This window comes from Lissotriton helveticus, chromosome 2_1 (genome assembly GCF_964261635.1).
Source record: "Lissotriton helveticus chromosome 2_1, aLisHel1.1, whole genome shotgun sequence".
NCBI lineage: Eukaryota > Metazoa > Chordata > Amphibia > Caudata > Salamandridae > Lissotriton > Lissotriton helveticus.
Genome location: NC_136059.1, coordinates 15,840,025 through 15,912,113, shown reverse-complemented (window position 1 = coordinate 15,912,113; position 72,089 = coordinate 15,840,025). Strand labels below are relative to the sequence as shown.

General features: G+C 47.7%; 1 protein-coding gene across 1 annotated transcript; it reads right to left on the bottom strand.

Moving 5' to 3' along the window:
• Window positions 1–24,247: 24,247 nt before the first annotated feature.
• Window positions 24,248–57,398, bottom strand: LOC144819168 (vomeronasal type-2 receptor 26-like). Its single transcript, XM_078677142.1, has 5 exons — window positions 57,393–57,398; window positions 55,558–56,388; window positions 36,606–36,860; window positions 28,330–28,453; window positions 24,248–25,131 (listed from the first exon to the last, which is right to left on the bottom strand). The coding sequence occupies exons 1-5, from the start codon at window positions 57,396–57,398 to the stop codon at window positions 24,248–24,250; spliced, it is 2,100 nt and encodes a 699-aa protein (XP_078533268.1).
• Window positions 57,399–72,089: the final 14,691 nt, after the last annotated feature.

Genomic DNA, 72,089 nt, shown 5'->3' with positions numbered 1-72,089 from the left:
CCTCTGGTTCATTACAGCACCCTCTGGTTCACCACTGCCACCCTCTGGTTTATCACTGCCATCCTCTGGTTCACCACTGTCACCCTCTGGTTCATCACTGCCACTCTCTGGTTCACCACTGCCACCCTCTCGTTCATCACTGCCACCCTCTGGTTCATCACTGCCAGCCTCTGGTTCACCACTGCCACTCTCTGGTTCATCACTGCCACCCTCTGGTTCACCACTGTCACCCTCTCGTTCATCACTGCCACTCTCTGGTTCACCACTGCAACCATCTCGTTCATCACTGCCACCCTCTGGTTCATCACTGCCACCCTCTGGTTCACCAATGCCACCCTCTGGTTCATCACTGTCACCCTCCGGTTCATCACTGCCACCCTCTGGTTAATCACTGTCACCCTCTGGTTCATCGCAGTACCCTCTGGTTCACCACTGCCACCCTCTGGTTCATCACTGCCACCCTCGGGTTCACCACTTCCACTGTCTGGTTCATCACTGCCGCCCTCTGGTTCACCACTGCCAGCCTCTGGTTCATCACTGTTACCCTCTGGTTCATCACTGCCACCCTCTGGTTCACCACTGCCACCCTCTGGGTCATCACTGTCACCACCCTCTGGTTCATCACTGCCACCCTCTGGTTAATCACTGTCACCCTCTGGTTCATCAAAGCACCCTCTGGTTCACCACTGCCACCCTCTGGTTTATCATTGCCACGCTCTGTTTCATCACTGCCACCCTCTGGTTCATTTCTGCCACCCTCTGGTTTACCACTGCCACCCTCTGGATCATCACTGCCACCCTCCGGTTCATCACTGCCACCCTCTGGTTTACCACTGCCATGCTCTGGATCATCACTGTCACCCTCTGGTTCATCACTGCCACCCTCTGGTTCATCACATCACACTCTGGTTCACCAGTGACACCCTCTGGTTCATCACTGCCACCCTCTGGTTCATCACTGCCACCCTCTGGTTCATCACTGCCACCCTCTGGTTCACGACTGCCACCCTCTGGTTGATCTCTGCCATCCTCTGGTTCATCACAGCACCCTCTGGTTCATCACTGCCACCCTCTGGTTCACCACTGCCACCCTCTGGTTCACCACTGCCACCCTCTGGTTCATCTTTGCCACCCTCTGGTTCATCACTGCCACCCTCTGGTTCACCACTGCCTTCCTCCGGTTCACCACTGCCACCCTTGGGTTCACCACTGCCACCCTCTGGTTCATCACAGCCACCCTCCGGTTCACCACTGCCACCCTCTGGTTCACCAATGACACCCTCTGGTTCATCACTGTCACCCTCTGATTAATCACTGTCACCCTCTGGCTCATCACAGGACCCTCTGGTTCACCACTGCCACCCTCTGGTTCATCACTGCCACCCTCTGGTTCACCACTGTCACCCTCTGGTTCATCACTGCCACTCTTTGGTTCACCACTCCCACCATCTCATTCATCACTGCCACCCTCTGGTTCATCACTGCCACCCTCTGGTTCACCAATGCCACGCTCTGGTTCATCACTGTCACCCTCTGGTTCATCACTGCCACCCTCTGGTTAATCACTGTCACCCTCTGGTTCATCACAGCACCCTCTGTTTCACCACTGCCACCCTCTGGTTCATCACTGCCACCCTCTGGTTCACCACTGTCACCCTCTGGTTCATCACTGCCACTCTCTGGTTCACCACTGCCACCCTCTCGTTCATCACTGCCACCCTCTGGTTCATCACTGCCAGCCTCTGGTTCACCACTGTCACCTTCTGGTTCATCACTGCCACCCTCTGGTTCACCACTGTCACCCTCTGGTTCATCACTGCCACTCTCTGGTTCACCACTGCCACCATCTCGTTCATCACTGCCACCCTCTGGTTCATCACTGCCACCCTCTGGTTCACCAATGCCACCCTCTGGTTCATCACTGTCACCCTCTGGTTCATCACTGCCACCCTCTGGTTAATCACTGTCACCCTCTGGTTCATCACAGCACCCTCTGGTTCACCACTGCCACCCTCTGGTTCATCACTGCCACCCTCTGGTTCACCACTGCCAACCTCTGGTTCACCACTGCCACCCTCGGGTTCACCACTTCCACCATCTGGTTCATCACTGCCACCCTCTGGTTCACCACTGCCACTATCTGGTTCATCAAAGCACACTCTGGTTCGCCACTGTCACCCTCTGGTTCATCACTGCCACCCTCTTTTTTACCACAGCCACCCTCTGGTTCACCCCTGCCACTATTTTTTTCATCAAAGCACACTCTGGTTCACCACTGTCACCCTCTGGTTAACCACTGTCACCCTCTGGTTCATCACTGCCACCCTCTGGTTCACCATTGCCATCCTCTGGTTCACCACTGCCACCCTTGGGCTCATAAGTGCCACCCTCTGGTTCACCACTGCCACCCTCTGGTTCACCACTGGCACTCTATGGTTCACCCCTGCCACCATCTGGTTATTCACTGCCACCCTCTGGTTCTCCAATGCCACCCTCTGGTTCATCACTGCCACCCTCTGGTTCATCACTGCCACCCTCTGGTTAATCACTGTCACCCTCTGGTTCATCACAGAACCCTCTGGTTCAGCACTGCCACCCTCTGGTTCATCACTGCTACCCTCTGGTTCACCACTGTCACACTCTGGTTCATCACTGCCACTCTCTGGTTCACCACTGCCACCCTCTGGTTCATCACTTCCACCCTCTGGTTCATCACTGCCACCCTCTGGTTCACCACTGCCACCCTCTGGTTCACCACTGCCACCCTCGGGTTCACCACTGCCACCGTCTGGTTCATCACTGCCACCTCTGGTTCACCCCTGCCACCCTCTGATTCATCACTGTTACCCTCTTGTTCATCACTGCCACCCTCTGGTTCACCACTGCCACCCTCTGGTTCATCACTGTCACCCTCTGGTTCATCACTGCCACCCTCTGGTTAATCACTGTCACCCTCTGGTTCATCACAGCTCCCTCTGGTTCACAACTGCCACCCTCTGGTTCATAATTGCCACCCTCTGTTTCATCACTGCCACCCTCTGGTTCTTTACTGCCACCCTCTGGTTTACCACTGCCACCCTCTGGATCATCACTGCCACCCTCTGGTTCATCACTGCCACCCTCTGGTTTGCCACTGCCACGCTCTGGATCATCACTGTCACCCTCTGGTTCATCACTGCCACCCTCTGGTTCATCAAAGCACACTCTGGTTCACCGGTGCCACCATCTGGTTCATCACTGCCACCCTCTGGTTCACCACTGCCACCCTCTGGTTCATCGCTGCCACCCTCTGGTTCACCACTGTCACCCTCTGGTTCATCACTGCCACTCTCTGTTTCACCACTGCCACCATCTCATTCATCACTGCCACCCTCTGGTTCATCACTGCCACCCTCTGGTTCACCAATGCCACCCTCTGGTTCATCACTGCCACCCTCTGGTTAATCACTGTCACCCTGTGGTTGATCACAGCACCCTATGCTTCACCACTGCACCCTCTGGTTCATCATTGCCACCCTCTGGTTCACCACTGTCACCCTCTGGTTCACCACTGCCACTCTCTGGTTCACCACTGCCACCCTCTCGTTCATCACTGCCACCCTCTGGTTCATCAGTGCCAGCCTCTGGTTCACCACTGCCACCCTCTGGTTCATCACTGCCACCCTCTGGTTTACCACTGTCACCCTCTGGTTCATCACTGCCACTCTCTGGTTCACCACTGCCACCATCTCGTTCATCACTGCCACCCTCTGGTTCATCACTGCCACCCTCTGGTTCACCAATGCCACCTTCTGGTTCATCACTGTCACCCTCTGGTTCATCACTGCCACCCTCTAGTTAATCACTGTCACCCTCTGGTTCATCACAGCACCCTCTGGTTCACCACTGCCACCCTCTGGTTCATCACTGCCACCTTCTGGTTCACCACTGCCACCCTCTGGTTCACCACTGCCACCATCGGGTTCACCACTTCCACCGTCTGGTTCATCACTGCCGCCCTCTGGTTCACCACTGCCAGCCTCTGGTTCATCACTGTTACCCTCTGGTTCATCACTGCCACCCTCTGGTTCACCACTGCCACCCTCTGGGTCATCACTGTCACCACCCCCTGGTTCATCACTGCCACCCTCTGGTTAATCCCTGTCACCCTCTGGTTCATCAAAGCACCCTCTGGTTCACCACTGCCACCCTCTGGTTTACCACTGCCACCCTCTGGATCATCACTGCCACCCTCTGGTTCATCACTACCACCCTCTGGTTTGCCACTGCCATGCTCTGGATCATCACTGTCACCCTCTGGTTTATCACTGCCACCCTATGGTACATCACAGCACACTCTGGTTCACCAGTGACACCCTCTGGTTCATCACTGCCACCCTCTGGTTCATCACTGCCACCCTCTGGTTCACGACTGCCACCCTCTGGTTTATCTCTGCCATCCTCGGGTTCATCACAGCACCCTCTGGTTCATCATTGCCACCCTCTGGTTCACCCCTGCCACCCTCTGGTTCACCACTGCCACCCTCTGGTTCATCACTGCCACCCTCTGGTTCATCACTGCCACCCTCTGGTTCACCACTGCCTTCCTCCAGTTCACCACTGCCACCCTTGGGTTCACCACTGCCACCCTCTGGTTCATCACAGCCACCCTCTGGTTCACCACTGCCACCCTCTGGTTCACCAATTCCACCCTCTGGTTCATCACTGTCACCCTCTGGTTCATCACTGCCACCCTCTGGTTAATCACTGTCACCCTCTGGTTCATTACAGCACCCTCTGGTTCACCACTGCCACCCTCTGGTTCATCACTGCCACCCTCTGGTTCACCACTGCCTTCCTCCGGTTCACCACTGCCACGCTTGGGTTCACCACTGCCAACCACTGGTTCATCACAGCCACCCTCTTGTTCACCACTGCCACCCTCTGGTTCACCAATGCCACCCTCTGGTTCATCACTGTCACCCTCTGGTTCATCACTGCCACCCTCTGGTTAATCACTGTCACCCTCTGGTTCATCACAGCACCCTCTGGTTCACCACTGCCACCCTCTGGTTCATCACTGCCACCCTCTGGTTCACCACTGTCACCCTCTGGTTCATCACTGCCACTCTCTGGTTCACCACTGCCACCATCTCATTCATCACTGCCACCCTCTGGTTCATCACTGCCACCCCCTGGTTCACCAATGCCACCCTCTGGTTCATCACTGTCACCCTCTGGTTCATCACTGGCACCCTCTGGTTCATCACAGCACCCTCTGGTTCACCACTGCCACCCTCTGGTTCATCACTGCCACCCTCTGGTTCACCACTGTCACCCTCTGGTTCATCAATGCCACTCTCTGGTTCACCACTGCCACCCTCTGGTTCATCACTGCCACCCTCTGGTTCATCACTGCCAGCCTCTGGTTCACCACTGCCACCCTCTGGTTCATCACTGCCACCCTCTGGTTCACCACTGTCACCCTCTGGTTCATCACTGCCACTCTCTGGTTTACCACTGCCACCATCTCGTTCATCACTGCCACCCTCTGGTTCATCACTGCCACCCTCTGGTTCACCAATGCCACCCTTCGGTTCATCACTGTCACCCTCTGGTTCATCACTGCCACCCTCTGGTTAATCACTGTCACCCTCTGGTTCATCACAGCACCCTCTGGTTCACCACTGCCACCCTCTGGTTCATCACTGCCACCCTCTGGTTCACCACTGCCACCCTCTGGTTCACCACTGCCACCCTCGGGTTCACCACTTCCACCGTCTGGTTCATCACTGCCACCCTCTGGTTCACCACTGCCAGCCTCTGGTTCATCACTGTTACCCTCTGGTTCATCACTGCAACCCTCTGGTTCACCACTGCCACCGTCTGGGTCATCACTGTCACCACCCTCTGGTTCATCACTGCCACCCTCTGGTTAATCACTGTCACCCTCTGGTTCATCAAAGCGCCCTCTGGTTCACCACTGCCACCCTCTGGTTTATCATTGCCACCCTCTGTTTCATCACTGCCACCCTCTGGTTCATTACTGCCACCCTCTGGTTTACCACTGCCACCCTCTGGATCATCTCTGCCACCCTTTGGTTCATCACTGCCACCCTCTGGTTTGCCACTGTCACCCTCTGGTTCATCACTGCCACCCTCTCGTTATTCACAGCACCCTCTGGTTCACCACTGCCACCCTCTGGTTCATCACTGCCACCCTCTGGTTCACCACTGTCACCCTCTGGTTCATCACTGCCACTCTCCGGTTCACCACTGCCACCATCTCATTCATCACTGCCACCCTCTGGTTCATCACTGCCACCCACTGGTTCACCAATGCCACCCTCTGGTTCATCACTGTCACCCTCTGGTTCATCACTGCCACCCTCTGGTTAATCACTGTCACCCTCTGGTTCATTACAGCACCCTCTGGTTCACCACTGCCACCCTCTGGTTTATCACTGCCATCCTCTGGTTCACCACTGTCACCCTCTGGTTCATCACTGCCACTCTCTGGTTCACCACTGCCACCCTCTCGTTCATCACTGCCACCCTCTGGTTCATCACTGCCAGCCTCTGGTTCACCACTGCCACTCTCTGGTTCATCACTGCCACCCTCTGGTTCACCACTGTCACCATCTTGTTCATCACTGCCACTCGCTGGTTCACCACTGCCACCATCTCGTTCATCACTGCCACCCTCTGGTTCAACACTGCCACCCTCTGGTTCACCAATGCCACCCTCTGGTTCATCACTGTCACCCTCTGGTTCATCACTGCCACCCTCTGGTTAATCACTGTCACCCTCTGGTTCATCGCAGCACCCTCTGGTTCACCACTGCCACCCTCTGGTTCATCACTGCCACCCTCTGGTTCACCACTGCCACCCTCTGTTTCACCACTGCCACCCTCAGGTTCACCACTTCCACCGTCTGGTTCATCACTGCCGCCCTCTGGTTCAGCACTGCCAGCCTCTGGTTCATCACTGTTACCCTCTGGTTCATCACTGCCACCCTCTGGTTCACCACTGCCACCCTCTGGGTCATCACTGTCACCACCCTCTGGTTTATCACTGCCACCCTCTGGTTAATCACTGTCACCCTCTGGTTCATCAAAGCACCCTCTGGTTCACCACTGCCACCCTCTGGTTTATCATTGCCACGCTCTGTTTCATCACTGCCACCCTCTGGTTCATTTCTGCCACCCTCTGGTTTACCACTGCCACCCTCTGGATCATCACTGCCACCCTCTGGTTCATCACTGCCACCCTCTGGTTTACCACTGCCATGCTCTGGATCATCACAGTCACCCTCTGGTTCATCACTGCCACCCTCTGGTTCATCACATCACACTCTGGTTCACCAGTGACACCCTCTGGTTCATCACTGCCACCCTCTGGTTCATCACTGCCACCCTCTGGTTCATCACTGCCACCCTCTGGTTCACGACTGCCACCCTCTGGTTGATCTCTGCCATCCTCTGGTTCATCACAGCACCCTCTGGTTCATCACTGCCACCCTCTGGTTCACCACTGCCACCCTCTGGTTCACCACTGCCACCCTCTGGTTCATCTTTGCCACCCTCTGGTTCATCACTGCCACCCTCTGGTTCACCACTGCCTTCCTCCGGTTCACCACTGCCACTCTTCGGTTCACCACTGCCACCCTCTGGTTCATCACAGCCCCCCTCCGGTTCACCACTGCCACCCTCTGGTTCATCAATGACACCCTCTGGTTCATCACTGTCACCCTCTGGTTCATCACTGCCACCCTCTGGTTAATCACTGTCACCCTCTGGTTCATCACAACACTCTCTGGTTCACCACTGCCACCCTCTGGTTCATCACTGCCACCCTCTGGTTCACCACTGCCTTCCTCCTGTTCACCACTGCCACCCTTGGGTTCACCACTGCCACCCTCTGGTTCATCACAGCCACCCTCTGGTTCACCACTGCCACCCTCTGGTTCACTAAATGCCACCCTCTGGTTCATCACTGTCACCCTCTGGTTCATAACTGCCACCCTCTGATTAATCACTGTCACCCTCTGGTTCATCACAGGACCCTCTGGTTCACCACTGCCACCCTCTGGTTCATCACTGCCACCCTCTGGTTCACCACTGTCACCCTCTGGTTCATCACTGCCACTCTTTGGTTCACCACTCCCACCATCTCATTCATCACTGCCACCCTCTGGTTCATCACTGCCACCCTCTGGTTCACCAATGCCACGCTCTGGTTCATCACTGTCACCCTCTGGTTCATCACTGCCACCCTCTGGTTCATCACTGCCACCCTCTGGTTCACGACTGCCACCCTCTGGTTGATCTCTGCCATCCTCTGGTTCATCACAGCACCCTCTGGTTCATCACTGCCACCCTCTGGTTCACCACTGCCACCCTCTGGTTCACCACTGCCACCCTCTGGTTCATCTTTGCCACCCTCTGGTTCATCACTGCCACCCTCTGGTTCACCACTGCCTTCCTCCGGTTCACCACTGCCACTCTTCGGTTCACCACTGCCACCCTCTGGTTCATCACAGCCCCCCTCCGGTTCACCACTGCCACCCTCTGGTTCATCAATGACACCCTCTGGTTCATCACTGTCACCCTCTGGTTCATCACTGCCACCCTCTGGTTAATCACTGTCACCCTCTGGTTCATCACAACACTCTCTGGTTCACCACTGCCACCCTCTGGTTCATCACTGCCACCCTCTGGTTCACCACTGCCTTCCTCCTGTTCACCACTGCCACCCTTGGGTTCACCACTGCCACCCTCTGGTTCATCACAGCCACCCTCTGGTTCACCACTGCCACCCTCTGGTTCACTAAATGCCACCCTCTGGTTCATCACTGTCACCCTCTGGTTCATAACTGCCACCCTCTGATTAATCACTGTCACCCTCTGGTTCATCACAGGACCCTCTGGTTCACCACTGCCACCCTCTGGTTCATCACTGCCACCCTCTGGTTCACCACTGTCACCCTCTGGTTCATCACTGCCACTCTTTGGTTCACCACTCCCACCATCTCATTCATCACTGCCACCCTCTGGTTCATCACTGCCACCCTCTGGTTCACCAATGCCACGCTCTGGTTCATCACTGTCACCCTCTGGTTCATCACTGCCACCCTCTGGTTAATCACTGTCACCCTCTGGTTCATCACAGCACCCTCTGTTTCACCACTGCCACCCTCTGGTTCATCACTGCCACCCTCTGGTTCACCACTGTCACCCTCTGGTTCATCACTGCCACTCTCTGGTTCACCACTTCCACCCTCTCGTTCATCACTGCCACCCTCTGGTTCATCACTGCCAGCCTCTGGTTCACCACTGTCACCTTCTGGTTCATCACTGCCACCCTCTGGTTCACCACTGTCACCCTCTGGTTCATCACTGCCACTCTCTGGTTCACCACTGCCACCATCTCGTTCATCACTGCCACCCTCTGGTTCATCACTGCCACCCTCTGGTTCACCAATGCCACCCTCTGGTTCATCACTGTCACCCTCTGGTTCATCACTGCCACCCTCTGGTTAATCACTGTCACCCTCTGGTTCATCACAGCACCCTCTGGTTCACCACTGCCACCCTCTGGTTCATCACTGCCACCCTCTGGTTCACCACTGCCAACCTCTGGTTCACCACTGCCACCCTCGGGTTCACCACTTCCACCATCTGGTTCATCACTGCCACCCTCTGGTTCACCACTGCCACTATCTGGTTCATCAAAGCACACTCTGGTTCGCCACTGTCACCCTCTGGTTAACCACTGTCACCCTCTGGTTCATCACTGCCACCCTCTTTTTTACCACAGCCACCCTCTAGTTCACCCCTGCCACTATCTGGTTCATCAAAGCACACTCTGGTTCACCACTGTCACCATCTGGTTAACCACTGTCACCCTCTGGTTCATCACTGCCACCCTCTGGTTCACCATTGCCATCCTCTGGTTCACCACTGCCACCCTTGGGCTCATAAGTGCCACCCTCTGGTTCACCACTGCCTCCCTCTGGTTCACCACTGGCACTCTATGGTTCACCCCTGCCACCATCTGGTTAATCACTGCCACCCTCTGGTTCTCCAATGCCACCCTCTGGTTCATCACTGCCACCCTCTGGTTCATCACTGCCACCCTCTGGTTAATCACTGTCACCCTCTGGTTCATCGCAGAACCCTCTGGTTCAGCACTGCCACCCTCTGGTTCATCACTGCCACCCTCTGGTTCACCACTGTCACACTCTGGTTCATCACTGCCACTCTCTGGTTCACCACTGCCACCCTCTGGTTCATCACTGCCACCCTCTGGTTCATCACTGCCACCCTCTGGTTCACCACTGCCACCCTCTGGTTCACCACTGCCACCCTCGGGTTCACCACTGCCACCGTCTGGTTCATCACTGCCACCTCTGGTTCACCCCTGCCACCCTCTGATTCATCACTGTTACCCTCTTGTTCATCACTGCCACCCTCTGGTTCACCACTGCCACCCTCTGGTTCATCACTGCCACCCTCTGGTTAATCACTGTCACCCTCTGGTTCATCACAGCTCCCTCTGGTTCACAGCTGCCACCCTCTGGTTCATAATTGCCACCCTCTGTTTCATCACTGCCACCCTCTGGTTCTTTACTGCCACCCTCTGGTTTACCACTGCCACCCTCTGGATCATCACTGCCACCCTCTGGTTCATCACTGCCACCCTCTGGTTTGCCACTGCCACGCTCTGGATCATCACTGTCACCCTCTGGTTCATCACTGCCACCCTCTGGTTCATCACAGCACACTCTGGTTCACCGGTGCCACCATCTGGTTCATCACTGCCACCCTCTGGTTCATCACTGCCACCCTCTGGTTTACAACTGCCACCCTCTGGTTGATCTCTGCCATCCTCTGGTTCATCACAGCACCCTCTGGTTCATCACTGCCACCCTCTGGTTCACCACTGCCACCCTCTGGTTCACCACTGCCACCTTCTGGTTCATCACAGCACCCTCTTTTTCACCACAGCCACTGTCTGGTTCACCCCTGCCACTATCTGGTTGATCAAAGCACCCTCTGGTTCACCACTGTCACCCTCTGGTTAACCACTGTCACCCTCTGGTTCATCACTGCCACCCTCTGGTTCACCACTGCCACCCTCTGGTTCATCACTGCCACCCTCTGGTTCATCAGTGCCACCCTCTGGCTCACCACTGCCACCCCCTGGTTCACCACTGGCACTCTCTGGTTCACCCCTGCCACCATCTGGTTAATCACTGCCACCCTCTGGTTCACCACTGCCACCTTCTGGTTCATCACTGTCTCCCTCTGGTTCACCACTGCCAAGCTCTGGTTCATCACTGCCAACCTCTGGTTCACCACTGCCACCCTCTGGTTCACCACTGTCGCCCTCAGGTTCACCACTGTCACCCTCTGGTTCATCACTGTCACCCTCTGGTTCATCAGTGCCACCCTCTTGTTCACCACTACCACCCTCTGGTTCACCACTGTCACCCTCTGGTTCATCACTGCCACCCTCTGGTTCACCACTGCCACATTCTGGTTCATCACTGCCACCCTCTGGTTCATTACTGCCACCCTCTGGTTCACCACTGCCTTCCTCCGGTTCACCACTGCCACCCTTGGGTTCACGACTGCCACCTTCTGGTTCATCACAGCCACCCTCTGGTTCACCACTGCCACCCTCTGGTTCATCACTACCACCCTCTGGTTCATCACTGCCACCCTCTGGTTCTCCAATGCCACCCTCTGGTTCATCACTGTCACCCTCTGGTTCATCACTGCCACCCTCTGGTTAATCACTGTCACCCTCTGGTTCATCACAGCACCCTCTGGTTCACCATTGCCACCCTCTGGTTCATCACTGCCACTCTCTGGTTCACCACTGCCACCTTCTGGTTCATCACTGCCACCCTCTGGTTCATCACTGCCACCCTCTGGTTCACCACTGCCACCCTCTGGTTCACCACTGCCACCCTCGGGTTCACCACTGCCACCGTCTGGTTCATCACTGCCCCCCTCTGGTTCATCACTGCCACCCTCTGGTTAATCACTGTCACCCTTTGGTTAATCACAGCACCCTCTGGTTCACCACTGCCACCCTCTGGTTCATCACTGCCACCCTCTGGTTCACCACTGTCACCCTCTGGTTAATCACTGTCACCCTCTGGTTTATCACAGCACCCTCTGGTTCACCACTGCCACCCTCTGGTTTATCATTGCCACCCTCTGTTTCATCACTGCAACCCTCTGGTTCATTACTGCCACCCTCTGGTTTACCACTACCACCCTCTGGATCATCACTGCCACCCTCTGGTTCATCCCTGCCACCTTCTGGTTCATTACTGCCACCCTCTGGTTCACCACTGCCAACCTCTCGTTCATCACTGCCAACCTCTGGTTCACCACTGTCACCCTCTGGTTCACCACTGTCACCCTCTGGTTCATCACTGTCACCCTCTGGTTCATCACTGCCACCCTCTTGTTCACCACTACCACCCTTTGATTCACCACTGTCACCGTCTGGTTCATCACTGCCACCCTCTGGTTCACCACTGCCACATTCTGGTTCATCACTGCCACCCTCTGGTTCATCACTGCCACCCTCTGGTTCACCACTGCCTTCCTCTGGTTCCACACTGCCACCCTTGAGTTCACCACTGCCACCCTCTGGTTCATCACAGCCACCCTCTGGTTCACCACTGCCACCCTCTGGTTCCTCAATGCCACCCTCTGGTTCATCACTGTCACCCTCTGGTTCATCACTGCCACCCTCTGGTTAATCACTGTCACCCTTTGGTTCATCACAGCACCCTCTGGTTCACCACTGCCACCCTCTGGTTCATCGCTGCCACCCTCTGGTTCACCACTGTCACCCTCTGGTTCATCACTGCCACTCTCTGGTTCACCACTGCCACCATCTCATTCATCACTGCCACCCTCTGGTTCATCACTGCCACCCTCTGGTTCACCAATGCCACCCTCTGGTTCATCACTGCCACCCTCTGGTTAATCACTGTCACCCTGTGGTTGATCACAGCACCCTATGGTTCACCACGGCACCCTCTGGTTCATCATTGCCACCCTCTGGTTCACCACTGTCACCCTCTGGTTCATCACTGCCACTCTCTGGTTCACCACTGCCACCCTCTCGTTCATCACTGCCACCCTCTGGTTCATCAGTGCCAGCCTCTGGTTCACCACTGCCACCCTCTGGTTCATCACTGCCACCCTCTGGTTTACCACTGTCACCCTCTGGTTCATCACTGCCACTCTCTGGTTCACCACTGCCACCATCTTGTTCATCACTGCCACCCTCTGGTTCATCACTGCCACCCTCTGGTTCACCAATGCCACCTTCTGGTTCATCACTGTCACCCTCTGGTTCATCACTGCCACCCTCTAGTTAATCACTGTCACCCTCTGGTTCATCACAGCACCCTCTGGTTCACCACTGCCACCCTCTGGTTCATCACTGCCGCCTTCTGGTTCACCACTGCCACCCTCTGGTTCACCACTGCCACCATCGGGTTCACCACTTCCACCGTCTGGTTCATCACTGCCGCCCTCTGGTTCACCACTGCCAGCCTCTGGTTCATCACTGTTACCCTCTGGTTCATCACTGCCACTCTCTGGTTCACCACTGCCACGATCTCGTTCATCACTGCCACCCTCTGGTTCATCACTGCCACCCTCTGGTTCACCAATGCCACCTTCTGGTTCATCACTGTCACCCTCTGGTTCATCACTGCCACCCTCTAGTTAATCACTGTCACCCTCTGGTTCATCACTGTCACCCTCTGGTTCATCAGTGCCACCCTCTTGTTCACCACTACCACCCTCTGGTTCACCACTGTCACCCTCTGGTTCATCACTGCCACCCTCTGGTTCACCACTGCCACATTCTGGTTCATCACTGCCACCCTCTGGTTCATTACTGCCACCCTCTGGTTCACCACTGCCTTCCTCCGGTTCACCACTGCCACCCTTGGGTTCACGATTGCCACCCTCTGGTTCATCACAGCCACCCTCTGGTTCACCACTGCCACCCTCTGGTTCATCACTACCACCCTCTGGTTCATCACTGCCACCCTCTGGTTCTCCAATGCCACCCTCTGGTTCATCACTGTCACCCTCTGGTTCATCACTGCCACCCTCTGGTTAATCACTGTCACCCTCTGGTTCATCACAGCACCCTCTGGTTCACCATTGCCACCCTCTGGTTCATCACTGCCACTCTCTGGTTCACCACTGCCACCTTCTGGTTCATCACTGCCACCCTCTGGTTCATCACTGCCACCCTCTGGTTCACCACTGCCACCCTCTGGTTCACCACTGCCACCCTCGGGTTCACCACTGCCACCGTCTGGTTCATCACTGCCACCCTCTGGTTCATCACTGCCACCCTCTGGTTAATCACTGTCACCCTTTGGTTCATCACAGCACCCTCTGGTTCACCACTGCCACCCTCTGGTTCATCACTGCCACCCTCTGGTTCACCACTGCCACCCTCTGGTTTATCATTGCCACCCTCTGTTTCATCACTGCAACCATATGGTTCATTACTGCCACCCTCTGGTTTACCACTACCACCCTCTGGATCATCACTGCCACCCTCTGGTTCATCCCTGCCACCTTCTGGTTCATTAATGCCACCCTCTGGTTCACCACTGCCAACCTCTCGTTCATCACTGCCAACCTCTGGTTCACCACTGTCACCCTCTGGTTCACCACTGTCACCCTCTGGTTCATCACTGTCACCCTCTGGTTCATCACTGCCACCCTCTTGTTCACCACTACCACCCTTTGATTCACCACTGTCACCGTCTGGTTCATCACTGCCACCCTCTGGTTCACCACTGCCACATTCTGGTTCATCACTGCCACCCTCTGGTTCATCACTGCCACCCTCTGGTTCACCACTGCCTTCCTCTGGTTCCACACTGCCACCCTTGAGTTCACCACTGCCACCCTCTGGTTCATCACAGCTACCCTCTGTTTCACCACTGCCACCCTCTGGTTCCTCAATGCCACCCTCTGGTTCATCACTGTCACCCTCTGGTTCATCACTGCCACCCTCTGGTTAATCACTGTCACCCTCTGGTTCATCACAGCACCCTCTGGTTCACCACTGCCACCCTCTGGTTCATCGCTGCCACCCTCTGGTTCACCACTGTCACCCTCTGGTTCATCACTGCCACTCTCTGGTTCACCACTGCCACCATCTCATTCATCACTGCCACCCTCTGGTTCATCACTGCCACCCTCTGGTTCACCAATGCCACCCTCTGGTTCATCACTGCCACCCTCTGGTTAATCACTGTCACCCTGTGGTTGATCACAGCACCCTATGGTTCACCACGGCACCCTCTGGATCATCATTGCCACCCTCTGGTTCACCACTGTCACCCTCTGGTTCACCACTGCCACTCTCTGGTTCACCACTGCCACCCTCTCGTTCATCACTGCCACCCTCTGGTTCATCAGTGCCAGCCTCTGGTTCACCACTGCCACCCTCTGGTTCATCACTGCCACCCTCTGGTTTACCACTGTCACCCTCTGGTTCATCACTGCCACTCTCTGGTTCACCACTGCCACCATCTCGTTCATCACTGCCACCCTCTGGTTCATCACTGCCACCCTCTGGTTCACCAATGCCACCTTCTGGTTCATCACTGTCACCCTCTGGTTCATCACTGCCACCCTCTAGTTAATCACTGTCACCCTCTGGTTCATCACAGCACCCTCTGGTTCACCACTGCCACCCTCTGGTTCATCACTGCCGCCTTCTGGTTCACCACTGCCACCCTCTGGTTCACCACTGCCACCATCGGGTTCACCACTTCCACCGTCTGGTTCATCACTGCCGCCCTCTGGTTCACCACTGCCAGCCTCTGGTTCATCACTGTTACCCTCTGGTTCATCACTGCCACCCTCTGGTTCACCACTGCCACCCTCTGGGTCATCACTGTCACCACCCCCTGGTTCATCACTGCCACCCTCTGGTTAATCACTGTCACCCTCTGGTTCATCAAAGCACCCTCTGGTTCACCACTGCCACCCTCTGGTTTACCACTGCCACCCTCTGGATCATCACTGCCACCCTCTGGTTCATCACTACCACCCTCTGGTTTGCCACTGCCATGCTCTGGATCATCACTGTCACCCTCTGGTTTATCACTGCCACCCTATGGTACATCACAGCACACTCTGGTTCACCAGTGACACCCTCTGGTTCATCACTGCCACCCTCTGGTTCATCACTGCCACCCTCTGGTTCACGACTGCCACCCTCTGGTTGATCTCTGCCATCCTCGGGTTCATCACAGCACCCTCTGGTTCATCACTGCCACCCTCTGGTTCACCCCTGCCACCCTCTGGTTCACCACTGCCAACCTCTGGTTCATCACTGCCACCCTCTGGTTCATCACTGCCACCCTCTGGTTCACCACTGCCTTCCTCCGGTTCACCACTGCCACCCTTGGGTTCACCACTGCCACCCTCTGGTTCATCACAGCCACCCTCTGGTTCACCACTGCCACCCTCTGGTTCACCAATTCCACCCTCTGGTTCATCACTGTCACCCTCTGGTTCATCACTGCCACCCTCTGGTTAATCACTGTCACCCTCTGGTTCATTACAGCACCCTCTGGTTCACCACTGCCACCCTCTGGTTCATCACTGCCACCCTCTGGTTCACCACTGCCTTCCTCCGGTTCACCACTGCCACGCTTGGGTTCACCACTGCCAACCACTGGTTCATCACAGCCACCCTCTTGTTCACCACTGCCACGCTTGAGTTCACCACTGCCAACCACTGGTTCATCACAGCACCCTCTGGTTCACCACTGCCACCCTCTGGTTCATCACTGCCACCCTCTGGTTCACCACTGTCACCCTCTGGTTCATCACTGCCACTCTCTGGTTCACCACTGCCACCATCTCATTCATCACTGCCACCCTCTGGTTCATCACTGCCACCCTCTGGTTCACCAATGCCACCCTCTGGTTCATCACTGTCACCCTCTGGTTCATCACTGGCACCCTCTGGTTCATCACAGCACCCTCTGGTTCACCACTGCCACCCTCTGGTTCATCACTGCCACCCTCTGGTTCACCACTGTCACCCTCTGGTTCATCAATGCCACTCTCTGGTTCACCACTGCCACCCTCTCGTTCATCACTGCCACCCTCTGGTTCATCACTGCCAGCCTCTGGTTCACCACTGCCACCCTCTGGTTCATCACTGCCACCCTCTGGTTCACCACTGTCACCCTCTGGTTCATCACTGCCACTCTCTGGTTCACCACTGCCACCATCTTGTTCATCACTGCCACCCTCTGGTTCATCACTGCCACCCTCTGGTTCACCAATGCCACCCTTCGGTTCATCACTGTCACCCTCTGGTTCATCACTGCCACCCTCTGGTTAATCACTGTCACCCTCTGGTTCATCACAGCACCCTCTGGTTCACCACTGCCACCCTCTGGTTCATCACTGCCACCCTCTGGTTCACCACTGCCACCCTCTGGTTCACCACTGCCACCCTCGGGTTCACCACTTCCACCGTCTGGTTCACCACTGCCACCCTCTGGTTTATCATTGCCACCCTCTGTTTCATCACTGCCACCCTCTGGTTCATTACTGCCACCCTCTGGTTTACCACTGCCACCCTCTGGATCATCTCTGCCACCCTCTGGTTCATCACTGCCACCCTCTGGTTTGCCACTGTCATGCTCTGGATCATCACTGTCACCCTCTGGTTCATCACTGCCACCCTCTGGTTCACCAATGCCACCCTCTGGTTCATCACTGTCACCCTCTGATTCATCACTGCCACCCTCTCGTTATTCACAGCACCCTCTGGTTCACCACTGCCACCCTCTGGTTCATCACTGCCACCCTCTGGTTCACCACTGTCACCCTCTGGTTCATCACTGCCACTCTCCGGTTCACCACTGCCACCATCTCATTCATCACTGCCACCCTCTGGTTCATCACTGCCACCCACTGGTTCACCAATGCCACCCTCTGGTTCATCACTGTCACCCTCTGGTTCATCACTGCCACCCTCTGGTTAATCACTGTCACCCTCTGGTTCATTACAGCACCCTCTGGTTCACCACTGCCACCCTCTGGTTTATCACTGCCATCCTCTGGTTCACCACTGTCACCCTCTGGTTCATCACTGCCACTCTCTGGTTTACCACTGCCACCCTCTCGCTCATCACTGCCACCCTCTGGTTCATCACTGCCAGCCTCTGGTTCACCACTGCCACTCTCTGGTTCATCACTGCCACCCTCTGGTTCACCACTGTCACCCTCTCGTTCATCACTGCCACTCTCTGGTTCACCACTGCCACCATCTCGTTCATCACTGCCACCCTCTGGTTCAACACTGCCACCGTCTGGTTCACCAATGCCACCCTCTGGTTCATCACTGTCACCCTCTGGTTCATCACTGCCACCCTCTGGTTAATCACTGTCACCCTCTGGTTCATCGCAGCACCCTCTGGTTCACCACTGCCACCCTCTGGTTCATCACTGCCACCCTCTGGTTCACCACTGCCACCCTCTGTTTCACCACTGCCACCCTCGGGTTCACCACTTCCACCGTCTGGTTCATCACTGCCGCCCTCTGGTTCCCCACTGCCAGCCTCTGGTTCATCACTGTTACCCTCTGGTTCATCACTGCCACCCTCTGGTTCACCACTGCCACCCTCTGGGTCATCACTGTCACCACCCTCTGGTTTATCACTGCCACCCTCTGGTTAATCACTGTCACCCTCTGGTTCATCAATGCACCCTCTGGTTCACCACTGCCACCCTCTGGTTTATCATTGCCACGCTCTGTTTCATCACTGCCACCCTCTGGTTCATTTCTGCCACCCTCTGGTTTACCACTGCCACCCTCTGGATCATCACTGCCACCCTCTGGTTCATCACTGCCACCCTCTGGTTTACCACTGCCATGCTCTGGATCATCACTGTCACCCTCTGGTTCATCACTGCCACCCTCTGGTTCATCACATCACACTCTGGTTCACCAGTGACACCCTCTGGTTCATCACTGCCACCCTCTGGTTCATCACTGCCACCCTCTGGTTCATCACTGCCACCCTCTGGTCCACGACTGCCACCCTCTGGTTGATCTCTGCCATCCTCTGGTTCATCACAGCACCCTCTGGTTCATCACTGCCACCCTCTGGTTCACCACTGCCACCCTCTGGTTCACCACTGCCACCCTCTGGTTCATCTTTGCCACCCTCTGGTTCATCACTGCCACCCTCTGGTTCACCACTGCCTTCCTCCGGTTCAATCCTGCCACCCTTGGGTTCACCACTGCCACCCTCTGGTTCATCACAGCCACCCTCCGGTTCACCACTGCCACCCTCTGGTTCACCAATGACACCCTCTGGTTCATCACTGTCACCCTCTGGTTCATCACTGCCACCCTCTGGTTAATCACTGTCACCCTCTGGTTCATCACAACACCCTCTGGTTCACCACTGCCACCCTCTGGTTCATCACTGCCACCCTCTGGTTCACCACTGCCTTCCTCCGGTTCACCACTGCCACCCTTGGGTTCACCACTGCCACTCTCTGGTTCATCACAGCCACCCTCTGGTTCACCACTGCCACCCTCTGGTTCACCAATGCCACCCTTTGGTTCATCACTGTCACCCTCTGGTTCATAACTGCCACCCTCTGATTAATCACTGTCACCCTCTGGTTCATCACCGGACCCTCTGGTTCACCACTGCCACCCTCTGGTTCATCACTGCCACCCTCTGGTTCACCACTGTCACCCTCTGGTTCATCGCTGCCACCTTTGGTTCACCACTCCCACCATCTCATTCATCACTGCCACCCTCTGGTTCATCACTGCCACCCTCTGGTTCACCAATGCCACGCTCTGGTTCATCACTGTCACCCTCTGGTTCATCACTGCCACCCTCTGGTTAATCACTGTCACCCTCTGGTTCATCACAGCACCCTCTGTTTCACCACTGCCACCCTCTGGTTCATCACTGCCACCCTCTGGTTCACCACTGTCACCCTCTGGTTCTTCACTGCCACTCTCTGGTTCACCACTGCCACCCTCTCGTTCATCACTGCCACCCTCTGGTTCATCACTGCCAGCCTCTGGTTCACCACTGTCACCTTCTGGTTCATCACTGCCACCCTCTGGTTCACCACTGTCACCCTCTGGTTCATCACTGCCACTCTCTGGTTCACCACTGCCACCATCTCGTTCATCACTGCCACCCTCTGGTTCATCACTGCCACCCTCTGGTTTACCAATGCCACCCTCTGGTTCATCACTGTCACCCTCTGGTTCATCACTGCCACCCTCTGGTTAATCACTGTCACCCTCTGGTTCATCACAGCACCCTCTGGTTCACCACTGCCACCCTCTGGTTCATCACTGACACCCTCTGGTTCACCACTGCCAACCTCTGGTTCACCACTGCCACCCTCGGGTTCACCACTTCCACCATCTGGTTCATCACTGCCACCCTCTGGTTCACCACTGCCACTATCTGGTTCATCAAAGCACACTCTGGTTCGCCACTGTCACCCTCTGGTTAACCACTGTCACCCTCTGGTTCATCACTGCCACCCTCTTTTTTACCACAGCCACCCTCTGGTTCACCCCTGCCACTATCTGGTTCATCAAAGCACACTCTGGTTCACCACTGTCACCCTCTGGTTAACCACTGTCACCCTCTGGTTCATCACTGCCACCCTCTGGTTCACCATTGCCATCCTCTGGTTCACCACTGCCACCCTTGGGCTCATAAGTGCCACCCTCTGGTTCACCACTGCCACCCTCTGGTTCACCACTGGCACTCTATGGTTCACCCCTGCCACCATCTGGTTAATCACTGCCACCCTCTGGTTCTCCAATGCCACCCTCTGGTTCATCACTGCCACCCTCTGGTTCATCACTGCCACCCTCTGATTAATCACTGTCACCCTCTGGTTCATCACAGAACCCTCTGGTTCAGCACTGCCACCCTCTGGTTCATCACTGCCACCCTCTGGTTCACCACTGTCACACTCTGGTTCATCACTGACACTCTCTGGTTCTCCACTGCCACCCTCTGGTTCATCACTGCCACCCTCTGGTTCATCACTGCCACCCTCTGGTTCACCACTGCCACCCTCTGGTTCACCACTGCCACCCTCGGGTTCACCACTGCCACCGTCTGGTTCATCACTGCCACCTCTGGTTCACCCCTGCCACCCTCTGATTCATCACTGTTACCCTCTTGTTCATCACTGCCACCCTCTGGTTCACCACTGCCACCCTCTGGTTCATCACTGTCACCTCTGGTTCACCCCTGCCACCCTCTGATTCATCACTGTTACCCTCTTGTTCATCACTGCCACCCTCTGGTTCACCACTGCCACCCTCTGGTTCATCACTGTCACCCTCTGGTTCATCACTGCCACCCTCTGGTTAATCACTGTCACCCTCCGGTTCATCACAGCACCCTCTGGTTCACAACTGCCACCCTCTGGTTCATAATTGCCACCCTCTGGTTGATCTCTGCCATCCTCTGGTTCATCACAGCACCCTCTGGTTCATCACTGCCACCCTCTGGTTCACCACTGCCACCCTCTGGTTCACCACTGCCACCTTCTGGTTCATCACAGCACCCTCTTTTTCACCACAGCCACCCTCTGGTTCACCCCTGCCACTATCTGGTTGATCAAAGCACCCTCTGGTTCACCACTGTCACCCTCTGGTTAACCACTGTCACCCTCTGGTTCATCACTGCCACCCTCTGGTTCACCACTGCCACCCTCTGGTTCATCACTGCCACCCTCTGGTTCATCAGTGCCACCCTCTGGCTCACCACTGCCACCCCCTGGTTCACCACTGGCACTCTCTGGTTCACCCCTGCCACCATCTGGTTAATCACTGCCACCCTCTGGTTCACCACTGCCACCTTCTGGTTCATCACTGTCTCCCTCTGGTTCACCACTGCCACCCTCTGGTTCACCACTGCAACCCTCTGGTTCATCACTGTCTCCCTCTGGTTCACCACTGCCACCCTCTGGTTCATCACTGCCACCCTCTGGTTCATCACTGCCACCCTTTGGTTCACCAACGCCACCTTCTGGTTCATCACTGTCACCCTCTGGTTCATCACTGCAACCCTCTGGTTTACCACTTACACCCTCTGGTTCACCACTGACACCCTCTGGTTCACCACTGACACCCTCTGGTTCACCACTGCCACCCTCTGGTTCATCACTGCCACCCTCTGGATCACTACTGCCAACCTCTGGTTCACCACTGCCACCCTCTGGTTCACCACTGCCACCCTCTGGTTCACCACTGCCACCCTCTGGTTCATCACACCACCCTCTGGTTCACAACTGCACCTTCTGGTTCATCACAGCACCCTCGGGTTCACCACTGTAGATTATGGGGAGAAAGCACGCCTGCCCAGCCTCAACCGGGGGCTGGTTAATGTGTTACTGAATTTGAGCTTCAAGTCAGGCACCTGCTTCCTTATCTGTAAGTACTTCCTTTTGTGGTTTAATTTTTGTGACAGCCTGGAGCATTGTGCCATACTTGTAACTATTCTCTGACCTGGCTTCGAGGGTCAGAGCAGGGTTAGAGAATAGTTGCAAGTAGGCAACAACTCTGGAGGTGCCGCTACGGAAGCACTTACAGGGTTACAGCAGGTGCCCAAGTTGCAGTTAATTTCTTTGTAACCATTTTGAAAATGGTGACAAAGAAATTAGCTTCAACTTGGGCACCTGCTGTTACCCTGTAAGTGCTTCATTTACTTCAGTTTTTGAAAATCCGTCCCGAATGCGATTTCGCAGATTTTTCAGCAATTTCGCGAGATTCTCGGACCGCGAAATTGCAGAAAATCCACAAATTCCGCGAACGGAACGAATTTTACGCCCATGCTTACTATTGATACACTTTCTCAGCTGTAGGTGTAATCCAGTGTTTCCTTTCAAAATTTGTATTAGAAATTTCCCATACTTTTGGCTCCGTTCAAATGTAATTGTAATCCATAAATACACGAGTTATCAGAAATGAACATTGGGCTGTAAATGAACTTGACCAATAAAAACAAATACGTGCTTCCAGGTGGATCTACAGCACTACTTTTCCCATAATGCCTCTGATTGCATCTAAGGCATGGCAAGTACAACTACTGAAGATCAAAAAAACCTGAAGAAGACGGAAGTTGAAACACAGTTGTGGTGTTTTGGTTCAGTTCCGCTGCTGCTTAATAAATGGATTATATCAGAGGAATCCTTTGGGAGTGCAAGGCTGTGGTTTGGAGTCCTTTACCCCCAACGCTGCACCAAAAGTCAGATACATATGAATTTATTTGTTTTGACATCATGTTTCATTGCATTTGAATTTTAATGCTCATAGTTAATAAAATTGTTTTAGATGTGTTTATTGAGAATTTTGGGGTGCACTCTTTCTATGGGGCTAATGTTTACATTTTGGGTGATGTAATTCATGTTCTTTCAAGTAATTGGTTTATATAAAAATAGGGTTGTGATGTTTTTATTGATTTTTTTTATGATGGGTTTGTAGTCAATATTGTGGTAATTCATATTTTTTACATGACATAAGTTTTTTTATAGGTAACAATATTATTTTTTGCTCTCAAAATATGTAAAAATCAATACTTTTAAAAACAATATCTGTGTGATATTAGTGATGTTTGTAGTTATGTCCACAACGTCAATATTTTTTTTCTTGCTATTTAATTTCTCATATTTGTGGTTCTCGATATTTGTTGGATTGATAATATGTCACTAACCAATAGGTCTATGCACTGATCACTTTACTTTTGTATATTTGCACTAGTGGTTGTATTTTTGCACATATTATAGCTAATTAGTTTGTGTATTGCCTCTACTGTAGCATATACACGGCTAAACATAATACACGTTCTACCCTAATATAACGTTACTGGAAGCCTATTTTATGAAACTATGGTGCCACTTTCTATCAGCTATTTAAATGATTGTTTTATTGCTTTTATTAGGATGAATTGTTGTGATGTACCTGTACTTTTATGGATTGTTTTTTATATCCGAATAAAGATCTTTTGACTTGACTTGACTATGTTTAGGGTATAAATGAATGATCCCATTTGAAACACAAATACATTTTCTAATGGAATAAGATAGAAAAGCAGATGGTCGTCACCATATTCCATGTTGATCAGCTTATACATTTGATATTGTGACTATAAATGATATCTAACTTCTAAATGCATCTTTTGTTGATATCTGGTCTGAACAGAATGATGTAACACTTGGGAATGAATATACAGCCCAGCAGTCCAGCACTGGAAGCCAAGATGGCAAAGATCTCCACGGCCACCATGTATCTACCCTTAGTGCTAAGGTAGGCTGGAAGGAAGGACACCCAGACGCTGCAGAACACCAGCATGCTGAATGTGATGAGCTTGGCCTCATTGAATCTATCAGGAAGGTTCCTGGCTAGGAAGGCCACAGTAAAGCTGGCAAAGGCCAGCAGACCCATGTAAGCAAGAATCCCATAGAAGGCAATGGCAGAACCGTTGTCACACTGTAGGATCACCTTTCCAATTTCAGACTGAGTGTCAGTGGCTGGATGGGGAGGATAAGTGAGCAGCCAAGTGAGACAAATTACTACTGCCCCCAGTGTGCACACGAGGACCATAGCAGCAGACACCTGAGATCCCAGCCATCTGCTTAACCTGCTACCTGGCTTGATGGCATTGAAGGCAATCACAACAGTGATGGTTTTCACTAATACACAAGATAAAGAAAGAGTGAAAATAATCCCAAATGCAACTTGTTGGATCAAACATGCCAATAATGCTGGGCGTCCAATAAATAGAATAGAGGTGAGGAAGGCAAGCATCAGAGATAGAAGGAGAGCGTAGCTGAGATGCTTGTTATTGGCTTTCACTATTGGGGTGTCTCGATATCTGAGAAAGACTCCCAACACACCAGCTGTGGACAGGGATAGTACAATAGATACCAATGCCAACACTGCTCCAAGGAAATCACCATAAGAGAGATAAACAATGGCTTTCTGGATACAACCATCCTTTCTATCAATGGGCCACTGGTCCTCGGGGCACTTTATGCAAGTTTCCATGTCTAAAATATAAAACATAAGATTAAAATCAAATAAAAAATATAAATATTGCAAATAGCTGATCAACATAACAGATCACAAATGAAACTGAACCTGATATTTGACAAGAATTAGTCCAAAAAATTTGCCCAAAAAGAGCTATAGCTGCTCTCGGACCGTAAAGCATGTTGATACTATGGGATCAATGCATCATACATGTATGTTGCTGTGGTCAACATAGCACTATCACAGCACAATCCATTATTCCAATTTCCCTTTGCATTGCTCAATGTAGACATCATGATGTTCAGTTTAGACAATCCAGTTTGAGGTATAATCCGATGTTTACATATTTAACATGCATTGCTGTACGATAGCAATAAATCATTTAATGCTGTGGAGTTACCACAAGTGAGAACCCCCCCTCTTATTTCATTTTTCTGAGGTTTTCCTATTGAGTGAAAAATATTCTCCATCTATAGTCTTTTTGTTTTTAATGAGAATACTAAAATAAATGTTCAGTAAATAACTTGGGGCCAGATATACGAAGAGTTTTTGAGGCTGCAAAATCAAAATATCTCATCTGTTTTCAACCTAAAATGCTTTTTTTATGTAGAACCACCTAACTACAATCCTACAGGATCTCAATTTGGGTTTTCAGTTCTGTATTTAGAAGGAGTTAATACGGATGCTGAATCTCAGTGGAATGTATTAATGCTTTGGAACCCACTTGCAGTTACAACACATTTAACATGTACCACCTCCTCAAAGGAGGAGGCGACCCCTTCACAAATTGGAAGGGGTTAAAAGTGCTTCTTTTCCCCTTTGAGAATGGTAAAAAAAAATATCTGTTTGAAGAGCAGGCACTGACTCATCCCAAGGACCAATGCCTAAGTTTAAAAAATGAAAGGTAAACACTTAATTGCTTTCTTTTGAAACCCATCCTAATTTCCTTTAAAGAAAACATTCTAAATTTGTTTTAAAAAGTTATTTTTTTAAAGTAATCACATATATGGTGGTCTGCTGACCCCAGCAGGCCAACAGGCCTCTGATGGCTCTAATTTCTAATTGGTTGCCACTGTGAACTACCTAATTACTATTCATGAGGTAAGTTGATATGTGGCCCCCTCATGAATATCTAATGTAAAAATAAAAGTTTCAAACATTAGGAATGGGAATCACCGAATTGCGATTCTGCAAATACCTTTGTCCTTCTCCCTCAAAGCAGTGCAACCGTTTTAAGTAAGTTATTGAAGTGAATAAGGGAAGGTTTTTTGAACATGTGAACGCCAAAGTGTTTTTGTGCCAGCAGATCTCCAGAAAATAGCCAAAGTGAACAGAGTTATTTAGAGAAGGCAACAGAAATCTATGGGCCATATGTATCATGCCCAATATGTATCATGCCCAAATGCGTTCGCAAACAAATGCATTTTCGCAAAATGGTATGTATCGCACAAATCTGCATGCAAAATAAGGAATCGCAAAATTTGCAATTCCTTTTTTTTTGACTGCATTTAAGGAATCGCAAATTTTGCGATTCCTTAAATGCAATGTAAGAAGCCAAAAGAATTTGCTAAATGGCTTTAAGGAATTGCAAATTACCACCAACTGGTGGTAAGTTGCAAATTCCTTGAAAAATGCACATTTTTGCATTTTTCAAAGTGCCATGTGATGCACATACATGCCCTTAGGGCATGTTTGTGCACCACATGTGCACCTATACTCATTTCAGGCGTGCAACAGGGTGTCCTTTGGAAACCCCTGCACCCTTGAAATTATTCTCAATTTGCGATTCGCAAATTGCAAATCGCAAATTGAGAAAAAATTCTGATTCCTTCCTATGGGCCTCCTGGCCCATAGAAATGAATGGGAACGTATTCAAGAAATCGCAAAAAAATTGTGATTTCCTTGATACATACCAATTTGCGATTCTGAAATAGCAATTTCTTAAAAATCGCTATTACAGAATCGCAAATTGGTTTCTTGATACATATGGCCTTTTGTCTTTAGTGACCTCCTAAAGAGAGTACCACTCTGTTGAGATCTTAAAAACAGAGGCAGCGAGTTGTTTACTGGCTAGAAAAGAAAAAGTCCTGCATCCCCAGGTGGCCCTTTTTATTTCTGGAATGACCACCAATTTAGCAAGAGATAATCTTAGTTCTCCCAGTGGGGACTACCACTTGAACATATTCTGAGAGTATAAGGGGCCCGAGCCATGCAAGGCTTAGAGAGCGCCTTAAATTTGTTGCAGTGCGCTCTACAAATGTAATAAATAAATATATACGTTTCACTCTCTCACCCACCAGCAGCCAATGCAGATCCTGGATTGTTTTGGAGACGACAGCAGAGCTGACACTTTCTGTAGAGATTGCAACTTTGACTGAAATGGTTTGTTTGTCCCTAAATAAAGGGTGTTACTGTTATCTCCCCTAGATAGTATCAGAGCTACCACAACAATTAAAGCAGTTCAATATCAATGAAAAGGAACCTTTTTAGTATCTTAATTAAATAAAAACAAGAAGATGCAGTGCAATTGATCTGACCTAAAAAGTTTAGATGTTCAGCAAATAATATACATACATGTTGAACCTTCGGGACCAGAGAGGCCAATGGTTCAAGATTAGCTGGCCTCCATGGATTGTTCCAGAACAAATTGTTCCTCCCAAATAGAATGACCTCTGTCTTCTCAGTGTTTAGTTTCAAACAGTTTTGCTGCATCCAGACTGAAACATGAGTCAAAAAGTGAATTATTAGCCATCATGACTCCCTTATCCGGGATTGATATGATTAGTCGCATATCGTCAGCATAGGAGACGACAGATAAACCAAAGGATTGATTAAATTACACCAGGAGAGTGATATCAATCTTAAAAAGTGAGGGAGTTAAAGAAAAACCCAGAGGCACCCCACAGGGCAAAGAGAAAGCAGCAGATTTATAATTGCTGATCTTCACTTTAGCTAAGAAGGAGCTTAACAGGGCCTTGCTGCTGCACTGCAATGCATGCAAATTTGGTAAACAGACCACCTAGGTCTCTTAATTCTCAAACGTTAGCAATAGGGTGTGCTGTAGAAGATGACAGTGATAGTTAACATTTCTGCTAGATATGCCAGTTATGTTATCATATTTTGTCTTACACTCTTGAGCCTCATTTAACATCAGTGCTCTTGCATTAGTCAGACATTAAAGAGACAGCAGAATACATTTTAATTGCTTCTTTTACCTGTGCTATTTGAATACTCCCCTTCTGCACATGGCACACAGTAAAAGCAACAGATGGGCTTCCCTTCTATAGGAGCTTTACGGTACCCTGGAAGGCAACTCTCACTGCAGACTGAGCGGGGAATCTGTAACAAAACAAGTGAAGGACAAGAAACAACTTTTAAAAAGAGTGTGATACCTAAACAAAATGACTGCAACATAGCAAGAAGAGAAACGCAGTCACCAACTGATCAAATAGTTCTTTGTTACAATCATCAGCTCACGGTGTGGATCTAACAGGACATATTAAGGACTTAAGGTTGTAGCGGTGTACCTAGGTCCACAAAGAAGCTGTACGGTGGGTCTTAAATGAGGCCGGAGGTTCCTTTCACATGGATGAGTTGACACTAAACAGAAAGTAGGTTACATGAGGATAACGGACACAAATATAAATGCTTACTTTAAAGGATACTTTTTGTATGAAACCTATGCTCAACACAAATCTGCATTAGTGTTGTTTTTGCAGCATTTTTTATCTAGCAGATGTAGTGTTCTAAGTAATAAATGCTGAGTTATGGACTGACCAATCGATTGGGAACCAAGGTTCAGTTTAAGCAGGCTAAGGCTTGCCCCTGTATCTGATCCATTCTCCATCGTGGTTGGCCTGGACTTGTGGAGTTGACTAACCCTAGGCGGCCAGCTACGCTCGCGAAGTTTGCATAGTTTGTGCTACTTTGCACTATGCAAATTGCACGTAGGACAGTGTAAAATCGTGTAGCGTAGAGTGACATTTTTTGCTCGATTGCGGTCCTCAACATCAAGTAGGCAACCGCGAGCTTGCAAAATGACATCCCGGTGAGACTTTTTCCTCGTCGCGATCAGCAACATCAAGTTGGCGATCACGAACAAGGAAAATAAATCTCCCGGCGAGATTCTCAACGTGGGGAGGTCAGGTTTCTCAATGCTAGTGGTCGTGTATGCTCATGACCGCTCGCAATGAGAAACTACCATTCCACGTAGAGAAAGCTGCTGCTCGAATGAAAATCTACTTGAGTGGCAGAAAACGACAGCTCGCACTGTGCGAGATGCCATTTTCAATGACTGCACAGTGCGGACAAGCATCCGGCACTGTGTAATCATCCCGAACAGCGTACTGCACAGTTTGCGTAGCGCTACGCGTTTCTCACATAGTGCGAAGTGCACTTCGTGTAGCTATACATAGCACATAGCACAACTACGCAAACTACGCCCAGGGTTAGATTTGACCCTGTCTAGCATGACCAGATATCCCTGGTTGGCACTTTATGCTTTTAAGCAATATATTTCAAGATATTCTTAAACAAATCATAACTGGAGTTATACTTATTGTATTTTTGTGTTTTTGTCTTGTTTTGTTCAGTTCACTAAGCTATGTTTTTTAACCAGATGTGGTATCTTTTTGTGTGGTGTTTTCAGTGTTTTACTGTTGGAAGTGCTGCACAAATACTTTACACATTTCTTCTTAAGTTAAGCCTGCCTGCTCTATGCCAGGCTACCGAAGTGTGAGCACAGGTTAATTTAGGGTATGGATCTGACTGACCCTGACTAGGATTGTGGTTCCTGCCTAGACAAGGGGCATACCTCTGCCAACCAGAAACCCATTCTCTAATAATTGTGAAAGACACCTATTAATAAAGGGGATACATTTTTAGGTGTTTATTCCAACATTAAAGGCAGCTGTGCATCAGCCAAAGTGACTTTCTCTAATCTGACACAATTAGCCTGGCAGTTCAGTTCAGGAATCCAATTTTTAGGATTCCTGTGTGTGATTTGGCCTCCAAATAACAGGACCTTCAACACTGTCAAAGACTCTGTTAGTTCTCGTGAGCACTGTTGAGAAAGTGCCTTTTGTCATGAAAAAGGCTATTGAACCATTGCCCAATTTCCTTAAACAAAAGTCTTGTTTAAGACCTATATATAAAAAATTGTAAAATTGTAAATTGATACTTGTATAGCGCACTACTCACCCGCAAGGGTCTCAAGGCGCTTGTACGAATACCGCTGTGGAACCCATCCTGGCTTTCCCTGTGAGGCGTCCACTCCTGGGCACCCCCAAGGTGGAGGCCAGGCATCCTTGGCGTTGTGGGGGCCGTTGTGGAGATTAAGCAAGCTATTGCGCAGAGTTGCAGAGTGGGACTCCATGATTGGAATAGGCAGCGAGGCGGAAATTATCAGGTCCGTGGAATTTTGAGCACAAGACCCGCCGAGGCGGGGAATTGAACCCTGGTCCCGGGCTAGACCTCTGCATCAGGGTCTGCCGCTCTAACCATTTAGCCACAAGCTAAAAGGTTTGTTCTCAAATGTATGTTTTAACTTTGTGATCGTTTTCCATGTCTCATATGGGCACATTCTGAGGATGTTTTTTCCCATTAAAAGGTGGTTATACCTCTGCCAATGTGTTTTTTTCTACTAGCAAACTGACTGCTAGCCCCATTCTGGAATCCACATACAGAATTCAAACTAACATATGCATCAAATGTTTTAAGTTTGTTAAACAGGGTTTATGTACATATATACAGGTATGCATAGAGTGTAAGACTGGATAGCAAGAAAGAGCCCCAGTAGTAGTTAGACGATATTTCCTAAGAGAATGAAGACGTTTGGGAGGAGGGGACCATTACATTCTTTAACTCTAGAGAAACAAGCATTTACAATGCAATAGGTCTCACATTTGCGAGAGTTTAAGTTATTTGCATTATAAATGGCAATGCCTTTTATTTGTTTTGAAAACCAGCACATAAATAAAAGGCATTGTCATTTACAATGTCAATAGCTAAAACTCACGCAAATGCGAGGCCTCTTGCATTTCAAATGCTTGTGATCATTAATAAAGAAACAGGACTCCTCAAATTCTAGTTGTCCCTTTGATTTCCTGCTGGAACATATGATCATGAACAGCCTATGATGTTCCAGCACCAATATGTTTCCCCCTACAGTGCACACAATAACGTTACTTCTACAGTGGGGCACTGCAATGCCAAATCTTTCTAGTTTTGGGTTGTTCTCATCTGAACTTCAATCTTACCACTGCAAAAATAAATTCACTTTTTTTTATAATAGTTTAATAAAACTTTCCATAGGACATATACATGTCCAAATACTCCACAACTGGAAGATACATTAACATGAGCATATCCAAAGTCTACAATCCAGGTACAAATATAATCAGTTGAATGCTTTTACAAGGCCCGCAGGCCCTATCGTGTAACTGTGCTACCTCCAGATTGCAAAATTGACAAAACTTGCAAAAAGCACTAAGAAAAACAAGCAAATCCCAGCAGACCATCAGACTACACAAACTTCATTGAAAATTAACCTTCCTTTAAACTCCCTCATCCCCTTTGCAAAATGTAAGCACTTCGCTTCTTAATGGCAAGGCTTGGAACACAATGATTCCTGTTTTGCTACACGTCTGTAGATGGTGTATACCCCCAAAATGTTCAACCACAACTTTCGACTTTTTCAGGAAATAAACAAAATTTGATATGCAAAAATAAATGGGCCTTCATCCCCTTCTGTAGCTAGCCACAGTATCTTCAGGTTAATCAAACATCAAAGAGGGTGATGAGAACATGAGGGACACCAAAAACCTGAATTCTGCAAATTCACTTTTTAGTTAATCTGCCCTGTTTACCAATGAAGGATGCACCCATTTCAAGCAATGGGGCATAGCCTTTAAAGCTTCTTGACACAATATACTATGCATCAGTATTTCAAATCACACTAAAGGAGGAGATGTGAATAGTAGTCCACAAACTAGAAGTCCTTCAGTTACACCGTTCACACCTCCAGAAAATAAGGTATGGTCCCAAGCTTACTCCTGTGGCCCTGCTACCCAGAAGCCCCAGCTAGTGAATATAGAACAGCTCCCTTACCTGATCGATGTTAAGTTAAAATGTTCCTCTAAGTCCTGTCATTTTGTTATCCCTCGCAACTGTAATCGAGAAACCACACTTGGCTTATCGCCGCTTTCGGTCATTCTGCGTAGCACTACCCTCGCTCTCCTTTTATTATCTTTTCTTTGATCTGGTCTAGTTCTATTTCATCCATGTTGACAATGATCTCTATAAATGGTGACAATGTACTACTAGTTAAGTATACACATCAGGAATACTTTTAATAAAGAAATGTTCTCTCAACTATTGACACGATAACCACATAGATGACACTGATGGACCGCAACATCTTATGGGAGGTACGTGACAATTGTTATAAGGTGCAGGTTAAGGCAAATAGAACATTTTAGGTAAACCTGAACCATATGGCAGATCCTTCTCCCACCTCTCCACCAAGACCTGGAACAACCGCCCCACCCACTTACGGTAGAGCCAAGACCTACTGGCCTTCAGAAGACTCCTCAAGACCTGACTCTTAGAGCAGTGGCAGCACCCCCTCCCCCCAGCGCCTTGAGACCCTCGCGGGTATGTAGTGCACTATGTAAGTGACCTGATTGATTGATTGATTGATGGTGCATGACAGACACCTGGCCTGGCTGTAAACCCCGGAAACAGAAATATGATGAGATAAGAAACGCAATACAACAGTACAGGGTTGCAGTGAGGTAACTGTTTGACTATAGAAAATACAGAATTATAATGAGAGAAGTGTTCCTAGACTGTAAGGACAGCAGGCTCCCACACTGAAAGCATAGGGCTTTCATGAGGTAGGTAGTCATATTTAGAAAGAGACGCATTATAGTAAACAGTGGTGTTGCTCTTTCAACCTCTGTCTGCTTTTCCCTTCACTCCATCGGTCTACTTTCTATTTGTTGGGTTCCCTCCCAGACCCACTGTTTCTACTTGCTTCCTCTATGAAACCTCGAATTTGATCCGTTTCAACACATCTGTCTAATCCTTCTTTATCACTTGGTTTTGCTCCTATTGTTTTGCTCCATCTGCAACATATTTTGCCTTCCATGTGGCCTGCAGTGCTGTTTTCATCTTCTTGTAGCCCAGTTCTCTGCCGTTTTGCTCCATTTGTGACCCACTTTTTAGGTTTATTTGGTGCATCTTTGACTTCTATTCAGCTCAATGACTTCTGTTCTATCTGTGACTCTGAGGGACTTGTTTTGCTCACTCTGTTCTGCTCCTCTCAAACTGCTTCCACCTGTGGGCCATGAACATCTACTTTTGCTTCATCTGCCCGGGTCCATCTATGACTCCGTTTTGCTTCCTCGGTGTTGTTTGCTACACAAATGTTTGTTTCACTCTAAAGTCTCCCTCAGTTGATTTCCAACGTCTGAGGACCCAGACTAAGGATTCCAGGAAATCCCTCCCTACCAACTACTCTGCCCTTTCCTCATGTGAAAGAGGTGATATTATACCATTTTCATTGCATGCCTGCTGTGTGAACTATATACGATGAGAAAGCGTGCATTGTTATAATATATACCAGACTACAACCGCCAAAATCCAAGACATCATATACAAACGCACTCAACCAAGTGCCTTTTAGAGACATTGGGGCATATTATCAAGGAACGGCGTTAAAATTATCGCCACTTTAGCGGCAGGAAACTGCTGCTAAAACGGCGATAATGGTCTTGATAATATGCCCGTACAGAATTCCAATAGAAGCCCAGGTTCTGGTGTTAACATGGGCTTCTATTGGAATTCTGCACGGCATATTAACAAGCCCGTTATTGCCATTTTAGCTGCAGTTTCCTGCAGCTTAAGCGGCGATCATTTGAATGCTGTTCCTTGATAATTTTCCCCGTGATTATGTACATGCAACAATTCCATATTGCTGTATTACAACAGCACTTGCTAGACTATTATATTCCATCTACATATCTTCTTACTCCAGTCCGAACAAAAACAAAAAAACACATTAGACACCTCTGTGAGAAACAAAGGTATGTAGAAGAGTGCAGCCCCACACAAATGTGCATATGGGGCCCAATGACTAAAAGAAGCCTCAAAAAGTACCAGCCAAAAATGAACACCTTTCCATGGAAGCTAGACAAATGGCTAATGACACTTAGCAACCAAAGAGTATCCAGAGGCCGAGAAACCGAGGGAAATAAAAAGAAACGCATGGTTCTGGAATAAACAGAACTACACTACAAAGGCCCCACAGGATCAGACACATCGTATTCATACCATCCACTGATAAAAAACTTTGCAAAATAATATGTAGGCCATTTTGGGGCAACTTCTATCCAGTCGGTGATAATCACAGATCGGTAAAGGGCGCTTAGTCTCCAAAAGGGCTACTGGAACTTACAAATGTTAACAGTGTGCTATACAAAAGGCGGTGCAAGTAACAGAAGAAAACCAGCTGTGAAGACAAGGGCTCGTCTGTCACCTGTTAAAGACTCAAGACAGTATAACAGTTTTCTGCTGGTGATCGGCCTGGAATATGCACAGAAAACCGACTAGAGAGGAAATCGCTATTTTTGTATTTGCATCTCCGAATTTAGATGTAAAACGCAGGAAATGTTTCAACTATCAATAATGGCTCCTTAGGGTTAGTGCAGTGCCATTCGGAGAGGGAGAAAAGTGGAGCTCAGCCACCTCTTTGCCTCATATTCTGAAAATGAAACAGAAGTGGAATTGTTCACCTACTCCGATTCCTAGTGTAATTATCTGGCTGACAAATTAACCTGTCATGAAATCGGCATAAGTTCCACTTATGGCCAAAACCATATTTTGTTTATTTTAAATTTGATGAATGAGCCATAGATTGTGAGCGGGTTAGCATTGAGCAAACAAATGCGCAAATCACCTGTGTAACTAGGCACGGCCTCGCCAGTCATTCTCGCCAGCCAGTCTTTCATTTGAGGGAATCCTTTGTGTGTGTCACCTTGTTTATCTCCACAGCACAGGCACAAATGGCGCTAAGGGCACGAGTGCTGATGACACTCAAGGCCAGCAAACGCCCCTTACATGCAGGGCTTTAATTGCTTGGCACCGGCAGTTCTAACAAGCAATGTCTGCAAAGGTATGTGAGGTGTAAATGTCTCACGTATTTCCTCGTTATTTGTGGAGTGGTTATCAGCCTGTCTGCAGTGATAAAGAGAGACGTAGGTACAGTTTTGGTAGGTATGAAACCACTGAAAAGAGGAAAGAAGGAAAACGAGTGGTGCACGCGCGCCACACCAAGACATCTGTTTCCTATTATCGCCCATGCCTCTGAGCACGATAATTGCAAACAGATGTCGGGTCTGCGGGTAAACTACACCAATACGCCATGGGCGGAGCAATGCACCCGCCTTTGGCCAATTGCGTGCTGTCTTTGTTAAAAAGACACACACAACGGCCAATAGGCTGTCAGCTAAAAAAACACACACGCACGAGCATGTGAAAAGTTGTGGTCATCTCCAAGAGGTTGTTTTCCTATTGCAGCGCAAGCGTGCTGCTATAGGCTTGACCTACAAATAGCAAAGGTTTCCCGGTCCTTAGCTTTATTTCCTCTTTTTTTCCAATGGAATAATACAAAAGTGTCAGAAAGAATCAGCATGGGAAGTTTGCTGCAATCAGAAATAGTGTTTTCTTCCTTATGGAGACAAGTTCATAAGGTGGTGGCTATAAAAGAGAATGAGAACTCAGATATGTGGATGTTTAAGGAAGTCTGGACCTTTCTGGATGAACACAGTTTAAATCAGTTATTGCTACATTTAAATGGCATCATTAGATCAATGTGATAATTCCCTCCGTGAGAGTCAGTGATTGTGAGAGTCGCTGTATAGATGAGTGTATATGCATAATGATGTAATATGTGACATCATCAGCAGTACATTGCAGGGGCATGAGTTATAGTTATCTGAACTAACTATAACAGCAGAATTTCTCTGCTTTTGTACAAGCAAAATATCAAACTAACTATAATGTCCCTGAAACTTATGTTTTTTTCAGTGAATATCTAAGGTTTTATAAATGCTAATTTTGAACTATAACGTGTCTGAAACCTATGTTTTTTTCAGTGAATTTCAATGGTTTTTAAATGCTAATTTCAAACTATAACGTCCATGAAAATTATGTTTTTTTCAGTGAATTTCAAAGGTTTTTTAAATGCTAATTTCTAACTATACTGTCACTGAAACCTGTGGATTTTTCAGTAAATATATATATATATATATATATATATATATATATATATATTCAGAGCAACAGGTCAGCCTTTCGCTAGACAAGGGGTAAATGGTCTGGCTTTGAAAGGGGGGCTGAGGTCCCCCTGTAAGCAGGTGCAATAAGTGACTAATCATCAAGCAAACCCACTGTATTGAAGTGCACACAGGGCACAGCTTAGAAGGGATACCTGATGACTTGCAACAAGAGATATATGTAGGGGCCCAAATGAATTCCAGGCGAGGAAGCTCATGTTGATGGAAAGCTGATGACCTGGTGGAGCTGAGGAGTCAAAGGTTCCAACTTGGACGCTTGGTGTGGTTCCATCAGGAAATACATCCGTAGCCAAAACATCAAAGAGAGCTGGCACCTCCCCATTGTCATCCAAACCAATCTCAGCTCCTGCCGGTGTCTTGAAATGAATCTTCTGAAGGAATTTATTTACCTAAAAATAGGATGAAATGGATTTGATGTGCTGAAAGTTAAGGTATGATAGCATTCATATTTATATACTTCTGAGAGAAACATCAATTATTTAGTGTCTGTTTGAACTAACACATTTGTTAATGGATGAGATACGTTCAGAAACATTAGTATTTCGCATTTTTAGAGCTCCAATTTACTGCTTTTGGAAGAATTAACAGAAATCGAGTAGGACAGGATACATATTGAATATTTGCACGTTATTCTATCTAACTACAGCTCCAGCATTACTATACTTTGGCAGGATACTGCTCTGCTTGAAGTCAAGTTGGAGTAGTGCAGTTTAACTGTTCGATGGAGCACAGTTTGGGTTGAGGAGGTACTCCTTTCTAAATAAGGTAAAGTCTGAGTGCACCTAACATGGGTTGCAGAGGTTGTTTGAAAATAGGCCCACAAACCACATGGGACAGTGTCACAGTTATTATCTGATGTCATCTGTAATCTGTCAGATGTCATCAATCATGTTATTTAACACCAGGGTGCAAGGGCACCTGCATTGTAAGCAGGACACCTTCCTGCATAACATCAATCCTCTGAGACATTTACCCCAGAATGCAGCACACAAAGAAGAGAAAATAATGCGGAAATAAAGATATTTCTCCTTGCTATGCCTCTCCTGGAAGGCGCATCATTTTTACTCATTCCCAGGTCTCTACTAATGGTAACGGCAAATCTGGGATATCGCTCTGCTTGAGGTCGAGGCAAGGCATTTTGAGACCTGAAAAGTGCGAAGAAAGCCTCAAACATATTCACTTTCTTGAATGTTTTATCGAACATATTTTGTGATAATCAATATTATTTAAATTGTAATGTATGAATTTATTAAATATACATTGGATACTTGTGAATTTCTGATAAAGTCAATTGATCTAGTTTACATAGGTCGATATGTTGACCCCGTGTTCAAGCCAATAAGCCCACTGCTTTTTATATTTTGGCGCTCTGAGCCTTCGACAAAGCCGGTACGTCTGCCTTACCTTATTTTGTTACATGAGATAGGTCTTGGCACAATGGTTATTCCACCGCAATGGTGATGGATCTCCTGTCCGCTGAACTATAGATCCCATAGGACATAATGGGACTTATATTTCAGTGGATGGGATATCCGTCACCATTGGTGATGGAGTAACCCATCCTCTGAGATCTAACTCAGCCCCAAAGTCAGCCATGCACAGTGGGGGCGAGGCACCCAAGCGGATGCCGCAAACTAACATGGACATCTTAGTTTACAGTAAAAGAAGTAAATTCACTGAAAGTAACAAAGGTTAAACTGATATTATAATAAGGAATTGTAATAGTATCTTACATTATATAAGGACAAAAACCTTAGGAACTCACTAGAAAATACAAAGGGGATTATTTTGAAGCCCAGTGCACCACCAGTGCTTTCTATGACGTTCCGGTGACCCACTGGGCCTAGCCATATCTACGAGGTCAGGTAAAGCCGCTCTGCATGCCTTTTAATGGTCTCATAGACATGGTGTGAGGCAACGCAGTGCAAGTCGCTGCATTGCCTCACACGTAGATGGGGAGGCGTGCCATGGGGGTTACATTGGGTATTCCCACTTGACACCCGCGGCATTTGACACATTCCCAGACATGCTGTAAACCTGGAAATGCATCATAGCCGACATCTCCCCAAGGGTGACGTGTACGGAATGTTTTTGTGAGGGACGGTGTCCCTTCAACAACATAAACAACCTGATTTCAACACTGTCACCCTTACACCACGGTGCAAAGGTGCCTCCGTTGGTGTAGCCATTTGTTCGTCAGCGCTGTGAAAGAGGACAGGAATGTGTCTCGTCTCATAGATACGGCACATTCCAACCCTTTTTTATGTAGGGCAGCACTATAGGGAGGCTTTGGAGCTGCCCTACGGCAAAAATATTGTAAATGAAGCCCTAAGATTAAAGGGTCATTACAGTTCAGCGCAAATGTCAGTTTAAACATAATATTTTACACTTGTACCATAAAGTAACTATAACTCTCTCCCTAGCCAAGCACTCCTAATTATCTCACACTTTACATCACCTGTTACATGTTTTATGAGACCATTGAGAATGTCAATACTGCATCTGAAATGACATAATCAATAACAATTCTGTACATGACCGGGTGCAAGTTACACTTTCTTTAGAACACAATTTATAGTTTCCTGACATAACTATAAGTGGTTAATTTCAGTGTAAAAATGTATGATTTAACTGACATTTTTACATAAATATAATGTCCTTTTAGCCTTTAGTATCTTCAGTAGATATATGTCCCCTCCCATTTGCTGCCCCTCAATCAATGATCTTTAAATGTACCTGAGCTTCTAGCTCTTTCCTTGCAAACCAACATATTTGTAATCACCTAATCAATATATATATTACAAATATATGTGGAAAATGATCGATTACTATAAGAAAATAAATCTTGCATGTTTTTCAAGAAGCTGTTATGTTTGCTTAAATTATATATGGTTTTAGGTAACTATACATATTTATTATCCGATTAGGAATTATATAACTGTATGAAACTTGTTTTATTTTAAAGTGAAGTTATTTCAAATGCAAACTGCATTGTTTTATCAACAACTCTAAATACTCAAAATTAATATTTATATATCTGAAGGGTGCATTGTTCTTTACAACATTGGAATTTACTAAAATGCCTATTTTTTTTACAAATATTGTAAACCTCTGTCTACAATGTCATACATATTCAGGGATTCATTTTAAATGTAAAGTTAGAGACAAAACAATTGATGACAGAAATGTAAATGTACTAAACTAACCCAATGCAACAAACAGTAGGAAGATAAATAATGCAGTTAATTTCTAGTAGTAATCTAATCACACTGCCACAAAAGTTGGAGAAAATTCGAATTTTTGGGTGGAATAATTAACTTTTTTAAACACAGACAAAAAACATTGTTGAGAGGGCATACATTATGGGGGGTGATGGTATATATTATTTGTATTACTCTAGTAGAGTAACTGTAAGTCCCATTTCAAAGATGTTGAAGGTATGTAAATTTGGGGGGAGGATTTCTATTTACTATCATAACTTCAATCATAAAAAATAAGAAAATTGCAGAAATCATACTATTAAAACTCCAATATCCCAAACACTGGCGAAAGTTAGAACTTACTCTTAGGGAGAGTTCCCACAACTGGGGTTGGTGGTAAAATGCGTTTTTATAACTCATGTCCCACAAACATTATTAAAAGTGCTCACATTTTTGGGGTAACTAAATTTACTGTTCAAACTACAGTCCTATAAACACGGGAGAAATAATACATTTGAAGTCGTGGGATTTACTCTTCTAATTCTCTTCTAAGAAACATTAGGCATAGTCCGTGAATTGAGTGGGAAGGAAGTGATTTAATTTTCTAACTCAAGTTCCTCCAACATACAGCAAAAGTGCGTACATTAAAGGGGTGGGATTTATTGTTATATCTTTTGAACCATACTTTAGGTTAGTTGACAGTAAATTAAGGAGGGCCTCACTTTCCTCCTCCTGACCACCATCAGTGACCATCAGGATGGTCAGGCCATCCCCGTCATGGTGTGGTTTCAGGTGATTTACGTGGAGTAACCTGTGAGGGCTTCTAGTCATGCCTACATCTACCAGGTAGGTGACTTCTCATTTCTTCTCCAAAATGGGACAGAGCCCAGTCCAATTGTCTATGAGGGCCCTGGGTGCCCCAGCCTCCAACTCCCACATAAACTGACCTGGTTGGTATTCAACCTTTGGTCATACCAGTGCTTGATAAGCTCGTCTTAAGCTGCTTCTTTGCTTTCTTCATGTTCTCAACCATGAGTGATCGCAGGCCTGATACATAGTCCATTATGTCTTGCTTGGGCTTTTTGAATGGTTTCTCCCAGCCTTCCCTCATAAAACTTAGGGGACCCCTTAGAGGAAGGCCAAACAGAAATCAAGTCAACAACCTTCTGTGGCACCTCCCTGTGGGAAAACAATAGGGAAGGTAACAGGACATCCTATTACTTTATCATTTTCTTCAGGAATCCCCAATATCATGCCCTTCATGGTTTTGTTGAACCTTTGAATTAAAACGTTTGTCTTGGGTCGATTGTGAGATGGTGAACTTTTAGCTCACACCTCATTCACCCCACAAAGCTTTTAGGTACGAAGACATGAAATATGTCCCTCTATCAAAGGCCACCTAGTTAGGAAACTCTTAGATCAAAATTCTAACTTTATTACTTGTAAATCCCCTTTGTGAATACTGTCCGAAAGTCGTAAAGTTAGACTTTCATCGCAGAATACTTCTGTGAATCGGTCACTACATCTTCTTCAAAGACATCAATTTTCATCTCGAGGAACTGAACGACCGTGAATGCCTCCGACCACACTGCAAGAACGAAAATTGATGGACAAAATGTAGAACAATGTCATACATTCACCCCAGAACAGAGATCTGGGCCTAAATCCATTGTTTTTTTGCTCATCATGCCATTCTAGTTTGAACCTAGCCATATGTAAATCAGTCTTGACCCTGTGCCCCATGGGAACAGTCCAGCCCGAACTGCCAAGCCAGGTCCTCCATGGACCGGAAACAAGCATCCTAGGACTGGTCGCGGGCTTTCAGCCCTCATCAGCCAGGATAGCTTGATTCCAGTGGCATGGAGAGCAGAGGACTCACGTCTGAGCATACCCGTCCCACTCGAGGTGACAAATGCAAAAACAACAGTTGATGGACAGAATGCAGAACAATGTCATACATTCACCCTAGTACAGAGATCTGGGCCTAAATCCATCGTTTGTTTTTCTCACCATGCTATTCCTGTTTGAACCCAGCCATTTGCAAATCAGTCTTGATACTGCACCCAATGAGAACAGTCCAGCCCGAACTGTCAAGCCAGGTCCTCTCTGGACTGGAAACAAGCATCCTAAGACCGGTTTCAGGTTTTCAGCCCTCATCAGCCTGGATAGCTTTATTCCAGTGGCGTGGAGAGCACTGGACTCACGTCTGAGCATACCCGTCCCACTCGAGAAAGCATGAATAACATTAGGCCTCAACCATCTTGTCACCAACCCCATACACAAAGCAGGACACCCGCTCATCTCCATCTTTAAGGCCAGCTGTCAAATACAATGGATTTAGGCCCAGATGTCTGTACTGGGGGAATGTTTATTTTCTGATTTAAAGTATTATGCTGCGTTTAATGCTGAAGATCTGTATTTGAATTCTGCAAATTATGCTGATTTATTTTATTACCAGCAATATGGCCATCATAACCTACATAAAGCTAATACAGTGAGGAATGTTGGTAATTACACACAATGGTAACATTGCTCAGCTCCCATTGAAGGCAGTTCGAAAAAACATTTGAAAAAATGTGCATACTTCACTTACTTGAATAAATCCATTCCAGATTTGTTTTATTTTAAATTTAACACTACATCTAGTTCTAAAGTCAGGGTCACCCACACAGAATTACTGTATTCCAAGTCCTTTATTGATCAGTTGGCTATAGGGGGCTATGAGTTAATGGAAAGATACAGTCGATCTTAAATCTGTTTGGGGTTTAGATCGTGGCAGGTACAGGAGACGGAGGCTTTACATCGTGATGGTCTTATCCAAAACCAAATCCTGTTTTTAAACAGTTCGATTTATCAAACAACCTGTTTTGGTTTTGCTACTTCAAAACAAACAAAATGCTCCTAGAATTGCTGATCTGCAGGCTTATGAGACCTGAAACAATCATACAGAGTTGACCCTTGATGAATTGCAGTCATTACTTTCCATTGATTCATTCAATTTATTTATTTATTTATTTATTTATTTATTTATAGTGTTTTATATAGCGCGAACAAGACCCGTGGGTATCAGAGCGCTTAACATAGACGATTACAGATTGACATTATAGTAGCAATTATAACAACAAAGCAAAACAAATGAGGTAGATGGTGATATACTATCTAGGGCGATTTAGATAAATAAATTCTTAACGCCTGTGCCATTAGCATTAAGAGGTGCATAACGTAAAGCTTGAGTCATAGTCAAATATTCGGCTCAGTGAGGTAGGGTTACATAGTATTATAAGTACAATTATCTAAGTAGTTAGCACTGAGAGTAGAGATAGTTTAGCTAGTAGCGAGGATCGTAAAGATAACCAAAGTAAGGTATAGGTAGTATCTTTCAGGTGGGAGATACAGTGTAGAGATCATATAAATATGAGGTAGCAGTAAGGTGTACAGCCGGTGTTTGCGCGGTAATCAGTCCTTTGTCTTGTCGATCTTCAGATTATTCAAGATGAGTCTGATCCTCTTTTGGCATAAATGCTCACACCAGTAGTCTGTAGGGATCTTTATGTAGGGTATATACTCATCATGTGGTTCTTCAGTTCCCGTTTAAATGTTGCAGTGTTTTTAATCTTCCTGATGTTAGGAGGGATTATTATTATTATTATTATTAATGGAGTTTTGTTGAGCGCATTCTACCCGGAGGCCTCGTAGCGCTATATTGTTTGAGTCAGGAGAGATCACAGAGCCAAATTAGGTGAAGAGGAGCGTTTTCAGTTCCTTGCGGAACTTCAGTAGATTAGGCTCGCCACGGAGGGTGTCAGGCAGGGAGTTCCAGGCCTTGGCGGCATTCCAAGAGAAGGAGCGTCCCCCCCATCTTGCCCGTTTAGTTCTATTAACGGTAGCCAGGAAAGCTGAGCTGGATCTCAAGCTTCGTTTAGGAAGATAGGGGTTTGCAAAGGAGCAAACCATGGCTGGGCCAGTTTTCCACATGGCTTTGTGCATAATGCACATGGACTTAAACACGACTCTGGCCTTGATGGGCAGCCAGTGCAGTTTCCTGAGTGCGGCTGTGCCTGAGTCTCGCCGACCCAGGTTTAAAAGAAGGCGAGCCGCTGCATTCTGGGTAGTCTGCAGTCTTCTGGTGGTAGAAATAGGGGCTCCTAAGTACAATGAGTTTCCGTAGTCCAGACGGGACAGGATAATGGCCTGCACCATAATCCTTCGTGCCTGGAAGGGAAGAAGAGGCAGCACCTTCCTGAGCATACGCATCAGGCCAAAGCAAGTGGCGGATAGAGTAGTGGCTTGTTGCTTAAAATCCAACTTTGAGTCCAACCACATGCCCAAGCTCTTTATTTGGGTTTTGGGTTGGGGTGGGGTCCCCATATTGGGGGGCCACTCGAGCGCGAAGCTCGGGGTTGGTGAGTTACCCAGAATCATAAGCTCCGTCTTCTCACCGTTGAGCTTTAGGTGTGAGAGGGTCATCCAGTGATTTATTGCTGCCAGACAGTTCATAAGATTGGGGGGAGAGGTATTCGGCTGGTTCATGGATACCACTAGTTGTGTGTCGTCGGCATAGGTTACTATATCTAGGCCGAACGAACGCACGATGTCCGCCAGAGGTTGAAGGTATACATTGAATAAGGTAGGGCTCAGAGACGAGCCCTGTGGTACACCTTGCTCAAGGGGCCAAATTTTTGAGTGGGCGTCGTTCTCGACTACCTCGAAGGAACGTTCCTCCAAAAAGGATTGGAGCCATATTATGGCCTTCCCTGAGATTCCTATATGACGCAGGCGGTCAAGGAGGATGCTAGTATTGACGGTATCGAAGGCGGCACTGAGGTCAAGCAACATGATTGCTACAGTGCCGCCTTGATCCATCTGTTTCCTAGCCAGCTCCGTCACAGTCAGAAGGGCCGTTTCTGTGCCTAATTTTGGGCGGAAGCCTGCTTGGGAGTCGTGGAGCAGGAGGTTATGTTCCAGGTATTGGGTAACAGTGGCATTGATATGTTTTTCCAGCAATTTGCTAATCCAGGGGAGGAGTGAGATTGGACGATAATTGGCCATGTTATCGGGGTCCAAGGTAGGTTTTTTTAAAAGTGCTCTGACTTGGGCACGTTTCCATACTGTTGGGACTGTGCTTGTGGCAATGGAGGAATTTAAGATTTTGAGGATTGTAGGACTGATGGTCTCCTTGATTTTAAGTAAGTGGAAAGGGGGTGCCGGATCAATAGGTGAGCCAGATTTAACCTTTTGCATAAGAGTGTCTAATAGCTCCTCGTTAAGTAGAGGGAACTCATTCAACGTGCAAGACACCAGCTGTGGTGAAGGGGGGTTTTTAGATGGTTCAAATGTGGCAATGATATTCTGAATTTTGTTGTAAAAGTATTCTGCCTGATTATCACAGCGTAGTTGGATTTTGCTGGGATCAGGAGGAGTAGTGGGGATGTCCATGAGGGATTTAGCAATTTTAAAGATTTCCCTGGATGAGTTTGAGGCGCTAGCAATTAAGTCCAGACTCTGGGGGCGGCTCCGGAGAATGCTCGGTAATATGTCTTTTTCTTTCGGAAGAAGGCCGGCTTCAATAGCAACTCTTTAGCGCTTCTGGTTGGTCTGTTACCTCCCGATAGCTTAATTTTCTTGGCTAGGTATCTAGGCGTGTTGAAGTGGATCGCTTTGTGGGAAATACAGGCTATCTTCATTTTAATTCTAGCTTCATAAGGTAGCCAGTTTAGTGCCTTCAGGTGAGGAGATATGTGGTCGAATTTCCTGGTTCCCGTGATGAGTCTTGCCGCTGCGTTGAGACAGGCCTTTAATGGTGCCGTCGATGTTTTCGGTAGGCCAGCTAACGTGGTGCAGCCATATTCGATCCTTGAAATAACTAGCGATTGGATGGCAAGTTTTAGATCCGCTTCTGAGATAAAGGGTTTCAGTTTTCTTAGATAGTTCAAGTGGAAGCGGGCGCTCTTAGCCATTGAGTTGATGTGTTCTTTCATGTCGAGGTTCTCGTCTAATGTAATTCCTAGTGATTTGGCTGAGTTAACTAGGGTCGGAGTGCAGTTGAGCGCAGTCACCAATTTAGCCCATTCCTTTACCTCTGGTTGACTCCTTGTCGGTGAGATTAACAGGAATTCTGTTTTGTTGGCATTAAGTTTCAGATGGTTGGTTGTTAGCCATTGCAGAGCTTTCTTTAGAGTTGCATTCAGTAGGTCTATGTCATCACTGCAGGTGATCTTCATATATATTTGCGTGTCGTCTGCATACATATGGTAGGAGATCTGTGATTTTCGAAGAATCTCCGTGAGGGGTTCTACATATAAGTTGAAAAGATCTGGGGATAATGTTGAGCCTTGTGGTACCCCCATTGCGTTAGGGCATGGGGAGGAGATTGCTTGGTTGACCAGGAATAGCTGAGTCATGTTCTGCAGGAAGGAGTTAAACCATTTCAGTACGTTTCCCGATAAACCCATCCTGTCTTGTAGCCTGGTCATCAGGATCTCATGATTTACTGTGTCAAATGCAGATGACAAGTCTAGAAGGATCAGTAGACACGCATGATTTTGGTCAAGGGCTTGTAGGGCGTCATCAACAATATGTAGGATCGCGGTTTCAGTACTGTGCCCTGTTCTGAAACCTGATTGGCAGTCATCAAGTAATGAGAACTTAGCGATGTGTTGACTCAGTTGGCCCTGCACGCATTTCTCAATAAGATTGGCGAGTAAAGGGATGTTGGTCACTGGTCGATAGTTATTCGGGTCTGTTGCATCCGCTGTCGGTTTTTTGATGATGGGAACTACCTGCCCTGTTTTTAGGCAGTCAGGGAGGGTCCCTTGTGCAAGTGAGGCATTTATTATCTCAGTCCAGATCGGAACTAGAGTGTGGTTGATTTCTCTTACACATTTTGCCGGTAACGGGTCTTGATAGTGGTTGTTCGGTCTAAGTACAGCTAGTGTTTTGGCGATCTTTCCCTGGTCGTATAGTTCAAATGTGTCCCAATTTGCCTTATTTTTTGTTAGGAGATCTTCCGATGTCACATTAGTCTCATTTTCAGATGAGGGAAAGGTCGTGATATTAGCAGCGGCACTTGTAAGCTCAACTTCTAGCAGTTTAGTTTTATCCGTGAAAAATGAGGAGAATTCTTCGCAGCTTATGGGATTTTTCGGGTTCTCTTGAGTCGTTTTAGTTAGTTTATTTGACTGTTGTTTTAGGATCTCAAAAAGTTTTCGTGGTCTGTTTTTGGCATTGTCCAGTTCAGCCCTTATAAATTCTTTTTTGGAGTTGATGATCTTTTTGTTATATTGCTTCCTTATTTTCCTGAGGGCTTTCAGCTCGGGGGAGGATGGATGTTGTCTCCATTTCCTTTCAGCCATTCTCAGTCTTCGCCTGTCCTCGTTCAGTGCCTCATTAAACCAAGGATTTTTTGGCTTTTCCGAGACTCTTTTTAACTTTTGAGGCAATGTGTCATTAACTATCTTATCGATCGACGTTAGGTAGTGATCCGTCATCTCATTGACATTCTGCCTGTTGTTACAAGGCTTCAGGTCTTTCTCACATCTTTCGACCAGAAGTTCAATATTAGCTTCTTTTGTATCTCGTATCAATTTTTTGGACTTATGGGGTTGCACGGTCCTGCCCTTTTTCATTGTAGGTATTGTGAATGTTATGGCGTGATGGTCCGACCAATCACACGGGTCTATAGCGAGGATTGATGTCTCTTTGTTTCTTGAAATAATCCAGTCTAGAGTCGCTCCTTGTGAGTGAGTGGGCTGGATGCATGCTTGTGTAAGGTTTAGCTCGTAGAGGAAGTCTTTGATCGAGTTAACTAGTTTGTCATTGTCGTCGTCCCAGTGGAGGTTAAAGTCCCCTAGGAATATGTTGTTGGCATCTGGGTTAGAGTTGGCAGTTATAATCTCTATAAGATGCTCTGTGAACTTTGCGTTATCTCCAGGTGGGTGGTAGAACGCGTGTAGGTTGTAGCTTTGATTTTTTGGTAGTCTTACATTAAGACCAAGGTATTCACAAGATTCTATAGGGTCAGATTGGAATTTGTTGACCTCGATCTCTGAGCGGTGAATACACGCTATACCTCCTCCCACTTTCCTCGGTCTGTCTAATCTGACAATGTTATATTGTGGTGGTACTAGGAGATCCATGGAAGGAGAGGATGATTCACTGAGCCAAGTTTCCGTGAGGATGGCTAGGTCGATTTCTTTATTAATGATTAGGGCGGCTATGTCTGATGCGTGTTTAGTTGCTGAACGACAGTTAAGTAGTAGGCAGTTCAGGGTTTTCTGTGAGTTAGCGCTCTTTTCATTTTCTGTTTCGGTTGCAGTTACCTGGATATGTTGTAAGTTGTGGTGGATTACTTTCCTATCATTCTTTCTGGACGATCTATTAGGGTCAATAGGTACAATTTCGATATTCTCCTCCTTTCGTAGAGCCGATTGTTCATAGGATCGGAGTAGGGCCAGGGCTTCTTCGTTTGGTAAGGGATTGGTCCTGTTTGGTCTGTTGTGTCGGAGTACAAGATTCTGGATGTGTGAGACCTTGGTGTGCGTATTTATCGTCATCTCCCAGATTTTCCCGATTGTCTTTGAGACTTTCATCGAGTCTAGTGCCAGGTTGCCTATTAGTTTCTTGAGCTCCTTGACTTCTTTCTGTGTTCGGGATGGTTTCTTATGTGGGATAGATCTGGCTGTTAGCGTTCGGCATTTTTCTCTCCTCCGTGGCTGGTCTGTTCTCGTTGCCACATATTTTGCCGTTGTATCCTTAGTTAGGTTGTGATTCCTGGCTCTATTAGTGGTGTCGCCATTTTTTCCTGTGTTGTTAGGTGTAAGGGGTGTTTTTGTGGATAAGTATCGATGGGGCTCTAGATTCGTATTCGAGGGAGGTTGGGGAAGGTAGGTAACCTCTACCTTGTTCCTTTCGTAGATCTCTTCAAAGGGGGGCTCACTCTGAACTGAGCTACCCTCTTCAGGTGAAGTGGCATCGAATGGTGGTGGCAACGGCTCTTCTAGTGAGGTCTGGTTCATCTCTTTGTTTCCCAGGGTATTGTATACCTCTATCCTTTCAATCTCAGTCTCCGGTATTGCCATCGCAGTTTCAGGTAAATCTCCGGAGTTAGAGATTATATTATTCTGGCAGTCCGTTGTATTGGTATCTCTAGTCACAGGGTCGTCGTTGTCAGGTGTGATGTCTGGTGGGGTCATGATTTGGTGGTGATTTGGTCCTACTATGGATTCCTTTAGGGTTTGGAAAGTTATCTCGAATTTCTCGAGTTCTTTGTTGGTTGCTTGTATCAGCACTATTCCTGTTTTATACATAGTAATGCATATTTCTGTATTACATCTTTTAGTTATTGAGGTCCTTATTTTTGTGCCATGTGGTATGTTTTTTACGGTTTTTGTGAATTCAATGTTTCTAGCCTGGACACCCTAGGTTGGTTGGTTTGGCAAACGAGTTCAGATTCTTGCGAACACTGTTTTCTAGGCAAGGCACCTGGTTAGGTACAGGATAGACCTGATCCACACTTTTCTAGCTCCCATTCGGTTACAACCTATTATGTCAGAATTGGTTGAAACGCTCAGCGCTAACATCAGTGAAACAATTTATCTTTATTAACAAATGATATTGGGCCCGATTCACAGAACTAACTTAAGACAAAATCCTAAACTTACCACTTTTGGTATTCACAGAAGGCATTTAGTAGTAGTAAAGTTGGGATTTTGTCTTAAGTCTGTCTTAAGTCTGTCCTAAGTCTGCCTTAAGTCAATATTAAGTTTGTCTTAAGTCAAGCTTAAGACAAAATCCTAACTTTACTACTGCTAAATGCCTTCTGTGAATACCAAAATTAGTAAGTTTAGGATTTGTCTTCAGTTAGTTCTGTGAATCGGCCCCATTGATTTGACAGATTTTATTAAAAGGACCCGCAGGTCCTCTATCGATGATATTTATCTATGCTATTTACAATAAAGTCTGGAAACTGTCACAAGTTGAAGCTGCTTCACGTCTTAGGGCAATAGAGCAAGCTAATTTGGAAAAAGTACTTGCAATAGTTGATAATAGCATTAACACTCTGTCCTCCCGCATTTACACATTGGACAATATTGTCTCATCTCTGTTGATATCGTACATGATGAAGTGTCTGTTTTGTATCACGGTAAGAATCTATTGTGTTCAATCATGCAACTTTAAAGATGGGTACGGTTCCTTGGGATTACATGAGCGCGTCCTCATTATTTTTGCCATTTAACTTGTCAGATATACAACTGTTTATGTCCATGAAGGATGCTTCATACTCTCTGTTACAAATTGAAAAGTTAGACCCTTTGCCTTTTTCAGTGGCTGAAACTGATTCAGCGTTATGGCTCATCTATGGGATAGTAACTCTGCCATTTTCCTTGTTTAAGCTTAGTTTGTGCATGGAACAATATCCCCTGGCCCGATATGAACCCCTAGGTAGCGCATTCCTTCCCGAGGTGTGCTCATTGTCATTCACATGCAGATGCCTACGGGATGACAAAGAGGTGTATTTAACTGGGGAATCATGTGTCTCCTTACCCGATCATTCACTTATGTGTAAAAATATTAAGTGGCATGGCGCTTATAATTAAGAAGCCCCGAATTTAGCATGTGTTTTAAAGGGTAATCCAGTACCATCTATCACGCCTATGTTTACCCTGCTTGTTAACCGTAGCTATTTGCTTTCAAATAATGAGGAATGCTGTGGTATGTTAGCTGTCATCCCTTACATTGTTACAGTCTCACAACGTATGTTTTGCTGTACAAATGTGCTTTTTCCACCCCCACATGGGATGCTCGTCATCCCGATTTGGCCTTCCATTCTAACCTTGAAGGCAGAGTGCAATCAATTGAGCAGGATAAGAGCTTTATTGTCCACAAACAAGTTGTGCTCACATCTTCCCGTGAAACATTTGTTCTTCACGTGGCTAACATCCCCACAGAGGTGCAATCGCTTCTTAATACTGACCTCCAACTTCACTTCGGTGCCTTGATCTATACCATGTTCGATGCCTCTACTACTACAGGCTTGGCCCATTCTTTTAAACTTGTGGGCTCCGGGCTTGTGACTTCATTCCAAACTATATTTGTTGTGATATCGACATTTTTTCATTCTATTTTCTCCAGCATCTTCAGCAGCTTTCCACTAATACTTGCCATGGCTGCTGGGGTGCTGCTGTTGATATGCCTGCTTCGAAATGGCTGCTCTCTCTGCGGTTACAGCTTCATAGTCATATGCTTGAATGCTACGGTACTCTGCCACTTGCCACTTGCCACTCTAAGCTTGGCTTATGGATTGTCTTTTCGATTCGCATACTTCACCTGGGTGCAACGTGTCTTCCACTGCCTGGAATGCTCCTTTGAATGGGCGCTGGGTATTTGCCTCCTTCCCCAGATTACGAACTGCTAATGATTCCACTTTTGGCACAAGAGCTGGAATGTTCCGGTGTTGGGATTATGGCCGCCGGGCTGCGCTTGGCGTTTCAGCAGAATCGGATGTTTGTGCAGCTGCACATGATTTCCTACAACAAACGTTTTCTTGAAGAACACGCAGGTTGTCCTTGATGGTGCTAGAGACTCCCATTGCTGATGAACATGTATGTTCGTTCACTTTGCTGAACTGGATGGCGACTCTCTTTTCTGATAATAACAATGAGGCAGTTGCAACGTATTGCACGTGCACACTGATGGATTTACTTGGCTGACTTCCATCATCTGTCGGAAACTTTTAATGATTTTTTTGGCTGGCTTTTCCCCTTTTTTTTCTCCCTCTAACTTTTTTGCCCAAATCTTCCTGTTGATATAAATGCACTTAATTTTTGCTCACTCTGGCTTGACCTATGTATTCTATGGAGTCCATTGGCCCGACCAAAGGGAGGATGTAGTGAGGATATGGGGTTAACTGCAGACATTGTTAAGTTAGCATGAGTGAAATATATACTTAGACACCATTTTGCCACTTTTGCAAACATCAAGGCAGGGCTCTGTTCTCATAAATACATGGCTTGCCTTCTTCACATGAGAACGTTCTGACTTTCACATATCTAGATGTACGCTACGCTCTCTGTCTGCACAGCGTGTTCAAGGTCGAATAACCATGTATGATGTTGATTCACATTGGTTGTTCCCACGCACATTGACATAAGAGGAGGCACAGCTGTCCAACTGAAACTCGGGTGCTTTTTAATATGGCATTACATGCATGAAAGGGCACTTGGAGAAAACCTTTCCAACTGAGGTGATCTGTGTTTGTCTTGGGATGTGATCAATTGCATCTGATCTTGGAGGTATGGGGTCTCCTGACAAAGCCTAGAGGTCTTCTATAATTATACATAAATGAGCTTCCAGCACGGGGAGGGTGGTAAAGGTGCTATAGTCCTGTTTCCACCGCCATTATAAAATGGTGTTCCCTTCTGTGTATTATGGAATTGTAACAATGCTGATTGTATTATTCTTATGGATTTTGCTGCTTGTGTTGGCTAGGGTACTGCATCTTGGAGCACGTTAGTTAAGATAAGTATTTTAAACTATACCGTGTCTCTGATTACTCATGTTCTGGACTAGTATGAGTGTTAGAGCGGAAGAGTGTTCTTGATTCCCATTATTCCTGAGAGTTTACTAAGTCACATTTTCTAAGTTGTCTGATCATTGGTAGCTTCGCTGTAGTACGGAGAACGAACAAGACGACCATTGCTAGTCGGATTTGGGTTCTAGGCACTGAGGTGGCTTTTTGGTACACCACAATGCACCGAGGTACTTGTTGCTCACAGCAGGAGGATCTCGAGTGATGTCAGAAATAAAAGCGGACTCCATGGATTGGTGGGACCAGTCACCTGCAAGCTGCACAAAAATTGACAGTTTGCTTGAAAAGAATTGTGATTTGCTGGGCCTATCGAGAGTGAGCCCAATCTGAAGAGGTGTCCTGCAAGCCCGGAGTGGTAGCTAAGCTTTCCCTATGGTTCACGCCACTACTCTACTCCTGTCAAAATCCAGCCACAGAAGTAACCATGGACTATATTTGCTGCAGCCATGGCTTGGTGATAGCTAGTCGGGTGATCAACCACTTGAACGTCATCTCCAACCTGAGAACACCTCACAGTGACGGACGTCAGCAAGGACACGGCTGCTGTGTTACTGCATTCTGAAGATGGCATAGCCGAGTGTGTATCAAAGGGTCATTGGTGATTGACAGCTGCCAGCTACATCTGCACCCAGAGCCATTGAGCAACGTACATGAAATCCAGCTTTTGAACCCAGGTCCTAGGACCTCAAAGGCCTCTACTCTCAGAGGATAGACCTCTTCCCCAAGGACCGCCAGTGCATATCTGCACCCAGGCGTCCTGGGCAAGGTAACAGAGTAATGACTTGTGGGCCTTGATCTGGGGACCCGCAAGACCTTATCCACAAGAGGGTTTGATTGAACTCACCCTGCATGTGCCTGAGTGTCACCTGTGATTTGCCTCACTCATTCCAATGAGACCAGTGTGATAGTTTGAAGGGCATCTATTTTTGAAGACGTCAATGATCCAGAACTCCGGTTGCATTTATGATATGATGTTTATTTTGGTGTCGACATCTATGTAAAAATACGATCGGTTTTTATACATTGGTCCCAAGATTTCTTTTGAGTCTTGTCATTTACTTATTGTCAATGCTGATACTGTGAAATGCTGAGCTCCTGTTCCTCGACGTACACCTGACTGCTCTGTGCCTCTCTGTTGCTGATACTGTGAAATGCTGAGCTCCTGTTCCTCGACGTACACCTGACTGCTCTGTGCCTCTCTGTTGCTGATACTGTGAAATGCTGAGCTCCTGTTCCTCGACGTACACCTGACTGCTCTGTGCCTCTCTGTTGCTGATACTGTGAAATGCTGAGCTCCTGTTCCTCGACGTACACCTGACTGCTCTGTGCCTCTCTGTTGCTGACACTGTGAAATGCTGAGCTCCTGTTCCTCGACGTACACCTGACTGCTCTGTGCCTCTCTGTTGCTGATACTGTGAAATGCTGAGCTCCAGTTCCTCGACGTACACCTGACTGCTCTGTGCCTCTCTGTTGCTGATACTGTGAAATGCTGAGCTCCAGTTCCTTGACGTACACCCGACTGCTCTGTGCCTCTCTGTTGCTGATACTGTGAAATGCTGAGCTCCTGTTCCTCGACGTACACCTGACTGCTCTGTGCCTCTCTGTTGCTGATACTGTGAAATGCTGAGCTCCTGTTCCTCGACGTACGCCTGACTGCTCTGTGCCTCTCTGTTGCTGATACTGTGAAATGCTGAGCTCCTGTTCCTCGACGTACACCTGACTGCTCTGTGCCTCTCTGTTGCTGATACTGTGAAATGCTGAGCTCCTGTTCCTCGACGTACGCCTGACTGCTCTGTGCCTCTCTGTTGCTGATACTGTGAAATGCTGAGCTCCTGTTCCTTGACGTACACCTGACTGCTCTGTGCCTCTCTGTCAGGGGTGAGCTAAGGCTGCTTTGGGTGAATCCGAGGTCCACTTTTGGATATTGTGTTAATATTACATGATAAGATCCACCAGCCCTATCACATGATACTTCCACCTTGCATCACTCACGCTCTGCCAAATATGCTCCTTGCATTATATAGAATATCAAGAATGAGAGCAGATGTTTCCGGGCGTTGTGCAGTAGGAAACAGTCTGGAAACAGCTGCAGGTGAATTTTCAGATTGCATCACAAAGCGCACTCATCTCTGGTAGATTTAAATATTTTTAGGGAATCCAGACGGCTGCTGAGCCCTTTAGATGTGTGTTTATTTATGATCCCATACGTTTCCTTCATCTCTTAATCTTGAAGCATCGATTCATCGAGCTGAATGATGATGCGGTAATCGCATTATCAAAACAATAATAATGTCACAAAACAAATATTGTCTTAATAATAATACTACTCCTAATGATCATAATAATACTAATATTACTACTAATAATAACACTGACAATATTACTACTACTAATAATAATAATTTTAATAATTCTAATAACAATAGTAATAACAATAGTAATAACAATAATACTAATAACAACAATAATAATAATAATAATAATAATAATAATAATAATAATACATATTTACAATTGAGTTTAAATACATTTTAAGCCATGCCCTCATTGTACCCATTGTACCCACGCCCACACATACTCTATCCCAAGTGTGAAAATACGGCCCGGGGTACTTTAATTACAGCGGAGTAACCAGAGTAATTTCAGAAATTACTCATTACTCTTGAGATGTGAAATTATTGAAATTACACGATTACTTCAGCTTTAGTAATGAAGAGTAATTTGGGGCGTGAATCCTGCTCCAGGAGCGCAGGAACCAGGATCTAACAGAGAGCGACGCCGCTGACGTCAGCTGTGCGCTGTCTGTAGCATCTTGTTCTATTTTCTCAGTGCAAAAAGCATCCTCAGGCCCAGTTCAGACACAAGGGTGTATTTTGTTCTAAGAAAATCGTGCTAAATGCTGGATTACGATTCTGGTGTAATTAAGAATCGATACCACAATTGCAAGTAATAAAGCTATAGAGATGTATGTCAGTTACGCCCAGCCCTAGTGAAAATCCATGTAGGCGAATGATAAACTCAGTAGTATGTTTTCTAAGGTGTTTCTACTGAGGATAATATGACATATCCTGTCAGGTATAGCTCATATCAGACAAGGTTTGATCTACCAGCATTTTACTGTTCCTTCTACTGAACATCTGTAGAACACTTTACTCTATGCAGCAAACTCTCAACAGATATATTTAAAACCTATACTAAATGAAATACATGAAGCTGCCGTTAAAAAGTCATGGCCAGGGGTTCAGTGTTATTATGGAAAGAGACACATGTGGCATTGCAGGTGTTTGCAAGATCCCTTACCTTCCAGGGCTTGAGATCCTGATGGAAGCTCCCAGCAGCACCAGCTGTTCCCTCCTTGGAGGGTGATTCAAGCATCTCATGTAAAGCGTGTGCTAGAGCATAGACAGCTGTGTAGACACTGAATGTATTTCTAAAGTTCACAACATCATATCTGGGCACATCAACACCTTGCAAAGTTTCATTCCCTGAACAAACAGGGTGATTAAACACGTTCTTAATCCCTCTTCCAGCTGGTACACATTGAAAAAACTGTTCCCAGAGGACATCTAAGGGACCATACTCTGGAAACATGGCAGGATTGACACCATGAAGAAAGTCTTTAAATCCAATGATTTCCCCTTTCTTGATTTTAAATGTGATGATTTTATTTAACGGTTTCCAGTAATATGGAAAGAGATACAGATTCCCTAAATCCTCATCCCCGAACACAATCCAAACCTTAGGAGACATATGGAGCTCAATACTATGATATAAAAAGAAAAACGTTTCCATCCCTGATCCGTACAGAATGATGACCTGAGCGGTACTTTTCAGGATACCCATGAAGATCAGCTCCTGCCTTAAAGTAATATCCTGGTCTAAACCTGTAACAGGTAACATATGAGAAAACTCAACGCATCCTCCACTCTCTGTGATCAGCGTCGTCAGTTGTCGCAAAGCTCTCTCACCGCTCTCAGTCTCTGGAACAAGAATCCCAACCCAGCTCCAGGAAAAATGTTTTAACAACTGAGAGATACCTTCCAGCTGGGAGGACTCATCGGGAACAGTCTGGTAAAAGGATGGCAATCTCAATTTGTTACTAAAAATGGGATCCATAGCTCCAAAACTAATCTGTAAACGAGAACAAAATATTGAGAGAAATAGTGAAAACTCTTATATGGGCTATGAGAGACAGACAACATTTTAACAAAAGATTGGGTAATTAAGAGAGCAAATATATAACAAATCACTGGTCCGAATAAAGATAAAATATTGGCATAGCAAACCTGATCTTCACAAACATTATTAAATATTTAACAAAAAATATATTCTGATTAACTCGTTTTCTGTCAAGGTATTTAGGTAAAATACCTGTTTCACCTCTGATTATGCACAACAAGGTTTGCTAAGCAGCGAGATTGAGAACCTTGTTTTAGAAAACAATGGCATATAATCGATCCCACAGTAGGCCATGCATGGCCCAGGAATGATTGATCTTTTTCTGTCCGTACTACTTGTAGAGTGATAAATGAGGTAACCCTGCTAATGTATGCAGTTTGTTTAAGTGGTCAGATGCAACACAACTTGCAAAAGGCTTTGTGTAAGGTTCTGGTCATCTTCATCACTGAGTATTAACAGGAATGCATTGCTACTCATAGTTCTTAAGCCTCTTTATGATGGCAAAGCTTCTTGTGCGCTCAATACTGCCTGAAATGTGTTGTAAATTGAGTTTCCTCCTTAGTAAGTAGGAGTCAGGTAGCCAGTTTTTTGAAGAGGTTCCAGGTTACTTAACCCATTGCGTGCTTATGGCGGAACTACGCCGTCATGAGTCACGGACAGTGTGTGCTCATGACGGCATGGTTCCATCATGCGGCTGCCGCTCCGCCACACGGCATTAATTCCCCACCTGTGCGGGCAAATTAATAAGCGGGCGGGGTCATGAGGGAACCACACCGTCATGAGCACATGCCGCCCGTGACTCATGATGGCATGGTTCCTTCATGAGCAACGCAGCGCCGTGCTTACCCCCTAAATCCCCTGCGCCTCAGTGAAAATTCACACCGCGGCGAAGGGGTTAATAGAACACCTCAACAGGAGCAGCATCCTTTCTGCTCAGCCCACTCGCTCGTTCTCACCTGCATTCCACCCACAGCAGAGTATAGCAGACGCCTGATGTTTGATCAGTGTTGTTTGTGAGAGTTAGGCTTATATTTTCTGTGAATAAGGTAGAAAGGGAATGCAAGAACCTGAGTGGTAAATTGTGGGAGCTGGACATATAGTACTGGGGGAGGATATTGGTACAGGTGTCAGACAGCGCTCTCCTGTGTTTGGAAATGTGGGTTCCGGTTCAATTTCCTGTGGGGTAGACAGGTTTCGCTGGAGGCTCTATGTCAGACTCTCAGCAACAGAACTATCGATCTAATATAGCAAACAATCATGAAAGTAAGAATATACTTACACACACACATGCATGTTGCAAGATATGTAAATATGAAGTTAAGAAAAGTAAATAAGAATGCTAAGAAGTTCTTTCTCAACTCCATATCTGCATACCTTATCAATGTCTGAGTGCATGTGTGTGTGTGTGTATTGTCGTCATCCTCAAAGTTCATATATGTGAAGATATGTTTTCCAGGTTGTTATTTGTATCTTGGTGTTTTCTTATTAAATCTTAACTGAAAACAAGCATGCCTCAGTTTGATTGAGGTGTTTATGAGTATCCCCTTCTGGGGGAGTTCAGAGGCAAAGAAGGAAGATCTTTAGCAAACCTGTGCTTACAAGAAGGTCGGATCACAGTGGTAAAAGTGTGACAGGAGCAACTTTACTTGTGAATTCTGTGAGTGTTGTAATGTGTTTTGAAAGAAAGCCCTTTGCCAATGTGGATATAGTTAAAGTAAAGCAGGTGATCAATCAATCAATCAATCAATCAATCAATCAATCAAAGCATTTATATAGCGCACTACTCACCCGAAGGGTCTCAAGGTGCTCGGGGGAGGGGGTCCGCTACTGCTCGAACAGCCAGGTCTTGAGCTGCTTCCTGAAGGCGAGGTGGTCTTGGGTCAGGCGGAGGTGGGTCGAAAGGGAGTTCCAAGTCTTGGCGGCCGGGTAGGAGAAGGACCTTCCTCCTGTGGTGGCTCTTCGGATGCGGGGGACGGCGGTGAGGGCGTGGCTGGTCGATCGAAGCTGGCGTTTGGGAGCGTAGAAGTTGAGGCGGCTGTTGAGGTATCCTGGGCCTTGGTTGTGTAGGGCTTTGTGTGCGTGGGTGAGGAGCCGGAAGGTGATTCTCTTGTTGACCGGGAGCTAGTGCAGGTCTCTCAGGTGTCCGGAGATGTGGCTGCGGCGGGGGATGTCCAGGATGAGTCGTGCTGAGGTGTTCTGGATCCGCTGGAGTCTCTTCTGGAGTTTGGCGGTGGTTCCGGCGTAGAGGGAGTTGCCGTAGTCCAGAAGGCTGGTGACGAGGGCCTGGGTGACCGTCTTCCTGGTCTCGGTGGGGATCCATTGGAAGATCTTACGTAGCATGCGCAGGATGTTGAAGCACGACGAGGAGACGGCGTTGACTTGTCTGGTCATGGAGAGGGAGGAGTCCAGGATGAAGCCCAGGTTGCGTGCGTGGTCTGTGGGTTTGGGTGCGCTGCCCAGGGCGGGGGGCCACCAGGAGTCGTCCCAGGCGGAGGGTGATGATCCCAAGATGAGGACTTCCGTCTTGTCCGAGTTCAGTTGCAGGCGGCTGTTCGACATCCATTTGGCTACGTCTGTCATCCCTTTGTGCAGGTTGGCTCTGGCGGTGGCGGGGTCGTTGGTGAGGGAGAGGATCAGCTGGGTGTCGTCGGCATAGGAGATGATGTTGAGGTTGTGCTGGCGTGCGATGGCTGCGAGGGGGCTCATGTAGACTTTGAAGAGTGTTGGGCTGAGCGAGGAGCCTTAAGGAACGCCGCAGATGACTTCGGTGGCCTCCGATCTGAACGGGGGGAGGCGGACTCTCTGTGTCTTTCCGGCGAGGAAGGAGATGATCCACTCCAGTGCCTTCTCCTGGATTCCTACGTTGCTGAGGCGCTGTACTAGGGTACGGTGGCAGACAGTGTCGAAGGCCGCGGAGAGGTCCAGGAGGATGAGGGCCGCTGTTTCTCCGTTGTCGAGCAGGGCTCGGATGTCATCGGTAGCTGCGATCAGATCGGTCTCGGTGCTGTGGTTGGCCCGGAAGCCAGACTGCGAGAGGTCGAGGGAGCCGTTCGTCTCGAGGAAGGCGGCCAGTTGCTTGTTGATGGTCTTCTCGATGACTTTTGCCGGAAACGGGAGCAGCGAGATGGGGCGGTAGTTCTTGAGGTCGGTGGGGTCGGCTGATGGTTTCTTAAGTAGAGCGCTGAGTTCGGCGTGCTTCCAGCTCTCCGGGAAAGTGGCGGTGTCGAAGGAGGTGTTGATGATGTCCCGCAGGTGGGGTGCGATGACAGCGTCGGCCTTGTTGAAGACTTGGTGAGGGCAGGGGTCTGTCGGAGATCCGGAGTGGGTGGAGTTCATCGTGCGGATGGTGTCTTCGGTGCTGATCGGGGTCCAGGCGTGGAGGGTGGTGGTGGGGGGCGGTGGTTCGGTCAATGCGTGCGATGGTTGGGTGCTGAAGCTGTTGTGTATGTCCGCGATCTTGTTGTGGAAGTAGGAGGCGAGGGAGTTGCAGAGGTCTTGCGAAGGGGTGATGTCGTTGTTTCCGGCGTTGGGGTTGGGGTTGGAGAGCTCTTTCACGATGTTGAAGAGTTCCTTGCTGTTGTGTGCGTTGTTGTCCAGTCGTTCCTTAAATGCGGTTTTCTTGGTGGCGTGGATCAGTTGGTGGTGTTTTCGGGTGGCGAGCTTGAGGGCAGTCATGTTGTCCGGTGTTGGGTCTCTGCGCCAGGTTTTCTTGAGTGCTCTGCGGTTCTTCTTGGAGCTCTTGAGTTCGTCGTTAAACCATGGGGCTTTTTTGCTGCCGGGTCTGCTCGGCGGGGTCTTCAGAGGGGCGAGGTCGTCTGCGCAGTCGCTGATCCATTTCGTGAGGTTGGTGGCTGCTTGGCTGGGGTTCGTTGTGCTGGTGGGAGGGTTCTTGCTCAGGGAGGTAGCGAGCTGGTCTTCAGTGATCTTGTTCCAGCTTCTGCGGGGAACCTGTTGCTGGTGATGGTGGAACGTGGTCCTTCTGAAGCTGAAGTGGACGCAGCTGTGGTCCGTCCAGTGGAGTCCCGTGGCGTGGCTGAAGGCGATGTCCTTGCTGGAAGAGAAGACCGGGTCGAGTGTGTATCCGGCGTAGTGGGTGGGGGTGGTCACCAGTTGCTTGAGTCCGAGGTTGGCGAGGTTGTCCAGCAGGGTGGTGGTGTTGCGGTCGTTGTTGTTCTCCAGGTGGAAGTTGAGGTCCCCGAGGAGGATGTAGTCGGTGGAGGGGAGGGCGTGTGGGCTGATGAAGTCGGCGATGTCTTCGCTGAATTGTGTGCGTGGTCCCGGGGGTCTGTAGATGAGGGTGCCTCTGAGGGTGGTCTTGGGGTTGACGTGGATCTGGAAGTGCAGGTGTTCGGTGGGTGCGAGGGTATCGTCGGTGTCGGTCGTGATGCGGATGGTGTTCCTGTGGATGATGGCGATGCCTCCTCCTATCTGGTTGATGCGGTCCCTCCGGATGATCTTGTAGCCGTCCGGGATGGCGATGGCGATGTCGGGCGCTGAGGAGGCGTTCATCCAGGTTTCCGTGAGGAAGGCGACGTCTGGGGCTGTGGTGTCAAGCAGGTTCCAGAGCTCGACGGCGTGTCTGTGGACGGAGCGGGTGTTGAGCAGGATGCACTTCAGGTGGGCGCTGCTGGAGTTCGGCTTGGTGGGTGCTGGTGTAGCGTGGGTCCGGTTGCAGGTGAACTTGCAGGAGTGGCAGCTGAAGGGTCCGTGGGTGCGTCTTGGTGTGGCTCGGCAGCAGCCCGGGGTTCGGCCGGTGTTGAGTGCGTTGAGTTCGGTGGCGTCGTAGGTCCGTCGGGTCGGCTTCCGTCGGTGGGGGCCAGGGGTCCTGGCACTGGGCGCGGTCCAGGTGCGGACGGGCGCAGACGGGCTTACCTTTGGCGCACCTTCGGCGCTCATTCGGTGCTCCAGCTGCGCGCGTCCGCTGCGCGGTCGCTCTGGGGGCGTCATAAGTAAGGAGCCGGGTGGGCGGGTCAGCTGGGTGGCGGGAGCGGGGCGGCCAATGGGCTGGTGGTGGGCGGGGCCGCAGGGAGGCAGCGGCGGGAACATCTGGACGGCAGGCGGCTGGGTCGATGTCCCTGGGTCAAGCGTGGGAGGCAGGGGGTGATCCGGGCGGCCCAGCGACGGCTGGGTCGCTCAGCGGCAAACAGGAGGCAGGCAGCGGCAGGCGTGGGAAGCAAGGGGGTGACCCGGCCTCGTTAAAGGCGCAGTGGTCACTCCCTAGCTGACCCCGCGGACCCCTTAAGTAAGGAGCCGGGTGGGCGGGTCAGCTGGGTGGCGGGAGCGGGGCGGCCAATGGGCTGGTGGTGGGCGGGGCCGCAGGGAGGCAGCGGCGGGAACCTCTGGACAGCAGGCGGCTGGGTCGGTGTCCCTGGATCAAGCGTGGGAGGCAGGGGGAGATCCGGGCGGCCCAGCGGCGGCTGGGTCGCTCAGCGGCAAACAGGAGGCAGGCAGCGGCAGCGGCAGGCGTGGGAAGCAAGGGGGTGACCCGGCCTCGTTAAAGGCGCAGTGGTGCAGGGCATGCCATGTAGACACAGCACAAGTTAGACCATTGAGTTTTACATCCCAGAGGAGGAAAATGATGACTAGTATTGAGCTGATGGCGCCTCAATTGTGAGAGTCTTTGTAAATGGAAGCCCCAGTGCAACCCCCTGTGTGCATGTATGTCCAAAATATGAATCACAATAATTTACTTTTGCAATAAACTCGGACAGTCTGAATTTTCAACAAGTAGACCTCAGCAGGGTAAAAGGCGCAAATATCTGCATCTCATTTCCCATCTGTATTAGAAGGCTTCTAATTAGCAATATTTACTGCTTCTGAAAAATAACAATCACCAGCTTATCAGTACTTCTCAGATGTCATTCATCAATAATGTCTATCACAATAAAGGAGTACGAGGAGATTTTGGGTCCAGTATACACTCTCCGAATATCTAGATCATTACAACAAAGTATACTGTTCTGTATGTAACTCTAGGACACTCTCTTTAGAGCATGAGACTGGGTATTGGGAGCCGGTCCTCTTATGAAAGATTGCCCTTACCCTCCCAAGGGTGGCATGCTTCATCATCACGCTTGCTCCACGTTGGGCTGTCAGTGCAATGCCCTGCATAAGGATATACCAACCTGCTAGTTGAGGGAGACCGTCCCCTACCACACTACGAACCGCTAGAACAGGCAAGTAAATCCAACAGGCCAGCAGGCCCAGACAATCCCAGTACCACCCCAGTCTAGGGCTAAAACTCTCTAAAGTTGAACGCCACCGCCCGTCAAGATCAGCCCATCGAACCTCAGTGACGCAAAGAACGCGCTCGCCCACCGTGAGCACACCCAAGTGACAGGGAGATTCATAGTGTTTCAGGCCAATGAATCAACCAGTGGGGGTGAGCAAATGGATCCTAGTCCTCCGGGATCTATCCACCAGGATGGCACATCACTATTATAGGCTGACCCCATTAAAAATTCTAGCGAGCGATGAAGGACAAATGTTTGCACACCAGTTCAGCGTCTTGCTAGCAAACTGGGTTCAGATGGTTAACCAATTTGACTGGTCCTGGCCCAGGGGAGGGTAATTTGAGCCAGAGGACATGGCTACTGCAGAGGAGTGCATCGGATACGAGACAGGCAATCCCAAGGGAATTTCTCCTACGTACAGCAATGCCTCCTGAGGTGGGAGAGAAGAAAAGAACAGGAGAGAAGGGAATGGAAAGATAATGGGATTAGGTTGGGACGGAACCAGGACATCACTGTGAAATCCATGAGCAAGGAAGAGACAATACTGGTCAGAACAGCTGTGACCACAATGGTATAATATATGGGTCAACCCAATAGGTGCTGGGACCTGGGTAGTAATTAGTATATAAACAAGGGTCCCAGTTGAAACCACATCAAAAACACAAATTCATAATTCATAAACTGAAACCTAATAAAGACTTCATGGGAGTTGACTTTGAGGAATGCTATTTAATACACATCACCTCATTTGAAAATTCATTACCATTTCTTCACACCAAAACATTTCAAATCATTTTAAAGCATTACATAATAAGCCCAAGAAAGGGTGACGTGAAAGGAAGGGAGGGTAAAGGGGGGAAAGTAGTGTAACAGATTCAATTAATCATAGAAAAATTACAGATTATGCGGTCTCATACATATTCAACATTGAGTTCCACATTAGACATGTGAACATTGTCACATACTCATTAATATCCTCAAGGAATCCTATCCTGTTTACAGCTTGCACAGTCACAAATAATCCGTTGCTACCAGGTAGGAATAGAAAAAAGGTGTGTCGACGTTTCGACCCCAGTTGGGTAGGGGACGCTATTGCCCTACAGCGGGGTCTTCCTCAGGACAGGTAGTGGTGGGGTGTGGGGGTAGTGTAGAAGGGCACCTATAAGGGAAAAACTAATTAGAATTAACTTAATTTCACAAAAGAGGGGGGGGAGGGCTATACAAGCCACACCGAGTTACCTACATGAAGCACGATGATTCACGTGGCTCCGTCTGATAACTGTGTTGTAGGGCCGGGGACTCCTGATAAATGTGTATTAAATAGCATTCCTCAAAGTCAACTCCCATGAAGTCTTTCTTAGGTTTCAGTTTATGAATTATGAATTTGTGTTTTTGATGTGGTTTCAACTGGGACCCTTGTTTATATACTAATTACTACCCAGGTCCCAGCACCTATTGGGTTGACCCATATATTATAACATTATCTGTGCAGGTGCATACCTGCGAGGTCACTTGTATTATAAAGTATCACTGTAAATATATTCTCACTTTTGCTATACACAATGATAGAGAGGGAAACTTTGTCATACACGGAGGACTATATTAACCAGCTGATTAAGGACAGGTCTAATCAATTTTTGTCATCTGATACACCTAATGTTGACTATACATTGAATGACAAGTTAGCCCGCATGGAGAGACTAGAAAAGAAACTAATCAGAACACGGTTGCATGGCCATTTGTTGACCAAATACTTGGAATCCAATATCATTCCAATAGGCCTGCAGGTCAAGAACGAGCCAGCTATATTTGTGGATGTGCCTAAATTCAAAGAAGGCTTCAGCTTCGTAGCCAACAACTGCTCCCTGCACTGGATGGTGCTGGGAGTGGAGACTGCTGCTCAGCAAGTACAATTACTCATTCGTGAGATTGCGGCTCTGAAAGCTGAGATTGCAGGCGATGAAACTTTGACCAATGCTAAGGAAGCCACAGAAAAAGCCTCCAAAACTCTGAAGGATTTCGAAACCAATACCCAACAGAGGAAATTAGAGAAATTGGACAAAGATATCAAATACTACGAAAAAAAGAACACATACCCTTACCTGAACGAGGATTATTACAAACAAAACTCCCAAGGTCGCTTCTCGGGAAGGGGTAGAGGAGGTTTCAGGGGACGCAGGAACTTTACCACATTCTCGGATTCATCATATAGTGGCGATAGTGACAACTGCCAGTCAGCCTCAACCTCGGGATACAACTATCCCAATCAGTGGAACCAACCTCAGGAACCCTACAATCAACCTCAACCTTTTTTAGGAGGGGGCCAATGGCGGCCGCCACATGGCAGAGGGAATTGGCAGAGAGGAACAACGAGGGGCCAGAACACCAACTGGGACAAGGGCCGAGGTCAAACTCAGAAGCAAGTCCACTTCCCCCAGGAGAGCCACAGCGAAATTGCAATTCGCCGGAAGGTCTACCGTTGGTAATTAGAAAACCGAGCCCTGTTGTGAATCTATCATCATATGAACTGGACGAGAACGAACACAGGATCCTTGAAAGGGGTCTGTCTTTTGTACCTACATCCCTCCCCAATTGTTTTTCAATAAAAATGGAATTAATGAAATTCTTCCGAAAAATACAGTTACGTTATTTCTTCAGGAATAATTCACATTACAACAGCACTTCCATTACAGGACTAAGAGTACCATCAACCTTTGTACCACCTAGGAGTGCAATGACAAATCAGATTTTGGCCTATGAGGATATGGTGCTTAATGAGGTTGACAAAACTGTGTCTGTATATAAATACACTAGATTCAACATCAACCAAGGTGAAAGGAGAGCATTGACCACCCTGAGAGACAACAGAAATATCGTAATTAAATCTGCGGACAAAGGGGGAGCAATCGTCGTCCAAGATGCAAAGAAGTACAAGAATGAGATCCTACGGCAACTGGGTGATGGTGTAAGTTATCAGCGACTACGAAATGATCCAACCAAGGACCTAGCATTGGAAATCCTGGCAGTGACAACAGAAGGGAGAGATCAAGGTTTCTTGAGTGAGTTGGAATTTAAGTACCTTAACCAGAAAGAGCCCAGATTACCTACGATCTATACCCTCCCTAAAATTCACAAGAACATGCAAGAACCTCCAGGCCGTCCTATTGTGTCTGGGTGTGGGTCTATCCTTGAGCCCTTATGTAAATATATAGACTTTTTCTTGAAACCAATTGCGGAAGGAACTTTTACCTATTTGAGGGACACGATGCAAAACATTAACTTGGTGGATGGCATCGCATTCAATAGCGATGAACAAAGGTTGGTGACATGCGACATAGTATCGCTCTATACGAGCATTCCACAACTTGATGCTCTGGAGGTGAAGCGTACAGCCCTGGATGGTCGCACTGCACCTGTGCCTGTGCCAACAGAATTTATTATTCAACTCCTGACTATTGCAATGAGGAAGAATTTCTTCATGTTCCAGGGTAACTTTTACCTACAATCCAAAGGAGTCGCAATGGGGGCAGCCTTCGCGCCGGACCTGGGCATTATATACATGGCGGATTTTGAACAGAAATTTGTCCTGAATCACGACAATCCATATCAAGGGCAAATTAAAATGTGGCGTCGCTACATAGATGACGTCTTAATGATTTGGACTGGCTCAGAAGAAACTTTGAATTTATTCCATCTCTGGCTAAACCAACGATCTGCTGATATTCAATTCACCATGCAGTCACACCATGAAAGAGTAGATTTTTTAGATATCACCATCTTTCATGAGGACGGCTATTTGTCAACGACGTTATATCGGAAGCCTGCAGAACGTAACTCGCTATTATTATACAATAGCCATCATCCTAGAAGCTTGAGGGACAACCTGCCTGTGGGCCAATTTTTCCGCATAAGGCGGAACTGTTCCAAAAAAGAGGATTATTTTCTGGAATCTGAAGCTCTAACGGTTAAATTGCTGGAAAGGGGCTATCCGAAGAGACTGGTTAAGAGAGCCCGTAAACGGGCTTGGTATAGCCCCCGAGATGAATTACTAACACCACGCATCAAGACAGATAATAGTAACGAGCGAATGATCTGTGTCACTACTTTTAATACACAGAGCAGTAACATAAAGAAGATCGTCAACAAGCACTGGCCTCTGGTTGCTGAAGAGATCGGTCAACCTCATTTACCTATGCACTCTTTTAAAAAATCAAGGAACATAAAGGATCAGGTGGTTAGCTCATATTTATCTACGCCTGAGCCACCGTCCTTGCGATCCCAGTGGAATCTGCCACCGCTGAATGGCAACTACAGATGTGGACATTGTAAAGCTTGTCCAATGTGTATGCAAACAAAACAGTTCAAGTACAAACACCACAGTATAGATTTATCGACCTTTACCAATTGTAACACGAACTGTGTAATTTACTCTATCAAATGCCCATGTGGCCTGGCCTACATAGGCCAGACGCAGCAGAAAATGAAGGCCCGCATCCTCCAGCATCAGAGTAGGATTAGATGTGAGGTAATTGGGGCTCCGCTGGTAGACCACTATAGGAGGTTGGATCATACAGTGGATGAACTTGAATGGGTGGTACTTGAAAAAGTCTCTGTGGGACCACGGGGAGGTAGTGTAACGTCTATCCTTAACATAAGAGAAAGCAAATGGATGAATCGTTTGGACACTGTACTCCATGGATTAAATGAACAGGACAATAACTATGCCCAACTAGCATGCCTATAGCACTTTTGTTGTATGCAAATGAACAGGATAATAATTCTGCCCAACTAGCATGCCTATAGTACGTTTGTTGTATGCGAATGCCCTATTTTTTGGTATAAGCTTTTTTCTGTTACATGTATACCTCATATGCTATGATGAAATGTTTTGTGCTATTCTATTACAAAAGTTCGCTAATGATAAATATTTATTTTTTCTACTGTATATATATACGAACTGAGACATGTTACCTCGACTACTTCATTCATACGTTTGTATGTTTAAACAATTCAAATAGTGCAGGTAACAAAAAGATTCCCGGTTAGGAGTCCAACAGTCACTTTACAAATATCAACAACAGGTGGCCTTGCAGTATTTATAATTGTTTGTGCTGGACTGCAGTATTAACGGTTGCGCTTAAATATGCCTTAATCACATTAGCATTGTGATAATCTATATTCTGATGCTCGCCCATAATTGAGATTTCTTTAAATCTCTTTGGCTTAATTTCAACCGGAGTCTTTCTGCCTTTTTCATTACACACGCCCATAGGCTGTTACAAAGGTACTAGCATTTAGCTGCTGCGGGCTCCCCGGTGCTCGTTGCCTCGCGCTGAGACGCCCGCGCGAGTGCACAGACGTGCTGTCTAGCTCCGCCAGCGAGGATTCCTCCCGCTTGTCCAAGTCTCACTACGGTGAGTAAACAAAGCCTTTGTGCTCGCATTTCTCCATGTTGCAAGAGACGTAATGAGTAAACGATCCCTTCGGTTTTTGTCTCTTGTTTACTATAGGGATTCCCGGGGAAGAGAACCCCGTGCAGCAAAGTAAGCGTTTACCGCTCTTTGTATGGCATAAAGAGTCGATTGAAAACACCCATAAAAAGTTTTTTCGGCGTGATTAGGTGAGCCTTCAGCTAAGTGGGTTCATTAGTAGTTGCCCTGTATTAAGGAATGTCTTCTTTGACATAATGATTGTGGCCTGTCTGGTCATTGGCAGGTTTTTGGTTGTTCTCCAGTGTGTGACCTTGTAAATAGTTTTAACCCGGCTGGGTTGTTTTGGATGCTTATTAATTCAAGCACGTGTTTTTTAAAAATAGCAATGTTGTGATGTGGAATGTAGCTAACCACTGTCCACATGCTCACAGAAGCCTAATTTGTTTTTAGGTTTACGCTCTCTTGTTATCAGGAGCCCTAGGCCCTACAACACAGTTATCAGACGGAGCCACGTGAATCATCGTGCTTCATGTAGGTAACTCGGTGTGGCTTGTATAGCCCCCCCCCTCTTTTGTGAAATTAAGTTAATACTAATTAGTTTTTCCCTTATAGGTGCCCTTCTACACTACCCCCACACCCCACCACTACCTGTCCTGAGGAAGACCCCGCTGTGGGGCAATAGCGTCGCCTACCCAACTGGGGTCGAAACGTCGACACACCTTTTTTCTATTCCTACCTGGTAGCAACGGATTATTTGTGACTGTGCAAGCTGTAAACAGGATAGGATTCCTTGAGGATATTAATGAGTATGTGACAATGTTCACATGTCTAATGTGGAACTCAATGTTGAATATGTATGAGACCGCATAATCTGTAACTTTTTCTATGATTAATTGAATCTGTTACACTACTTTCCCCCCTTTACCCTCCCTTCCTTTCACGTCTCCCTTTCTTGGGCTTATTATTTAATGCTTTAAAATGATTTGAAATGTTTTGGTGTGAAGAAATGGTAATGAAATTTCAAATGAGGTGATGTGTATTAAATAGCCTTCCTCAAAGTCAACTCCCATGAAGTCTTTATTAGGTTTCAGTTTATGAATTATGAATTTGTGTTTTTGATGTGGTTTCAACTGGGACCCTTGTTTATATACTAGTGACCACAATGGAGCAGAAGGCATCAGCAGCATTGAACGTGCAGCCGCAGAGGTTCGGGAAGGATAAAGCATGTAGTAACAGGATTCTAGAAAGCACTACAGAGAACTCCCAAAGACCGGACCATGTCATAACTCCTCCTCCGGTCTCAGAAACAGAAAGGCTGCAGGACCAACATGGGTCACTGCTGCACCAGGTGGATGACACACACACACACTCTCAAATGCCCCATTCTGTCATGACCCAACAGTCAATCAATCAATCAATCAATCATAGAATTTCTAAAGCGCACTACACACCCGCGAGGGTCTCAAGGTGCTGGGGGGAAGGGTGGCTACAGCTAGCAGTCGAAGAGCCAGGTCTTGAGCAGTCTCCTAAATGCCTGCGGGTCTTTAGTCTGGCGTAGGAGAAGAGGGAGGGAGTTCCATGTCTTGGCGGCTTGGTGGGAGAAGGATCTGCCCCCGGAAGTAGTCCTGTGGATGCGTGGGACGGAGGCCAGAGAGAGGTTGGCAGAGCGGAGGTTCCTGTTGGGTACGTAGAATGACAGTCGGCTGTTGGGGTATTCGGGCCGGCGTTGTGGAGGGCCTTGTGTGCATGGGTCAGGAGCTTGAAGGTCGACGGGGAGCCAGTGCAGGTCTCTCAGGTGGGGAGTGATGTGGTCTCGGAGGTGGACATCGAGGATCAGGCGTGCTGCGGCGTTGTAGATTCTTTGGAGTCTGCTGTTGAGCTTGTATGGGGCTCTGGCTTAGAGGGCGTTGCCGTAGTCGAGTCTGCTGCTGATGAGGGCGTGGGTGACGGTTTTCTGTGTGTCTGTGGGGATCCATCTGTAGATCTTGTGGAGCATGCGGAGGGTGTAGAAGCAGGTTTAGGAGACTGCGCTGATTTGGTTGGTCATGGAGAGTTTTGAGTCGAGGATGACTCCCAGGTTGCGTTTGTGGTTGGTTGGGGTCAGGGCGGTGCCCAAGGAGGTGGGCCACCAGGAGTCGTCCCAGGCTGAGGGGTTGGGTCCGAGGAGGAGGACCTCCGTCTTGTCCGAGGAAAAACGAACCATAAAAGTGTTGATAAATAACACACCTTACAGATTCCTAATTGAAACAGGGGCAACAAATTCATGTCTAAAATAAGGGATCAAAACCTCTGGAGATAGACATGGGAGGCAACTGCATACTGGAACAGCTGCTATGTCACCCATCATCCTCAACCAATCTCCTATGAAGAGATTTAATAGCCAACCTGAACATGAACATTCATATCTCAGCGATGGGACAGTGACCTGCTGAACCCCTGAGGTTATCGCATTGAGACTCATGTCTCAAACCCACCCACATCTCACAGACAGGCCGATAAGAGCGACACCCACCAACCTGATGGCCTTTACTAATGCACTCCTCACAATGACGGCTAATGCACCAGTTCTGCTGGGTCACAAGTTACAGCAGCCCTGCAAATTGTTTCTTCCACCGAGAGGGTCACTGGGTTATGGAATCCCAAGAGGAGCTACTGTTTTGTTTGGAGGCCATTGAAATCATGGCCCAAATATGGGGTTCTGCTGGTCACCGATTAAGCGATCGCAATATGGACAATGTATAATCTTCGTTATGTCTGGTCTCTGTCTTTTTTTCATTGAGTGTCCAGGGGCCTCAGAATTCATCTTTGCCGACTCAATTCATGTAAGGATAACACTGCGATAGGGGACCGTTCTACCCAGGCTGCACCAGTATCCATTCTCCAAAGAAACAGATAATTAATTAATTAATTAAAAAGAGCTTGTAGAGCGCCTGGTTACACTGACTGCTGTGTCCCCGTGCTGCGGTCAGAAAGAGCACGGAGAAAGGTCGAAAGAATGGGACAATAGAGTTCAAGGGAAAGCAATGTTTTACCCTGGAAAAGCCAAGTTTTCAGTTTTTTTCTAAAGGTGTTCTCTGACTTTTCCATACGGAGGTCTAGAGGAAGATCGTTCCATTGCTTTGCGGCCAGGTAGCAAAAAGAGCGGGCTCCCATTCTCGTTTTTTTATAGCTGAGACTTTCACCAGACCTGCGCCTTGGGAACGCAGTGCTCTAGGAGGCATGTAAGGGGCCAGTAGGTTATGCAGGTACTCTGGGCCTTTACTCAACATAATTTGTTGACTAATACACATAGTTTTAAATATGATTCTTTCCCTTTTAGGGAGCCAGTGGAGAGTAGTTTGGGCTCTTTTTGATGAGGCTCTCCTGAGAAGCATCAGGACCAGGCAGGCGGGCGGCATTTTAAATGTACTGTGGTCTTTGCACACTCTTTTTATTGGCCCCTATATAGAGTGCATTCCCGTAGTCCAAGCAAGAGGTGACAAATGCGTGGACTAGAGTTTTCCTGGCTGCTACTGGGAGCACATCTAAGATTTTCCGAATGGCCTTCATTATGCCAACGCACTTTCCTGCCACCATCCTGGTGTGGTGGTCTTAGGAGAGGGTGGGATCTAGCCATATCCCTAGGTTTTTGACCTCCTCCTTGGGGACGGGGGTGGCGCTCAGTGTCTGTGGCCACCAACTCAGCGACCATATCGCGGGGGCGTTTCCCATAATGAGGACCTCAGTCTTCCCGCCATTCAGCTTTAGACAGTTGTTAGCTATCCAGACTTCGAGCTCTTTGAGGCAGGCCGAGAAGGTTGTGGCAGCTTCTTCCTGAGATTGGGACAGAGATACGACAAGCTGCATGTCATCCGCGAATGACACAATGCTAATGCCGTATTTATCAATGATATTTGACAGCGGGGCGATGTACAGATTAAAAAGCGTAGGGCTTAGTATTGTTCCCTGGGGTACCCCCTGACCAAGTCTAATATTCTTAGAGTAATAC

Excerpts from the sequence above, each read along its gene's own strand:
- LOC144819168 (XM_078677142.1), bottom strand. Across the intron at positions 36,861-55,557 it reads AGGATCTCAAGCCCTGGAAG|GTAAATAAATTCCTTCAGAA; the intron begins GTAAGGGATCTT and ends TCCTATTTTTAG. Across the intron at positions 25,132-28,329 it reads GGAGTATTCAAATAGCACAG|ACATGGAAACTTGCATAAAG; the intron begins GTAAAAGAAGCA and ends TTTATATTTTAG.